Below are 72,089 nucleotides of genomic sequence, written 5' to 3'. Positions count from 1 at the left end.
TGTAGGTTGTATGATGGTTCCAAAATAAAGATATCTCTAATGGATATGATATATGGCAAGATAGTGCAGTTAACACTAATAGCGTAATAGTATATAAATACCATAGTGTATGAAATACCCTAAAAGTGGTATAGATATCTGAATTATTACAATAGATGGCCTATGATGTAAGGAAGTTATGATGGTACCAATAAGAAATGTACTCAGATATCACAGTAAAATAGCATGCGAAATGTACGGTATAAGAATATTATGATACCGGTACACAAGGGAACCGATAAATAATATGCATATGCATGATAGAATGGACTAGTGAATAAGGGATCTGAAATATATATGTCCATTTTGATGTCGACATAATGATAATGATCAAAAGTTATCATGGACCAGAATTCCAATGAAATATGGATTTTTAAATCCACACTGTACAATGTCTTGCTTTATTTTGAGTCTTATATCCATGTACATGTGTGAGTCATAAGTTAAAGGATTATTCATTATTGCACATGTCAGAAGTTGTTAGATGCATTACTCCTTGTATATTTTGTTTAATATGTTATCATGTTTTCTATATTTCATATTGCATGCATTAGTTTTTATACAATAATTGTGGTTATGTGATCTAAACAAAACACCATTTTATATATGGGGCCCTTGATCCGTAAGAAGCAACAAGCTCACCTACACAAAACAAAAACATAAATGATATATTCACAAAATCACATGATGCTTGCAATATGCTCACATAGACAAGACAACTTTAGAAAAAAAATATTATTTGATTGGATTATGTTTATTTGTCATTGATTGTTTTGTAATACGAATATCTGTTGCTAATAGCTTAATATTAGCAAGTGACTCTTGTACTATTATTAATTTCCTTGTAAGTTCGATGATACTGATTGCACACCTTCCTTGATTTCTTAGTTTGCCAAGAGTGCCAACATCTTGTTTGGAAAAACCGAAGAAATTAGGAGGAGGAAATTACTCCGATCGTATCAAATGAATGATTCGGTTAACATACATACATTCATACTTGTATTGTCAATCATTTAAAACAAAATCTAGAAATGATCTTCATGTATATTATTTCAATTCGTGCATCATATAACTCAATTAATGCGCTAATAATAATCTTAATTAACATTTGGACAGTGGATTACTACGACATTAATTGGCCATGATTTGCATATTTTAAGCTATTTTCATTTGGATTTCATAGGATTTTTATCAATCAAGTATTTAAAAGCTTGATTATTCTATATATTTTTTGTAAGAGAAAACTGCAAAGGTAATGATATGGGCAAGATTTGATCTCAAGTCTTGACTCTTGAGTACTACTCCTCAATACTTTAAACAAGTAAACTAGTTAATCATCTAATTGATTACCCTGTATGTAAAGTTTGAGGGTTTTTTTGTGTGTCTAAAGTACTGCAGTGTAAAATATGGTGGTAGATGAAAATTAAAATGTTAAAGTTGACTTTTGGAACTAGTTTTGTTATTTTCTTAAAAAAATTAAAAATCTCTTAATTCGTTAGTATTAATAGCAAAGTAGAATGAATTCCTACAAGTACTAGTAGTAGAGGCGTAGAGCCCTTTATGATAGTAACGCTAATTACTCTCCTAATACTTTACACTTACGGAGTACCAATTACCAAATAAGTCATCTACAATGGAATGCAAATTGTGTGTACTTCTCAATGCCAAAATACCAAAAAAAATAGTTGACTATTAACATATACGAAGTACAACCTAATAATTTATAAGTTTTTTTTGGTAGAAAACATACGACCTAATTAAGTCTTTATCAACCAACATTGCGTCATTAAATTAGTGTAATAAGTCAAAAAAAGTGAGGTCTAATTCCAATAATAATAAAAACGTTGTATTTTAGTTTAGCCCATTTTAAACTCCACCGACCCGGTCGGCCGGTTGGACCCTCCTTTCCAATACTTAAGAAGGCATTTTCCACCACTACCCCAAAACACACTTCCTTCACTCGCCATGCATAATTCTACCTTTTAACGTTTTAAAAAAGCCAAAAATTTGTATGCATGCATGTATGGAATATACATTGTACTCCGTATACTTGCATCATTGTACTTAATCCTTTTATAATCTTTTAATATCTATTTAAAAAATATATAAAAAAATATTTTGAAAAAAAAACATATTAATTATTTAACAATTATGTAGTGAACTAGTGATCATAAAGAAATTACACTATGTACATTGATATTGCATGTTCCATGGCACCTACATAAACTCCAATTTGTAAAAGGTGACTTTAGAATGAAATACTCTATAATCCATATTAGTTAGTGTGATAAAGGCTTCTCGTCTCCTAATATAAAGTGTTATCGTTTGCATTTTTTTAAATGTATTTTGAATATTTCAAAATTTTCTAATATGATTTTTTTTCGTTGCCTAAACATCGACTTTTTATTACACTAATATATAAGAAAGAAAAACATTACTATATTAAGTACAATATTATTGGTTTCAATATGTACGGAGAATTTACCAACTTTCACATTAACATAAATTTAAATACGCATATGAAATTATGAATAATTTGGATTTTTAAAATAAGTAAATGAAAATTAATATCCAGTTAATAAATAAAGTATGGTCAAAACCTTTCAGATATAGTCTAATATGACCTTTGGTTGATTTTAATACACCTCTTTATAAGAAAAAACATCGAAAATGTGTTTTTAAAACTTCTTACAATAGGTGTGTCAAAATCAATATTTAATATGTCGAAATTATTTTTAATTAAATGTGAAGTACACAAGAAATAAATACTCATAGTTTTAAGTTCATTGCACAAAAGTATACAATACACCCATTGTTCACCTGACCCATCGAAAAATATTAAAAAGGCATATAACGTGTCCGTAGCGGGAAATTTACATGCCCAAATAATAAATCAAAAGATAAAGAAAGGTCCTCCAATGATGGCAAAAAAATCTCTTCCGTCTTGTTTGGGTCAGAAAATCACTAACATTTCCCTATTTATTTCTCACATTTGTTTGGGAACAAAAACCTTTCATTTTCATCATCCTTTGAAAAATTAATTAATTTCTCTTCCAACAATCTCGGCATATTAAGTTAATGTCCAAATTTTCCTACATTTTCTGCTCAAACTTCGGTTAATTACCACTTACTCACTAATCAATCAGATTGTACTAATTACCAAATTTCCATGTCCTTAAGTCACTACTACCTTTCAACTTTCTCTTTGCTTATAATGGAGAAATTTCTTTGCTTTTTTTTAAAAATTATGGGAATTTTCCATTGTTTTTTCATGGGTTTAAACGCCAAAACCCAGTCTTTTTCTGACTAATTTGTCCTCAAAAAACATGCTGTTTGTCGGCGATTCTAGCTGGGGTTTTCTCTGGAGTTTAATTGTTGATGTTTTTGGCTTCATTTTCCGATTTTTTTGGAGGTAAGTTTGTCATTATTTGATGAAATTTGTCCAATTCGAAGAAGAGCTTGTATTGATTTTTCTTTCTTGTAAATATTATAATTGCAGGTTATTTGATCAGAAATCTGTGGAAAGGGAAAATGGATTAGTTTTGGATGAATTTGATGCAAAATCTGACATGGTTATTATCGAAAATTGCAAAAAAATGGAATTTGAGGAAATTAATGATGAAAATGAGATTCCTGAGTTGGAGTCTGAGGTAGAAAATGTGTGCAATACTAGTACAAGCAAGTATCAGTTTATAACTGGGAATAGTGTTTGTGCATTCATGGAAGAGCCTCAAACTATGAACTTTACTGTCCAACAAATGTTTGTGATATCTCATGATGATTCTCACTCTCCTCCCCTTACGCTAGAATCTCTCGAGAAAGATGATAGTCCGACCGATGTCGATTTTCGTGGAGTTTCAGTTAGTTCGGATGATGACTTGATTAGCCATGATGTTGTAGGGGTTGTTGACTTTTGTTCATTAGAGCAAAATGATTGTGTTGAGTTGAGTGAAGAAGAGGAAGAGGGGGATGTGAAACAGGGGAAAACAGAGTGCTCTGTTATAATACAGCGGAAAACAGAGGACTCTGTTTGTGATTATAGTTGTAATGAATTGGCAGTTTTGAGTTTTGATCAAGATGAAGTTCTTGAAAAAGAAGAGAGTTTTGTTGATGAAAAGGACAAAGTTGCGGAAAAGAGTGAAATTTGTGATGAAGTTCGTTCGTCTATAGCAGATAGTAATGAATTTTGGGCTAGCATTTATGATTATGATGGGTTTTTAGGTGAAAATGAGAAGTTTGATTCTACAATTGATGATATGGTGTATGATAAAGGTTTTAATGATGCATTAGACCCTGCAACTCCAGTTGGTATAGGTGATATCAGAGTGGATTATGATCACGATAGTCCAAGTTCGACAGATGGCTCTGCAATTGATCATATAAATTCCGAATTAGATGATGTTCATATTGGATTAGTTGAGCAAGAAAGTGTCAAACCTTCTTACATTGAACTAGACCCTCAATCATATTGTTCAAGAAACCATGTTGATGAACATGTGGCAAAGGATGATGAGTATTCGGATTCTGAAGACGACGAGTTTGATGAAGAAAGATTAAAGCCAAGTGACTTGAAAGAGATGGTAGGTGTAGACAATATTGAGGTAGATGAACAAATGGGAACAGATTTACTATTGGAGCAAAAGGAATTGATCCGGCAAATAAAAAAGGAAATGAGACAATTGAAGATCAGTGGACTTCCCACTATCTTAGAAGAATCTGAGTCTCCAAGAGTGGAAGAAGATTTGAGGCCATTGAGGATCGATGAACGAATCGGGCATAAAGATCGAATGGACGAGATTCAAACCTTCTACAGGAGGTATTTGGACAAGATGAGGAAGCTAGACATTTTGAGTCAGCAAACAATGTATGCAATTGGTAAGCTACTACTCCCACGTTAGTCATTTTCTTCATGTTTTACTTTGATTATGTTAGGTGATGCTTATTCTATTAAATCTTCCTTGCAAAGTATAGATTCATATGCTACTTTCTTTGAATAGATTCTACTATCTAATCAAAGTTATTCCATAATTATCAAGACCATGAATTTATATCATGAAATCTTCAAAAATTAAGACTAGTAATTAGGAAGGGAAAGGCTAGCCATGTTGCTTTTAAAAATGCTACTACTATATACACTTGTTGGATTGCTAAGTAAAGAAAAGAAGCGGGTAGTTTTTAAAATATTAATGCTATCTGGTTCAAATTTTTTAGGTTTGGAGGCTAAAGTTTAAGAATTTAATATTTTGAAAGTAATTTCCATTTTTTTTTTATTATTGAAGAAAAATACTTTTCAATATGAATGTGTGTTATTAAGAAAAGTCTTGTTATATAAAAATAGAAATTTTTTCTTTTGTAAGTAACAAAATATAGAAAATTTATACTAAACTTGTAATCAGTTTTCCGTTGTGATTAAAGTGTCTTGTCAACAAATATTTAAAATAGAAACATTCGTGAACTCTATACAGATTATTAGATTGAAAATCCACTCAATTTAACGATTTGGCACATAACAAGTTATAAAATTAAGATAATAGCCCATGAAAAGTTAATTTAAAGATGCGTTTTAGATTGGGAAATCTAAAATACCCGGTAAAAATTGCCTAAAATTCACATTTCTATTGTACAAGTCAACTCTTGGTGTCTAATTTTTATTACTTAAAACACCCTTAATAAACAATTTATCAATCTCTTCAGTATGAATAAAAGAGGTCTTGTTTCATTAAAAAAACAAATAACAAATGTCTTGGTATGAAACAATGATAAGGGCATGAGTCAATCCTAAAAAGATTACTTTGTATTTTACACTTACTTCTATAGGTTCATAGAGAAGATTAAGAACATGAATGATTGTACTCTATTTGGCACATAACCGAACTTGAAACTAAGTTTAGACTTTAGAAATCCATGATAACTTAGATAAAAAATGTACTTCAAGTCTAGAAATTGATATAAACCAATTGGAATCCAACCAGTTCAATTAAAATAGTCTAAAACGTACATTATAATAAGCTAACCTCACCACAGTCTTCAGTCCAAGATCTAAAAAAAGTAAAGCAATGATCTTGAAAGCCCAATAGAGATTAACACCAAAAAGCACTTGAAATCCGTTAACGAACTCAAACCTTCATCATCTCACTAGTATCTTTTCCTTTTCTAATGTACCCTAAATTCGATTCTTTAGTCATCGCCGGTGTATCACCCTTAGACTATATTAACTGATCTAGGAAAATTTAAGGGCATTTAGAACCATTCTCTTCTAATATTACCTCTGTGATTCAATAGTCACATCATTACCTTTTACTCCATTTTATATAAACTTTACCATGTTTGTTTATTAGTATATTTTTAAAGTATAAATTTGTTTATAAACTTTTCAAAAACATAATTAAAAATATTAATGGTCAAAAGTAATATTGACAAATATATCTCATTAAATTATAGAAATGTTAAAAAACGGAGAAAATATTCCGCTTAACTTTCTTAAAAAAAAAAAAAAAAAAAAAAAAAAAAAATTCTGCTTATCATTTTTGTGGACAAGACATCTTTGTTTATGAATGAACGAGTGAACGGCCCACAAAGATCAATCATGTGTAAGTGTAACCCCAATCAAAGGGGTAGGGGTAGGCTGACCATTTAGTTGTCCTTTATCAAATCCCTAGGTTTATTAGATCTCTTTAATGACAATTGAACTGAAATTTGCTAGTCCCACCAAACAATCATGCAAATAAGAAGTATAATTTTTCATATAATTTTTTTTTTTCATTAGACCTTCTTTTAAGAGAAATATCACATACTATTATTATGGGTCTACATCATTCCTTCTTTTTCTTTCCCACCAACCTTTTGCTGATCAAAGTGTTTTTGTATGACTGCATTTCCACTTGTCTACTCTCTCCTCCATGTATGTATATGTTGTTACAAGTCTTATTTTCATGGATTTAATGTGAGCCTTCAAATGCTTTTTCCCTCTCTTTTTTTTACCTTATATGCTGAATAGTGTGATGTCCTGTTATTTGGTACAACCATAGGATTTATTGTCCTGATTAAAGTAAGTTTTGGACGGAAAGCATAGGATCAAAATTTAAATTGACATCGATGGCCAATTGTAAGTCGGTAATAGGTGACGGTACCTTATATTAATTATCAATTATTAATGAATGTGTACATAAACTTGTAAGCCGATATTGCAACAATATCTTTAGGCCATATAAAAACATATTGGTATACAAATTTGTGTTTTATCTTAGTAGAATTACTTTGTAAAAAACATTAATATGGACATTGTAATAGACTTTTTTTTAACAAATAACTTCGTGTGAGTGTATGTACAAATTTTTAATATCTCTCTGACTTTTTATTATAAGTTTTTGTTATAATATAATTTGATTCAAAATAATATAGAATTTGTATTTAGCACTAGCTTTATATTTCTGTTTAGCCTTTTAAGATCTCAACGGTCAGTGGGTATTTTTAAGCATCTTTTCAGTCAAAGTGTGGAATTACATGCAAAGCCCTTGATCTACACTAAGAGGCATGTTAATTAAAAGGATGGAATCAAAATTAAATGACGTTGTGTTTAGCTTCAAAGTGTACAACTTGCACAGTAGCATCCTTACTATGACTCATGAAGCATAATTTGAATTCAGTATATTTTGTTACTGATTTTATAATGACCTATCTAAATTGCTTGTGCTTCTAATTTAGTAGCACAAATGCACAATAGTGGTGTCATGGATTATTAAGTGTAAACCGACCTTAAATTAGAGGTAATGGGATAATGTTGACATCATTCAATTTATGTAGTGTCGATATTGTGACTTTGCGACCATGTTTAATAAACTAAAGGACATCTGTTTGGTGTCTTGTAGTTCTTCTTCAGTTGAAAAACCAAGATTTGGCCTTGAACAAAAAAGTATCAGTTCCAGCAATAAAGTCCCTTCTAGCTCAAAACTTCTGGTCTAACAAGCTAAGAAAGCATGATCCAGTTCAGAAGTTAATTCGAGATTTGCAAAGGGACTTAGAATTGGTGTATGTTGGTCAGCTGTGCTTATCGTGGGAGATGTTGAAATGGCAGCATCATAAAGCCGAAGAGCTGCAGGCTCATGACCCTGATGGGTTCCGTCAGCACAACCAAGTTGCCGGAGAGTTCCAAAAGTTTCAAGTGCTCTTGCAAAGGTTCACCGAGGATGAGCCCTTTCATCAAGGCCCCCGAGTTCAGCACTATGTCAAGAGTCGTTGTAGCCTTCCTTCTCTTCTTCAAGTCCCCCTTATAAAAGGTAAGGCAGCCCTAATAACTCGACGTTTAAAATAACAAGTAGGGATGTATATAAGTTCCATTCTAAGTGACTCTGTAAATTTGTCCTGCAGATGATCCTAAGAGTGATTGGAGAAAAAATAATGACTGCGGAATTACAGTTAAAATGCTGAAGGATGCCATAGGGACATCAATGCGCGTATTTTGGGATTTTCTCCATGGTGATAAGGATGAAGTCTGTGCTATACCTCTGATGGGTATTCACGGTGTTCATCAGGTCGTACTACAAGATCCTTCTGATGCAGACTTACTAACAGAAATTCGTTCAAGTCTCCAAAAGGTTTATAACTTAATCTCATCTTCTGTTATTTTTCTAGTGTATGCTGTTATAATTTTGTAACATACGTTTTTTCTTACTTGCAGAAAGAGAAGAGGCTTAAGGACCTAGTAAAAAGTGGGAACTGCTTAGTAAAGAAGTTCAAGAAGCATCAAGATCAGAGAATAAGCCACGAAACACTCGTTGCACAGGTAGAACTCCGGTTAGTCTCTCGGGTGTTGAGTATGCCGAAATTGACTAGTGATCAACTCTTATGGTGCCATAAGAAATTAAACAAGATTGATATTATTGGTAGGAAGATTTACCTAGAGTACTCATTTTTGCTCTTTCCTTGTTAATTATCATGTAGCACCTTAGTATACAGTAGTACTAGTAGTATACATTACAGTAAAAGAAAGCTTTGCCTAATGCAAAGAATAGGGATTACAACAATGTATAGAAAATAATGCTTAGCTTTTGTCATATACCAAAAATGTATTATGATAAGCACATAAATTTTGTATAATAGAGAAATTAAGCAACCAAAGATGGTGCTGAATGCATCTTGCTGTACTTGCCTGTTGTAACAGAGATCTGCAGCTTTTGTTCATATTCATGTGCATAATTGAATTAAGTAAAATAAATTAACTTAAACCACTGATTAAATTATACCTGATCACTATAAACATGTTCATTTCCTCTCAACTTCTGCTTCAACCTGTGTTCGGCCTTATATTTTGTATAGCTAATGGGCTAATGTTATCGGCCCTAATTCTTTGTTAGGTTGTATATATATACTTGTTTATACAGTATTAAACTACAGAAAATTAATTCCTGACATGGTATCGAAACCTCTATACTCTAAACCCTAAAATCAATACTATAAACCCTAAAAATCTGATTTTTTTTCTACACTCTATTCGATTACTTGACAATGGTGGACAATGGCAAGATCGATCCCTCTTCCCCTTTCTATCTTGGCGCAAGAGATCAACCCGGCAACTTGATTATTCACGTGATCTTGAAGGGTGAGAACTTGACAAGGAGGAAGAAAAGCTACATCAATTTCTGGTTGGCGTTGATGATAATTTATATACCGTGGTGAAGACAAATTTGTTATCCCAGCAACCTCCTGCAACCTTAGACCGTGCGTATCAAGCATTCCTTCAAGAGGAACGTTCGCGTGGTATAGCCCTAAGCAGGCTCAAACTGAGAAGGTTGATGCTCATGTGTTCGCACTTCCTACCGACCGAAGGTCTTTTCAATCGGCTAATCGTGTTGATAAGTCGAAGCTTTATTGCTCTCATTGCAAGCGCTCGGGTCACGATAATACGGGTTGTTTTATACTCCACGGCTTACCCCCTTGGTGGCTAAAAAAGTATGGGAAAAAGGGGGTGTCGCCCCTGCGGGTCAGCCACCTCCGGGGACTGGCAGCAGGCCTCCTACCGTGGCTGCTGCTTCAGGTTCGGTGTCTTCTACTGCTGCCGCAGATCACAGCAATCCCATGGCACGAGCTAATGCCGTGGGCAGCCCTCTTGGTGCTTCTTCCTTGCCCACAAGATACTCTTTCGGCTTTGTCAGAGCTTTAACCTAAGCATATTCATATGTTGTTGAATGTGGTTAATAATCACTAACAAGATAAGATGACCAGTGAGTCTTTTTCCCTGTCTTGGATAGTCGATATTGACGCTTCCCATCATGTTACCGGTGACAGACTCTTGTTTGATGGATGTGCAACTTATATCTCCTTGTCCCATTGGTCTCCTTGATGGTGCTCATGCTATGGCCACGATGGAGGGGCGAGTGTGCTTGGCGGATGTAATTATTCTTGGGAATGTTTTATTTGTACCCAAATTAAATTGCAATTTAATATCGGTGTCTAAAATGATTGATGATTCGCATTGTTTTATCCAATTCACTGACTCTTTATGTGCTATACAAGACCAACACTCGGGGAGCCTGATTGGAGCCGGGTGAACGGATAGATGACTCTACTACTTCCGGCGAATTCCTAAAGTATGTGCGGTGAAGAATTCAGAGGTTTCTACATTTGAGTTGTGGCATCGTCGTATGGGACATCTGTCGAACAAAATTGTCAAGTTAGTGCCTGCTATTAGTGCTAGTTCTAGTAGTAAATTTTTGAATAAAGCTTGTGATATTTGTCCGCAAGCTTAACAATCGAGGGATAGTTTTCCCAATAGTGATAGTAGAGCTAGTTGTATTTTTGAAATGATACATTGTGATCTGTGGGAGTCGTATAAGACACCATCTACTTGTGGTGCTCACTATTTTCTTACTATTGTTGATGATTTTTCGAGAGGTGTTTGGGTTTATTTGATCCTTTTTCTCTTTCTTTGCTATGATTAAATGCCAATTTGATGTCACTGTGAAATGTGTGCAGAGTGATAATGGTACGGTATTCAAACACATGTTGCTGTATTTTGATGAACATGGCATTTTGTTTCAAACCTCTTGTGTTTATACACCCCAACTAAATGGTCGGGTATAGCGTAAACACCAACATATCCTAAATTTTAGTCGTGCTTTGATGTTCCAGGGCAATTTGCCGATTGGTTTTTTGGGGGGGGGGGGATGTGTACTTAGGGCTGTCTATTTAATTAATCGTACTCCATCCCGCTTGCTAGCCAATAAAACCCCGTATGAAATTCTTTTTGGCAAAAAACCTAATTTTGATGAAGTGCGGGTGTTTGGGTGTCTTTGCTTTGTTCATAATAAAGAAGCTAAGGGTGACAAATTTGCTCCTCGGAGTCGAAAGTGTGTGTTTGTGGGCTACCCTCATGATAAGAAGGGTTGGAAGGTGTATGACTTAGACACGGGTGATATTTTTGTCTCACGTGATGTTATGTTCCACGAAAATGAATTCCAGTTTATGACTAGTGACCACTCGACAACTTCTAATGTACATGTCGAAGGGGTGTCTAATGTTGATGGTGGGATCGACAATGATTTTTTGGATGATCTTGAGCATGTGCTCGAGGTTGGTGAAAAACTTATTGAGCTTGGTTCACATGGTAGCCATGACCACACCTTGCCTACCACACCTGCCACCACTACTGCTGCTACCCTGGCTGCTTCTCCTACGGCCACTGCTGCTACCCCGCATACTGCTGCTGCTGGCAGCCTGGTCCACGCCTCACCTACGGCAACCAGTGCTGATGGCAGCCCTACCGTGGCCTCCTCTGCCACTGCTACTGCTAGCAGTTCGGACAGTAGCACAAAGGCGATTTTGGGCTCTTCTACTCTTAATTTGGGATGTGGTCAACGTCATCGACATCCTCCGAGTTGGCACAGTGATTATGTCGCACATACTTTTTCTCTTCCCGGTCCATCTATCTCTCATAACTCATCGACTACTTCATCCTCCTCAGGTACTTCCTATCCTTTAGCACATTTTGTGAATATTGTGATAAATTTTCTATACGACACCGTGTATTTATTACAGCTGTAGATATGGCGGTTGAGCCTCGTAATTTCAAGGAGGCTATGCAAGATGAGGGGTGGAGAGAGGCGATGCAAAAAGAAATTTCCGCATTGGAAAATAATGAGACTTGGGTGATGGAAAAATTACTTCTGGGTAAGAAAGCTCTTAGGTGCCGATGGGTTTACAAGGTCAAGCTTAATTTTGATGGCTCGTTGAAAGATTGAAGGCTCGTCTTGTTATATTCGGTAATCATCAGGTTGAGGGTATCGATTATAATGAGACATTTGCTCCCGTTGCTAAAATGGTCACCGTTCGTGCTTTTTTGGCTATTGCTGCTACGAAAAATTGGGAATTGCACCAAATGGATGTCCATAATACTTTCCTTCACGGAGACCTTGATGAGGAGGTCTATATGACGCCACCTCTCGGCTTCCATGGCACCCAACCTGGCATGGTATGGCGCCTTAAAAAGTCTTTGTATTGCCTATGACAAGCGCCTCGTTGTTGGTTTTCCAAATTGGCCAACTCTCTCAAAAGGTACGGCTTTCTACAATCGTACTCTGATTACTCTGAATCATGGGGCTATTCATCTAAGTGTTCTGGTGTATGTTGATGATTTAATAATTTCGGGGAATGATTCTTCTACAATTTCAACATACAAGTCATATTTGAGTGATTGTTTTCATATGAAAGATTTAAGTGTGTTGAAGTACTTTCTTGGTATTGAGGTTGCCCGTAATCCGGAAGGCATATTTTTATGTCAACGGAAATATACTCTTGACATTATTGCAGAGTTTGGTTTACTAGGGGCACGTCCGGCAGGCACTCCGATTGAGCAAAATCATACTCTGGCTAAATCAGAGACACCTCTTATTGATGACCCCGAAATGTATCGGCGTCTTGTGGGTCGTTTGATCTACTTGTCTTTCAGTAGACCTGATTTGGCGTATATAGTTCATATCTTATCTCAATTTATGCAACAACCTCGTCAAGACCATTGGGAGGCAGTATTTCGTACGGAACGCTACTTGAAAGGTTGTCCGGGTCAAGGGATCCTTTTGAGTTCAGATTGTGATCTACATTTGACAGGTTGGTGTGACTCGGATTGGGCTAGTTGTCCTTTGACGAAACGATTGATTTCTGGTTGGTTGATGCTTCTTGGTGGTTCTCCGATTTCATGGAAAACCAAGAAACAACATATAGTCTCTAAGTTTTCTGCAGAGGCGAAGTATCGTTCAATGTCGACAATTACTTTAGAGTTTAAGTGGTTAAAGACTCTTCTTGACAGTTTGGGAGTCTCGCATCCGCGTGCGATGAGCTTGTTTTGTGATAGTCAATCAGCGTTATATATTGCGCAGAATCCGGCGTTTCATGAACGCACTAAGTATATTGAGGATGATTGTCATTATGTTAGGGATGCAATTCAGGAAGGGGTTATTAGTCCGTCTTATGTGAAGACAACTGATCAACTTGCCGATATATTCACTAAGGCCTTAAGCAAGAACCAATTTTTGTATTTACTTGGCAAGTTGGGCATTTGTGATTTGCATGCTCCAACTTGAAGGGGGGGGGGATGTTAGGCTTTATATTTTGTATAGCTAATGGGCTAATGTTATCGGCCCTAATTTTTTGTTAGGTTGTATATATATACTTGTTCATACAGTAATACAACTACGGAAAATTAATTCCTGAGAACCTGTAAACTTCCATTTTTTAATACAAACTTTGTTGTTGAAGTAAAGGAGAGTGCCTAATCTATCTCTATTTTGTTTTTTTTTGAGAGGTGCCTAATCTATCTCTTAGATACATATAGTAAACATATTCAAGGGAAAATGGGAAAAACACATCTTCACATTTGGCATATTGTAATAATATGTGTTGGATGTGTCAAACTCCTCAAATTAGGAGTGTATTCCATTGACATATTTATAAAGGTTGCCGACCTTATTTATGGAATTAAGACTTTGATTGATTGATTGATATTTATAAAGGTTACCATATGTTACGAAACCTGACATAACATAGAATAACACCCTAAATCTAACTATGATATGACAAATGGTGTATTATTTCCGTCCTCAAACTATTCTTCTCTAAGACATGGGCGTGTATATTAAAAGTAAAAGTAGTACTGGTTTTTGGTAGATAGTAGATAGATCTTTACGGACGGGATGAGTGTGCTCGACCAAGCGAGTGAACTATTACGTCTTGAGTATTATCATGAAGACTTTAACCGACTAAGACAGGTGATATCTGCGTATTTTCTACGATGTATATATATATTTATAGGGTAATTGCCATTATCTTCTGATCATTACCTTTTGATTCATTATTCTTGAGTTTAATGATATTCTTTCTAGTATGTATTTTATTTTCATACCCTCCTCAAATGAGACAAGTGTGGTGCAAAATCAATCAAACAAGTTTAGTGGAGTTGGTGAGCAACTCACTCTGTTACGTCACTTACATTTGCATGGGAGTAGGAGAATTTTTTACCTTTCCTTGACTCATAAACGTTAACTTGTAAGAAGTGATGATTCAATAAAATATGATGCAAAATTTACAAAATTATGCATGATTTTTTACCACCTTATAAGTATTAAAGGGTCCCCCAAACCAAACTTGTATTGTTGGCATGAAATTGATTTATATTAGGTGCCGCTAGACTCAATCTAAACCAACCAACTAAGAGTATAAACTATAAAAATCTCAAAATATAAGTCACAAAATGTTATCCTAGTGCAATGTATGAATAGCGTAGTGCAATATAAGAGTAAAATAAAGAGACTATGAAATTGAAAAAAAAAATTGTACATCTAATATTATATAACTGAACATTTCAGTTGTAAATAAAAATGAACATATAATGTTGTTGCTTATTCATCAACATATTTTTTAAGTTTCAAATGAAATACCTTGATTTGTTCAATTCTCTTGAATGAATATCTTGCAATTTGCTGAAGTATATGATTTAATACTTATTAAATAAATCAACAATATGTTTTTTAATAATGAACAAAATGCTAATGTCTAACATTATTAATGCTAATATTAATAGAACAACCGTTACTATAAAAACGAACATTTTATACAAATGTACAAATACAAAAATTTGTATAATTAAAAAAGAAAATAAACATTTATTTTATAAGAATGAACATCATAATGAATGAAAATGAACATTTATTTTATAATAATAAACATCATAGTGCATGAAAATGAACATCATACTGCATGAAATTGAACATTTAATTATTGAGAAATACCAAATTATTGTAAAATTTGTTCAGTTAAAAAATGTTTATTTTTGTTATAATAAATGTTCATTTCTCAATGAGGGACTAACTAGAGTTGGCTGGTCTCGAGTCCAGCTATTAGCTGCTGGTTCCAACTAAAAAAAAAACTTATATAGGCCCAAACCTGCTGAGTCTACTGATCCACCTTGAATGGGCCATATTTTAACGGCCCATGAAAACAAACCCAACAACAATCCTTAACCCAAAACCCGATAAGATCGGGGCGGGTAAAGAAATAACAGCCGTTAGATCTAGGGCAAAACAAGATTAGTTCCTTCCTTTATATGATAACCTCCAACCCATCGTAAAACCCCTTCTTCCGCTTCACCCCTAAAAATTCTAGAGAGAGAAAAACTCAAGATTATAGAGGAGAGAGAAAATGGCGCAGAGGCTTACTTACCGTAAAAGGCATAGCTATGCCACTAAATCTAACCAGCATCGCATCGTCAAAACTCCTGGTATTTTTTAATTTCTTATTTCTCTTTTTTTTTTTCCCTTTTTTTTTTGATGTGATTTTTGGGTTATTTTTTTTTGATGTTTTTTGGTCGTTGTTTTAACGGCGGCGGATTATTTTAGGTGGGAAGCTAGTTTATCAGACTACCAAGAAGAGGGCTAGTGGTCCTAAGTGTCCTGTTACTGGCAAGAGAATTCAAGGGGTAATTTTCTCCATTTTTGAGCTTTTTTTTTTGTTCATTAATTGATGCTGTTTTTTTTTTTTTTTTTTTTTTTTTTTTTTTTTTATGTATTGATTGGGTATCTTAGTATGATTTTAATGCTATGTAAATGGGTGTTTATTGTTATCAGCTAATTGATGCAATTTCTCAAATTTTGATTTGGGGTTTTAGGATGAAATGAGGTATTTAGGCTGCAATTGTTGATAATCATTTCTGGAATTTATGTTAAAGTTATAATATTGCTTATTTTATTATGCATTATTTATTTAGCTGGGTTTGTTTCTAATTATTGATTAATGATGCTGAAATGTTATATGCATTCCTTTATTGTGAAATGTTGTCGAATTAAGATGTGTTAGGTCTCATTTTCTTGATTTTTATTAATCTTAATGTGAATATCTTAGCTTTAATGGAGATATTGTTGAATTTAGGCTTGTTTTAATGTGCTAATGGCGTGATTGGATTTCGTTGAACTTGGAAATTGTAGTTACTTTGTATTTTTTCGAATGAGACGCATGCTATTTTTACCCGAGAATTGTTAACAGGTGGTTGTGGAATTGGGGTTTTTATAAATCATGTTGAATGAGAAACTTGTATATCGTGTGTTTGTGGAATGCGAATAGCTTTAGCCTTTTAATGCTGCCCAGTGATGGAAAATCATAAATATTGAGTGGCTGCATTTGGTAGTTTGTCATTAGGCTTTCTTCACCACCACTTATTCCTCTTCTTTTCTTTCCTCTCATCCCATCTCCTCACTTATCTCCTTTCTCCCACCTTTCTCATCATTCATACTTCTGTTCTCTACTTACACTACTACTACTACGTTTTCTCGGTGGTGGAAAAAGCCTTTTGACAAGTTCCATATGCTGATAGCTGCATATGATCTACTAAAAGCTATGAGATCTGAGGGCACTACTGGAAAATATTTTATAAAGAAGATGCCATTTGCTCTTGTGGTGACATTGCTTATTCTGCTTTAATACATGAAGAATGGTTCTATGATTTTGTAAAATTTATAAGAATACCCTTTATGGAAGCTTGTTTAAATTTTATTGAAGATTTACTACTCTGTTTGTGCAAAGTTTCCGACGCAACTTTTTTCCTCTGCAACTACAGAAGATTTACGCATGTTATTCATCTCGACAGGCAGTGTATAATATGAAGTACTTATTATTTTTTCAATATGCTTGCCAGTTGTACTTTCTGTTGATGCTTAAATTTTAAATGATTGTGGTACTTCAAACTCTTATGTCTGTCCTCCCCTGAAGTTTACTAGGGGAATTTGTATGTTACATATAATGTGTGAAAGCATTGCCCAATGATGGAAATCTATATACTTTGAGTAGTCATATGGATGTCTGTCGCTATTAGCCTTTACTTACCACCATCACCATTCACTTCATAAAGCTCTCTCTTTCTCTCCATGCATATATACTCACATGAACACACACACACATATTATCTATCTATCTATCTATCTATCTATCTATCTATTTTGATGGTGGTATGTATATGGTTTTTGTGATTGCCCTGTGCATGAGCTGCACATGATTTGTTAAAGCTATGAGATCTGAGGGCTTTTGACAAGTAGTATGACGCCATTGTTTGTTTTGTACATTATGATATTAGTTCTGTTCTAATTTATTCCATTCTTTGTACTTGTTCAGGGGTTTGGGTTTTGTTACTTATCTCCTCCTTTGGTTTAGGAAATCAGGAATCAATTATTTGTAGGGTGTTACTGCTGTAGATAAGTATAAGAGTAGCACTGAACTCTGCGTGCAATCCCCCTGACTCCCTCCTTAATGGTGGATATTTTGATGTTGTTTTATAAGCTTCATCTCCCAATGTGTTGAAATATTTTCAGATGATGATTGTTTCTGTTTAATTTGTATATCCAATCTCGATGTCAGTTACTTGTCTACTCCGTAGTAGTTAACTAAACATTTGAATCCCCTATATGTTATAACAGAGTAGATGATTTTAAATTATGTAATCAAATCTTGGGATTTTTTTGGTACAGTCATTCTGGTAGTCTCAAGGAGATTCATGAATGTATTATTTGTAAATGTGTTGAATTTTACTATTTTTTTAACAGGTTACCAAGTCTTAGATTGTTTATCATATTATATAATTTGCTGGTCAATTGGTTAACTATAAAGTAAAACCAGTCACTCTTCAACAATTTCTGAAGTTCGCCTAATTTGTGCACTTGCAGATTCCTCACTTGAGACCCACTGAGTACAAGAGGTCTAGATTGCCTAGGAACAGAAGAACTGTTAACCGTCCCTACGGTGGAGTTCTTTCCGGTAGTGCTGTTAGAGAGCGGTATGGTTCTTCACACCTGTCTCTTTTATTTATGAAATTTATTGTTTGTGATGGATTGATATTTGTTGGAAATTCCTAATATTGGTTTTATATCGCAGGATCATTAGAGCATTCCTTATTGAAGAGCAAAAGATTGTGAAGAAGGTTTTGAAGATCCAAAAAACCAAGGAAAAGCAGGCTGGAAAGAGTTGAACTTAGAAGCCATTTTTTCTGATGGTAAATTTTGGTGCTTCAGTGAAGCCAATCATGGGAATGGGGAATGTGATGTGAGATGTCTTGATAATTGGATTTGTATCTTACAGTTGGGTACTTTGAGCGTAGTTTCTAGTAGAACTTTGTCGACAACTCTGCTTTTCTGTGTTTGTTCCCTTGAAAATTTTCTTGATTTTATGTCTAATACATCTAAGATAATTGTTTGTGCAATATTAGATGATTTTTTTTTACCTTTGAATCAGCCTTAATGAGTAATTTTCTGGTGTTGTGCTCCTCTAGATGCGTTTATAAGCCTCGAAGACTTCCGAGAGGATGTTTAATATCCGTGTTGTTTTATTACACGTCTACATGTAGTAGTAATATGCAGTATGTATAGAAAAATGCATGAATATGAATGTTAAAAAAATGTGTATAATTATGAAATTAACTAATGATGTTTATGTCCCGTCAAAAAAAAAAAAAAAAAAAAAAAAAAAACTAATGATGTTTATGAAGAATGTATCAATCTCAGCACGATATTGCCATGCTGCCAGATATTTATTAAACATATTTACAGCTCATTACACTACTTTTCTTAATTTTAATATTTCAACCTTAGCAGCTTCCTAATCTTCTTTCACTCCCACTAATCTTCCACCATCTCCCTCAATTTTAGTTGGTCAACTTCCTTAAAACACCCACAAAATATGATTACTAGTCATCCTATCATCTCAGCAATCACCTTCCTCCTGATCCTCTTTCCCCCTTGTGGCAATGCTGTCCCTGCTGACAATGCCGTCTTTGACACTAAGGGCCGGCCACTCCGAGCTAAGTCAAGGTACTACATCCTTCCGGTGGCTCAAGGCCAAGGTGGTGGCCTAACAATGTCACCTAAAAACAGAACCACATTTTGTCCTCTTCATGTTGCGCAGGAGGATCAGGAAATCTACCCTGGCCTTCCTGTATGGTTTCTTCCCAAAGACTCCAGCCAACGTGTGGTTACTCTCTCCTCTGACCTCAACATCCTCTTCAATACGGTCAATATATGCCTGCAATCCGCTGGGTGGCAATTGATCGTTGATCACACCATGAGGAGGAAGTATGTGACAACCGGAGGAGCCATTGGAAATCCAGGGGAGGAGACGATAAGTAGTTGGTTTAGCATAGAGAAGGCTGGGAGAGGGGTTAATATAGATGATTATCATTATATGATTGTGTATTGTCCAAATGTTTGTCAATTTTGTATGGTAATGTGTGGACATGTGGGTGTTTTTGTTCAAGAAGATGGGAGTAGATTGCTGGGTCTTACCGATCGCCCCCTTCATGTCATGTTCAAGAAAGCTAGGAGCCGCTCAAAGTCGTCGTGAGTTTATATTGAATTGTTGGGCTGAATTTATGTTTGCCCTTTCCTCTTTTTGTGACCTCAGCTATATATCAGCTAGTGTTTTTATTCATCTCTGAAATCTCTAATAATTCACGTATAAATGCTGTGATTAACATCAGTTCATATGGATGCCGCGAGTGCAAACTCAGAAATAAGCACTTAAGTACATAACGCGAGTATCTGCTTAATAAAATTGAGTTTTATACTTGAACTCAATGTTGGTGTTTAGATGAGTATGAATGTATGATTATTCATAATCTAGTGCCTACTGATTATTACTTCGTATTACAGATCCTAGTCCCTCTTTATCCTGGGAGAGTCTATCTTACATTGGAGTAATTATTTTTTTGTTACAAATATAAGGACTTATTTGGTTGCGCTCGATTTGTACAGGTTTGCAGAGAAACCTTACATGTCCATAATTCCTTAATACAATTACTTTGTCTATTTTGTTCCCACTTTCTAATCAGATACATGTTTGTAGCATTCGCAATGCCTTTATGCATCTTGTGAGAATGTAAAACGAAGAAACTATAAATGATGAATGTTCACAGGAGATGAATTGTACTGCAGCTAGTTGGGGATATGGTGTTGTAAGTCCCATTGAAAAATATATTTGTTGATCTAGCCTCGAGTGACACTGATGATGATGCTTATATTACTGATGCAGAGTCATACAAATAAACATGTTAGCACCTAAAGTAATACAAGTAGGATTTTTATAATTAGGACTTACTGCCCTTATAGGCATCCCCTGGGTGGTGTGTGCATTGTGGTCAATTAACAAGGTTAATACTCCCTTTGATTTTGAACAAACGTTGTTTTTGTAGAAGTTGATCCAAGATAGTAATAAGCAATTCATCATATATGAAATAACATACATACACTATAAGAAGATGTAGTGTAGTTGATAGTCATGATAGATGTAAATTAAAATCTGGCTTATGAAATCGCATGCTATTGGGAACAAGATTCCTAAATTCAGCATAAGGGAATCCAATGGAGAAGAAACTCATGGGCTAATATATATATATATATATATATCTTAAATTTTTTTTTGTATTTTTTATAATTATTATTTCTTTTTTTTTTTTTTTGTATTTTTGTCTTGTTCTAATTATCTTTATGTTTTTTTTATTTAACTTCTTAGATTAGTCAAATTTAGTAAAGGGCTAACATTTGAAGTAGTATAATGGTCACAATTTTTGTATAGCAACTCAAATTGTGAGTAAAGTCCACCCAAGTTTTTTCCCTATCAACTATTTCATCCACATTAGCTCTTTTTACAGTTTTTTCTTAGGCCTTACTTTTTTTTGGATTGCACTTATTTTCAATTCAATTCAGTTTATAAAACAGGGCATTAATCTCTTTTTTTTTTTTTGACTATCAAATAATTATTCGACTGTTTTTATGTTTCCCTATTGTTAAATTGTTACAATAGCAACAAATTTATGTTAGCCTTCTAAAATGTTCCAAACATAAAAATAGTCAAGTAATTATACTCCGTACATAAAAACTTGAATAGATTATTGAAAATGATTGCCATAATACATTTATACATTGAATACGGACTACAGAGTAATCATTATTCAAGACATAATTTTATACATTGAGTACGGACTACGGAATACTCATTATTCATAACATAATTTTATACATCGAGTACGGACAACGGAGTACTCATTATTCATGACATAATTGCGCACACATACTTCCAAGGTAACTATTCCATAGAAGTTTAGTTTATTTACTATGCCGTTCGTACTACATAATTGACTTCCCAAGACTCTCGCCAGGATCACTAGCTTCCTTAAATTGAACAATAAGTGGTTCGTCATTTGTGACACCCAACAACCCATTCTCCTTAATAATACCTAAATCACCACAATTTTTTTCAACTCCACCTTCTAACGATTTACAATAAGTCCTTATCTTATAAGTATTCTTCTTTTTCCCAGCCACCTCAATGGCGAATGAATAATAGTAATCACTGGGCGCACCACTGGCGGTCACATACGATTGACCGCCGGTGGTCACTTGCCACACCCGGCCCTCGCAAAGCGTAATGTTTGCTATGAAGGCAATACTAACAGGGGAAGAAGAGGGAAGAAAGGCTATTCTAAGAGGGGAAGACAGCCTCAGTGGTACGCCAAAAGAGTTGGCTGTACGAGTTATATAGAGTGGGCATGGTGAGCCCCCTACTCTTTGCGTAAGGCTGAGACCTCCATTACTGCCGTATGGGACAATGTAGTAGGATCCGCCATCGTTCCGTACTGGTTTACCGTCGGTGTCTGCGACACCGGCGGTGAGAGTTGGGAAAGGGGAGAGACATACAAGAATGGTGAGTGCAAATGGGATGAGAGGATTCATTTTTTTCCTACTCCTTTGTGTGGTATTTGGAGGATGGATGGGATAGTAGGAAGGGAAAGAATGTATTTATAGAACGTGTTAGTCTGATTTTGTAGATGGATAGTTTCATTAATTAATTCAAATCGGCCTTAGTTTTGATTATTTCGGGTGTGTTAAGTACGGTCTTTTGAGTAGCATTTAGTAGTTTGACTTATTAAATGCTACCTCTATTTTGAATTATTTATTTGTAATGACTAGACATATTTTATTAACACTTTATGTTAAATTGTTGTAAATAATTCGAAACAGAGGTAGAGTGAGTATTAGATATAATGTAATGGAGGCCTTGTGGGGATAGTGTTTAGATTACTAGCTTTTGAAATTTAATATATTGATATATATAGTATATACTACATATATATTTATTTTATTATATCTATTTGATAAAAGCTTGTCAATAAACTACTTTATTATTAAATACGCATATTTTAATTATCTATGTTCGCGGTTCATATTATTTTATTGACAACTAATAGTTACTCATATAACTAACAAGTAACAACTATTAACACAACTGATAACTACATACCCCTACAACTATGTACATCTTTTATATAAGCTTATCTTGTTGATATGCACTCCGACTTGCATTGGTTAGTAATTGCAATCAACCTTTAATTCATCCCAAAATTTCTTTAAAAATATTATTATCCCCGGCCCTCAATTGTTTATTGTTTGATCAACTTTCATTTACAATGTTATCCTAACACCAGAATTATGGTTAAAGATGTTAGTTTAATGTGGACTTTTCTTAAGAAGCTGTTTTAATATAAAAGTCTTATGTTTGTGTTAAAAAAAAAAAAAATTCCAACGTGAAGACTCATCAGTTGAAATTAAATTTATCTTAACATAAATCTTTTGTTACAATCGCAACATGAATATGAATTGAAGAGCTATATATTGTGAGATTTAAAAAGGGGACACAATGAAGGTGAAGGAGAAAAATTAAAGATAAATTAATGTTGCAAGTTTGCAAAACAAGTTCTTTGCGGTTAAAAAAGAATCGAGAAAGCATTTGTGTTAAAATGGATTTGTAGGAAGTATTATTATAGTGCTTTTATCATATCTATCTTAACGTACACTTCCTCCCTTCTTTTTTAGTTGATGATATTTTTTATCACAACAAATAAGTTCAGTAATTATGACTGTATCTCTAATTTATCAAATAGTAAAAGTTGTAGAAAATAATATAATTGTATATATTGTATCAATTAGAATATTTTTGATAGGCTGTAAAATAGGCAATAATTTAGAATAATTATGGATATTGTTCCATAAGACTTTGTATAAATGTACTCTTCCATCTTTTTGATTAATATAAGAAAAATAGAAAACCTTAAACCAAATTATTGCTTCCGCAGAATCTGACATGGTATCAGAGCCATAAGGTTCGATTTGGGATTCTGAAAACTTTGATTATCATCATTTACCATAATGGCCGAACCACCAGAAAACCCAAACCAACTGATATCCATGGAACAAGTTAAACAGATGTTTCAAATGTTCCAGAACCTTCAAAGAAACCCAACCAACCCAGACACAGGAACACCACAAACCGTGCGTGTTTCTGAGAAATTGAATTTTACCAACTACACCAAATGGTGTAAATTGATGCACATAGCCATTGGTGGTCGGGGACGACTCAATCATATCACAGCCGATCCCGTTCCACCGGAGGACCCTCAGTACCAGCAATGGGCTCAAAAGGACTCAATGGTTCTCTCATGGATTATCGAGAACGTTGATGGCGATCTTGTTAACCAATTTCTTGATTACAAGACAGCCAGAGAATTATGGAAGGGGATCGAAACTCTCCTCAGCAGTGGGAGAGATGAATTACAGATCTACGATCTGAACACAAAAGCAACAACCATGAAACAGGGAAAAGATACCATAGAAGTATATTTCAGTACAATTAATACTCTATGGAAGGAGACAGACAGAAGAATGCCCAATCCCATGAAATGTGCAGAGGATATAACTCTGTTTAATTCATTCATACAGAGGCCACGACTATATCAATTTTTGGCCGGTGTAAATGACACCCTAGACAAGGAAAAAAGGGACATTTTGAATCAGGAGCCCCTACACACAATAGATGCCGCCTATGCCTCGATACGACGGGAAATTGCTCGTCGCGGCATAATGGCCGGCGTTTCATCATCGGGACAAGGTCCCTTAGAAATCGGTACTGGGTTACTCACAAAAAACCGGTCAGAATCAACTTCACTCCGGCGAGAGGATAGGACTCACCTGAAATGTAGCCATTGTGGTGGTACAAAACATACCAAAGATGGGTGTTTCAAACTCATCGGGTATCCAGATTGGTGGGAGGACCTAAAGCAGAGGAAGGCCGCCACCAAGGTCACGGCTTCCCGAACCGGCGGCAAGGCCAACCTTGCTTTAGCAGAACAAGGCACAGGTGGCGACACTCCCACAACGGCAGCGTACCAGACTGAAAGTACAGGTGGTGAAACCACCGTTTGTGGTGGCTCACTAGGTAAGAAAAGGACGGTAGAAAAGGAAAAAGAAGATGAAACCAGAAGGCTCAATGAAGGTGGAAAGATCGTTCAAGATCTTTCAATTTCCAGAAATTTCCATGAAAAAGGAAATAAACCCTCAAATAATCCCTCAATTTCCGGAAATTTCCATGAAAATGGAAATAGTACCTTTTTTTCTTCCTTTTATATAGAAAGAAAAGAAGAACCTAGAATCACTTCCTCTAACCCGTCACTTTCCCTCACCAACCACGTGTCCAATTCCTTTGAAACCTCTAAACCGTCACTTTGCAAACCTCATAAACACGTGGATCATACTCCTTGCCAACCCAATTCTCACGTGGCCCATTATTTACCATGTGACAATGACCCAATTTGGTCCAACAACCACAAAATCCATACAGCCCAAAGTGACTTAACCAAGAAACCCACGAACCAAAAAAACGTAGCCCAAAAACCCAAAACCACTACCCAAAATAAAACCAGATCCTTGGGCCTTGTATGCAAACAATTATCCGACACTTGGATTTTTGATTGTGGTGCCACCGATACAATGACATATGAGCCTTCCGATATTTTATCTCCTACCGATTCCCACCGTACCAAAATCCAAACTGCAAATGACGAGTGTGTATCCATCACCCGGACCGGAACTGTGGATGTCACTTCTAATATTCATTTACAGAACTGTCTTTTAATTCCTAGTCTTACTCATAAACTCTTGTCTATTAGTCAGTTAACTAGGGAACTTAATTGTACTGTTCTTATGACATCTTTTGGGTGTATTGTGCAGGATGCTTAGACGGGACGGATCATTGGTCATGGTACTGAACGAGGAGGACTGTACTATGTGGATGGAACAACTCAACATGGTACCGCTTTGCTTGCCCATGGATCACCGGAACATCAACTCTGGATGTAGCACCGCCGGCTAGGACACCCTTCATTAGGTTATCTCAAACGATTATTTCCCTCTTTAAAAAACATTGTGGTAGACTTAGATTGTGAAGCATGCGTGTTAGCTAAAAGCCATAAACATTCGTATTATCCTAGTTCGACTGATAGTAATCAACCATTTGCTTTGATTCATTCTGATGTATGGGGACCAGCTCCGGAATTTTCATTTCATGATTATTCATATTTTGTTCTATTTGTGGATGATTTTACTCGTATGAGTTGGGTGTATTTTTTGAAACAAAAATCTGAAGTGTTTAATGTCTTTGTTAAATTCTACCACATGATTTGTACTCAGTTCAGTGCTCAACCAAAAATTTTACGATCTGATAATGGGGGGGAGTATATTACCTTAGACATGGAACAGTTCATTCTTGATCATGGCCTCATTCACCAGACCACTTGTCTCGACACACCTCAACAGAATGGTGTGGCAAAACGGAAAAAACAGAACCCTTCTTGAAATCACCCGAGCTATTATGATAGAATCTCATGTCCTTGTCTATTTCTGGCCTGAAGCTATTGCTACTGCTACCTATCTCACTAACAGACTTCCCACAAAACCTCTCAACTATGCCACTCCTCTTGACACTCTTGGTTCACATGTTTCAATTTGGTAGGCGTGTCGCGCACCTATCAAAAATAACCTAACAGACCAATACTAATGTAGACTGGCAAGTAAGGGTCGGATCCCAAGAGACTAAGGTTCAGGAACAATTAATTAGACTCAAATTTCTACTAAGCAAGAATCAATTATAATCGATAACTAAGGGCCTAAAATATAGGAAAAATTCGAAAACAAACTAATTAAGATGATTAAATCAAGCAATTAAAAACATCCAAGATCTAGCTTCACCACAACTATTATTGATGCAATTGTAATTCTACCCTTAACATACGATTTCAAGTGAACGGGGAAAAGTAAACCCTAATAATTACCAAGGATCTCTCTCGAGTATCAATGGCTTCCCTAACATACAATCAATCCTATTCTCATGGTATCATGCATATTAAAGACATTAAACACATTACTCTCACTTCCCAATTATCAAACCCAACTACTCTCGTGTTGAGAATCAAACCCTAAATTGATTTACTCAAATCCGTTTATACCCAACTCTCGCTGTGATAAAAACAATGGAATAATCGCAATACTATAGTTACGTCTAACCTAGCATTGACATAATCACAATCAATTTAGCAATTCAATTGTTAAAGTTATTAAAGAATTTAAAGATTTAATTCATGCATCAATAATAATAGGGCTACACTAGATCTTGAATTAAAGAATCTACTCACACATGATTAAAGAAACGAAAACAACAATAAATAATGAAAACATAATTAAATAATAAAGGATGAGAAATAAATACCAAATCTTGAATAAAATTGAAGGTAGAAACCTTGAATCTTGAATTATAAAAACTTAGAAAAGTAGATGGACAACTAGTTCTTAATGAGAGAATAAAAAAATAATATAAGGCTTAATGAATAAAAGATAAAAAAGAAAAACAAGGCTAAAAAGTATTTATATGAGCCTAAAAAGATAAGAAAAACGGCTAAGCCTTGACGCACAAGAATCCCAGGAGGCACGGACGTGCCTCTTCATAGGCATGGACGTGCCTACCTGCGTGCATAAACTTGGGTAGCTTCTGACTTCCAGGCACGGACGTGCCTCCCCTGCTGCGCGTATCACTCATTTTAAATCAGTCATAACTTCATATCCGGAGCTCTGTTTGAGGCATGTAATATACTGTTGGAAAGGTCTTCAAGTCTACTTTCCAATGAAATTTGAATCACTCTATTATCATTTGTATATCAAAAGTTATGAGCATAATAGTGAACAGGTGTCATATTTGACAAGTATTTCATCAACGTTTTGCTTTATTTTCACTCAATTACTCCGTTAATCCTGAAATACATCAAAAACAACGAAACTACCCATAAAAGCATCGAATCATCGAAACTAAACCAAATTACACCAAAATGGACTAAAACATTCGACTAAGCTAATAAAACTAACTAAAAACCAACCAAATAATATACACAAAACACGACTTATCACAATTCCCTCTTCACACTCATTACCTCCTAGAGTTTTTGGATGTGTTGTCTATGTTCATCTTCCGAAAAGAGTTCGCACCAAACTGGAACCAAGGGCTGTTAAATGTGTTTTTATTGGGTATGGGGTAAATCAAAAGGGGTATCGGTGTTATGATCCTATCCAAAATAAAGTCTATACTACTTTGGATTGCGAGTTCTTTGAACAGTCTTACTACTATACCCAACCTAGTCCTCAGGGGGAGAGTTTGAGTGATGACCTTAGCTGGTTGACATATCCGGAAATGATGACTCCAGATTCTACAACACAAGTAGGTAATACCGCCGATGTTGCTCCTGAAATATCAGTCTCTTCTCCTCCTACTTCAAATCCGTCTAATGATCCGTCTAATGAGCATCCATCTCCTACTCCTGTTCTATCTGATGAGCATTCATCTGATAACTCATCAGTAGAGGTAACCTCTGAAAACTCTGAAACTGATACTCTTCCCGAAACTAATAATTTTTCTAGTGACATTACATTAGACAGATATCAGTTACCTCCCAGGAGTACAAGAGGAATTCCTCCAAGGAGGTATGATCCAGAATATGAGTCTCAACGGTCGAGATATCCTGTACAGAAAATCAGCAATGAGAACTTGTCCAGTATGGCTATAGCTTTTTCTGCTTCTCTATACTCCTCTGACATTCCCAAAATAGTTGAAGATGCCCTTGGGAACAAAAAGTGGAGGCAAGCTATGGAGGATGAGTATGTAGCTCTACAGAAAAACCACACATGGGAGAAATGCATTCTTCCCAAAGGGAAAAAAAGGGTGGGTTGTAGATGGGTATTCTCCATCAAATACCGAGCAGATGGAACCATTGAAAGATACAAGGCTCGTTTAGTGGCAAAGGGATATACCCAGACATATGGAATTGACTACTCCGAGACTTTTTCCCCTGTTGCCAAGATTGATACAATACGAGTCTTGTTCTCAATATCAGCAAACAAGGAGTGGCCTCTATATCAGTTTGATGTTAAAAATGCTTTCCTTCACGGTAGTATTGAGGAAGAAGTGTATATGGAGGCACCTCCAGGGTATTCTCACGAATTCAGAGATGGAGAAGGGTGCAGACTGAGGAAGGCTCTTTATGGTCTAAAACAGTCTCCTAGGGCATGGTTCGGAAGGTTCACAAAAGCTATGAAGAAGTTTGGGTATAACCAGAGCAATTCTGATCACACATTGTTCTTGAAAAGGAACAAAGATAGAATTACCTGCCTGCTGATTTATGTAGATGATATGATTATCACTGGAAATGATGAAGAAGAAATCACTGATTTAAAGGGAAAATTGTTTCAAGAATTTGAGATGAAAGACTTAGGGACTCTCAAGTACTTCCTGGGCATAGAGGTTCTAAGGTCGAAACAAGGAATCTTCATTCACCAGAGAAAGTATATCCTTGATCTCCTGACAGAAACTGGAATGCTAGACTGTAAACCAGCCGAGACACCGATTGCAACTAATCATGGTCTTCAAATTCTTGAAGGGGCAAAATTGGCGGAAAGAGAGCAATATCAGAAGATTGTGGGAAAACTCATATACTTAGCTCACACAAGACCAGACATAGCCTATGCTGTAGGAGTAGTGAGTAGGTTTTCGCATCTTCCACAAGTACAACACATGACAACAGTTATGAGGATTTTGAGATATTTGAAGGGAACAAGCTGTACAGGAATCTATTTCGCCAAAAATGGTCATCTTGATCTAATTGCATATACAGATGCCGACTGGGCAGGAGATCGTGATGACAGAAAGTCTACCTCTGGGTACTTTACTCTAGTGGGAGGTAATCTGGTTACTTGGAGAAGCAAGAAGCAGAAGGTGGTAGCTCTATCAAGCGCAGAGGCAGAATTCAGAGGAATTGCGAAGGGGATTACCGAAATCTTATGGATTCGGAAACTCATGATGGAATTAGGATTTCCACAGAAAACTGCATGTAAATTATTCTGTGACAATAAAGCTGCTATAATTATAAGTATCTCAGAAAACCCAATTCAGCATGACAGAACGAAGCATGTTGAGATTGATTGACATTTCATCAAAGATAAATTAGAAGAAAAGGCGATCAAGCTTCCATTTGTCAGGTCAAAAGATCAACTAGCAGATATTCTGACTAAAGCTGTTAGTACTGAAGCTTTCAATGAGATACTGAGCAAGTTAGGCATTGGTGTACCTACTGCCCAACTTGAGGGGGAGTGTAGAAAATAATATAATTGTATATATTGTACCAATTAGAAAATTTTTGATAGGCTGTAAAATAGGCAATAATTTAGGATAATTATGGATATTGTTCCATAAGACTTTGTATAAATGTACTCTTCCATCTTTTTGATTAATATAAGAAAAACAGAAAACCTTAAACCAAATTATTGCTTCCGCAAAATCTGACAAAAGTTATAATACGTAGTATAAAAAGTTGATATTATGAAAATTTACATTAATATGATTTTTACAATGTCACACATGTATAATTATATTTTAGATCATTATATATCACAATTTTTTTTTTAAAAAAGTAGAGTATTATTAATAGTGTCAAAAATTAATATATGTCAAATAAAAAGAGACAAATATACTCCGTACCAATTTTAATAGTACATCAATATGTACTATTTAAAAAAATTTCTACGATCACATTAATGCATCCACATGTATGTACACATATCTGTTCTGAATGGATGACTCACATGGACAATAGCTTGTCATATACGCTATGAAACCTTTGCGCGCGGCCCGTCGCTTTCTCTGAGTATTCAAAGATGATAAACGTGCGTGATAGATGGCATACTAGCTTGTACTCAATCGATATTTCTTATTGACTACTACTTGTATTGCGCTGTCTAGATTAGGCAAAAGCTAATACTTCCTATGTATTTTTTTATTCCCAAATTTTTATATGTGGCTGGTCATATCGTGTAGCTAATCATTATAGGATTACTTTATTAGTGCTATATGGATTACTCACTCAATTAGGGGTTACTTGATCGGTTAGGGGTTACTCGGTCGGTCATGGGTTACTCAATCAGTAAAGGGTTATTAAGTTGGCCAGGGGTTACTCACTTAGTCAAGGGTTACTAAGTCGGTCATGGGTTACTCAGTTAGGGGTTACTTGGTCGGTCAGGGGTTATTCGGCCGGTCAGGAGTTACTCAGTCAGGGGTTACTCGTCAGTTAGGGGTTACTTGATGTGTGTCAGCTGGCCACACGGTGTGGCCAGCCGCACACAAAAGTTGCTGTTTTTTTAAATTAGATGCATGACTTTCTATTTTAGTCAATAAATTCTCCCTTTCTCTTTCATATCACATGACCCCTTTTAATTTATCTCTTTATCTCTCTCTACTCTAAAAATTGTCTTAGAATCCGTATTTTAAAATTAATGTATTTAATAATAAACGGAGAAAATATTAGCTAGAATGATGAAAAAAGTAGGAATGCCTATTTTTTTTTTGTTTAAAGGGGGGAAGATTCATTAATTATGTGTCAAAGTGACATTATGTTCATACATACCCCAGCACATCAGTAGTAGCAGCAGTTACTAGGACAGAAGTGGGAAGGGCTTTGCTTTGTCTCATTTTCATTCGATAATGGAAAGGCTGGGTGACATGATTTGAACACGAAAAAATGGAATAGTGCTCAGAGTTTACGTATGACACATTTAATTAAACGAAACATGTTATGATAAGATTAATTAAATAGGTCAAGTTAGTATGAGATTTTTAACATGAAATTAACGCTACTCAACCTATTTAAGAAAAAAAACAATATTCTATAAATTTAATGATGAACATGTTGAACGAGGTTTACACTTTTTCATATAATATGACACAAATCGGATACGGAAAAAATATGTAAGTGTCTAGAATTTACTTGTATGATTTTTCATAGAAACAAAATCATTGACTTGTATAATAGATTCCATGTTAAACTTATTGGAGATCTGTTTTTCTATGTATAAAATGGTATAAAATCCACTTGTAGCCACTCACTTTAAAAAACTATGAGTTTTTAATTTTATAATTATACCTGTTATATCATTAAAAAATAAAAATAAAAATAAACGATGATCTATAGACAAATTATTACTAAACAATTAGACAATATATGTAGAATAAAGGCGATAATGTATAAAAAATTACAAGATTGCATTCAATATGTGTAGAAGATTGAAGAAATGAAACAAAATCTACTTATAGAAGAGTTGAAGAAGTTAATTAGTAGTGAATTTGGGCAAAAAAAAGATGAAAAGAATAAGATGAATTGAAAGATCTAACATTGTTGGAGTTATGTTTTATGAGGAAGCTTATGAAATTTAAAATTAAGGAGTCAAAGAGTCACATGTGAGTAATTTTCTAATGTTTCCCAATAAAATAAAAATAAAAACAAAACTCTATACTACGTAGAATTGAACCTTAATCCTTAAACCCCGTGTAATAACTCTATGCCCACTTACCAGTTACCACTAAGCCTTTAAAAATTCAACAATAATTAAATGAGTATACAAGTATCCTTACCTTTTCAAAAATATGAGAAAACACTTATGAATAGTGTGAGGATAATTATATCCTTAAAAATGTTTGTTTACCTATATGCCTCTATTAATATGATGTTAATTGCATCTAAATTTTTTCTTGTGTGATTTATTGATTTAACACTTATGAATGGTGTTTGAACAATTATACCCTCTAAAATGTTTATTTACTTATTTGTCCTTTTAAAAAAATAAAACTTTTAAGATCAGTATACGGACATTAATAATTTTTAAAAAATTGTTTACATATTTTTTCGTTGCCAACAACTCAAAGGAGTCTCCAAAAATGGCTAGATATGGTGTGTGCATCGCGCGCGTTAGCCACCTTACTATATTTTAAAAATCTATGGGGGCCAAACAACAAAATTATGGGCCACGCTTGTAGCTACGCTCCTGCACAATATCTCACATGACTTAAATACACTCCCTCATTTTCTATTGTTCTTCTCACTTAAAATCTTTTTTGAGACAAAATTGGTCAAAGTGAGAAGAAAATATGAAACTAAGGGAAAATTTTATAGATTTGTAAGAACTTGTGTCAAAGTTAGTTTCATAAGTTCGACACCAAAAAAATACAATAGGACAAAAATAATAGGAACGTAGGAAGTACATAGAAAAAGCAGCTATTGCGAGACTTGAAATGCCAACAGAATTGTTTTCTTTTACCGACCAGAAATGATTTATTTAAAACCCAATTTTTGTGTGAAGTTTAATAATTGTGATGGTATGCATATTATAAGGATTTTCGTGAAAACTAATACAATATAAGACCGTCTTATGATCATAATAGCACCCTATAGATAAATTGAACCAAAGGAAGAAAAAAATTGGGACAAGATCACACATGTGCAATAACCTATAAAAGCAATACCGAATTATTATTATTATAGCCATTGTAACTATAATGGGATCTTATTTACGAGCGCCCCGATGCGTTAGATAACAACAGTGTTAATTTTAGAATGCATGTCAAAATTACGCGATGATTAGTGTAATTAATATTTATTAATAATGACACAATTACACAACGCATACTTCCGAGGCAACTACTCCATAGAAGCTTAGTTTATTTATTTAGAAATTAAAACAATGTTATACGTACTACATAATTGACTTTCCAAGATTATTCTCACCAGGATCGCTGGCTTTCTTAAACTGAACAATAAGTGGTTTTTCATTTGTGACACCCAACAACCCATTCTCCTTAATAATACCTAAATCACCACAATTTTTTTCAACTCCACCTTCTAACGATGTACATAAAGTCCTTATCTTATAAGTATTCTTCTTTTTCCCAGCCACCTCAATGGCGAATGAATAATTGAAATCATCACCATCGGTAGTCACATACGATTGTCCACCGGTGGTCACTTGCCACCCCAGCCCCTCGCAAGTCGTAACGTCGGTTACGAAGGTAATACTAACACGAGTCGATTCTAGAATATCGATTATTCTAAGAGGGGAAGATATCCTCACTGGTACGCCGAGGGAGTTAGCTTGACGAGTTATATAGAGTGGGCATGGTGAGCTCCCTACTCTTTTTGTTTGGCTGAGACCTCCACTACCGTCGTATGGGACGACGTAGTAGGATCCGCCACTGTTACGTACCGTCTCACCGTTGGTGTCTAGGACAACGGCGGTGAGTGTGGGAAGAGGGGAGAGACATACAAGAATAGTGATTGCAAATGGGATGAGAGGATTCATTTTTTTTTTTCTACTCCTTTTTGTGGTGTTTGGAGGATTGATGGTGAGTAAGAAGGAAAAGGATATGGTTTTTATAGAACGTATTGTCTAATTTTGTAAATGGGTACTAGTTTCATTAATTAATTCTAATCGTCCTTGGTTTTGACTATTTCGAGTATATTAAGTGTCAACTTTTGAATATATTTTAGTGTTTTGACTTATTAAATAAAAAAATTATGTAGTTACGTGCCTAACAGAGTAACAGGGCCTTTATATAAGCTTTAGTTTAACTTGTTGATATACACTCTGACTTGGTTAGTAAACCATGCACTCAACCTTTAATTTATTAGTTTATTTCATCCCAAAAATTTCTTTATATTATTATCCCTTCAATTGTCATTGTTTGATGAATTTTCATTTCCAACGTGAAATAGAAAAAGACGATGGAAGTATTTTTAAACGAATGTACCAATTTTAATACAGTAATAGTTACTGTTATTAAATATTTCTAGGATCGCATTATGTATGTAATACACACATCTGTTTTGAATAGATGACTCACATGGACAATGACATGCTATAGCTTGTTGTCATATAGGCTACTAAACCTTTGCGATGGCTTTCTCTGAGTGTTATTCAAAGATAGTAAACGTGGATGACAGGTGGCATACTTGCTTGTACTCTTTCTAAATTTCATATTCACTAATCGTATTATTACTAGCTCCTTCTAAAGCGGACAAAAACTAACACAATACGATATGAATCAAGCCAAAAAAATCAAAATAATGTTAGGGGCTTATATATGACACATTTTATTAAACAAAATACAACATGATAAGATTAATTGAATTCATGGGGTTGAGATTTCCAACACAACATTAACACTACTTAATAGTGGGGCCCTATTGACTAGACTTTAACGTCCCTCAATCAAAGGGAGACGCGTAGTTGCCAATTCATATTTTGTCGACTAATCTGCCTAAGAGAAAAACCAATATTTTGTAGATTTAATGATAAATATATTAAACGAGGCTTACACCTTTTCATATAGCACGATACGAACCGGACATGGAAGATACATATTAGTGTTTAGGTTTCTGACACATTTAATTAAATAGATTATTAGCACAACACATGTTTATCAAATGAATTGGGTTAGGATTGAGATTTTCCAACTCGTTAACTTCAAACACAAACACAACATGACTTGACACATTTGCCACCTCTAACTTTATCCTTATTTGTTTGCCTTATTTGAAATTTTTAGTATTCAAAATACGTTTTTGTCCAATTATTGGTCATTGGTCGTTAGTCTTATTAACGACGAAAGACATTTCATTGTTAAGTCGATCTAATAGGTTCCCTTGTTATTGGCCTCTCGTGATCGAGTTGGGTTTAAAAGGGGGAATAACAACTTCAAAATATATGACTGAACTACAACGTAGTGGAGAACAATTTTTTATTTTTTATTTTAATAGAGAACAACTTCAAACCGAGTTAACCACTGTAAAAATAAATAAATAGAAGGAAGCTTTTACTAATCATGTGGAGACTATTCACGAAAAAAAAAATTGAATTAAAGTGTACTGTGGATACGATTGAAGCTTAATTGAAGATTTTGAAAGAGCCTACATATCTATATTTAATACTTTGATCAAATTTTTTTCCCTTTGTTAATATATAAGATATTTTTATCATTTAGGTTTAATTTAGAACTAGTGTTTGGGTTTGGGTAATGCCTCAATCATTACATAGGCCATAGGGTTAACCATAAGACTTGGATTTAAAAACTCTATGTGCAACCCGTACATCAAATAAAATTTAACCATCAACTATATATATTTGATAGCATGTACTTGTTAGCAACAAACCGATAATACTTTTGTGTAGAAAATAATGGCTCAAAATGTGAATTTTATAGATGCACTGATATGTGCATAGAGTGACACTCACTGCACACATATGCTAAGACATAGGTATAAAGATGGTGTGGTTTTTTTTTTTTTTTTTTAAGGGTAAGATTTTCAAAAAAGAAAAGCACTATAACATCCTAATGTTTAGAGGAAAGAAGGTGGTGCATTGTGTTATGGCAATTTGTTTATTGTTGATAAGTTTAAATTTAGTTGACACATCATACCCTTACCAAAATATGATATATGAAGTATCAAACTCCTTTGAACAATATACTCAAAGTAATGTCACTTTGTTGCTTAAGCTTTACAAAAGTCAGAAATATCCAACATATTTTTTTAAGAATAACCCAACATAATTCTTGAAAATAGGATTTTGTGTTATTTCATTTAAGATTGCACGAGATAATTCTAATTTTAGCTAAATTTTGACGTGTTAAATCTAAACATGATAAATATTATTTGCGTTCAAATTTTAGCCGAGTTATTGTTCAAATTATGCATGATAATAAGAATTTTTTGAAGTAAACATTGTTGGATCTAGTTTACTTTTGAATGGAGGTGAAGCTAAGTGTAGTTATTATAAATAATTTTATATTACGAGTAACTTATTTTGTACCTCTTCCATTTTTATTTATACTATGCATTTTTTCTACCATTCCTTCCCCAATCTCAAGATCTCTTAGGAAGTCAAATATCCCTAAAAGTGAACGATAATGACTCATTTTATCCTTCTAGTAGCCACCTTCATCATCCTCTTCTCCCCTCCATCTACCACCGCCGTAAAAACAACTCCGATCCTCGACATCAATGGCCGCCCTCTCGAAACGGGTTCCAACTACTATATCCTCCCAGTGATCCGAGGCCGAGGCGGAGGCCTAACAATATCTCCTAAAAACGCTACAGAATCATGCCCACTCTACGTAGCCCAAGAAAACCACGAAGTCTCTAATGGCCTACCCCTTAAGCTCTACACGACTAATCCAAATGAAAAAAGAATCCCTCTAGGCTCCGACGTAAACATCGTATTCGATGCCGCCTCCAGCTGCGTACAATCCACGGGATGGACCCTAGCCTTCGACGAGGCCACTGGAAAGCAACATGTGGGAACCGGAGGAACCATTGGAAACCCGGGCGTCGACACGTTGAGTAACTGGTTCCGGATTTTAAAGGGTGGGAATGGAAAGTACGATTATAAGATTTCGTATTGTCCCGGTGTTTGTATTTTTTGTACGGTGATGTGCGGGGATGTAGGTGTTTTTATCGGCGAGGATGGTACTAGGTTTTTGGGTCTTACGGATGATCGTCCTCTATTGGTTAGGTTCAAGAAAGCTTAAAGATTTCGACGTGTTAGGTACATGTGTGAGTATGTGTTCCGAAATATGAAGTTAAACGAGTACTTTGATTTACGACCAAGTTTTTTTTCTTCTTCTTAAGAAGAACCATTTCTGCTACTTCTAATCTTAAATACTTGTAACTCAAGGTTTAATTATGGTTTGCCTTTATTTGGGTTTTAACCTATTAATTAATTTGTATGCACCCATGAAGGGGTAATGACACTTTGTCATTAAAGGAGTACTTTATTAATTGATTCGTTCAATTTTGTTTTTTTACTTGTTTGGGGTTTGCATAAATCGTGAAATACATTCCTTTATTGGAAAAACAATTTACGTGATAGGCACACGGAATGAAAGTAGTCACGACAATGGTTTGTCATTGTTATAAACATTTTTTACCCACGTTTAGAGGTATCAAAACCCATCCGACCCGGTTCAAAAAATATCCGATTTAGATTTCGACATGTATGGACAGAATAATTTAACAGGACACAACTTTAAAAATTGATCAGACCCAACCCGACTTCATCAAATCAGATCCGTACATCTGGTTATTTTGTGAGCATTAGTATCCAAGTGAAATCAGATTGAACCTTTTATTATTCATCTCCTTATGTTGCATGCACAATAAAAAATGTGGTTATTTTGTGACCAACATTAACGATTGATTAAAAAACGGTCACTATATCTTTATTTACTGATTGTAATTTGATCTATTGTTAAATTTCTGCTTGTTTTCTCACTAATTCGCTCCCTAAAATTCCTCATAATTTACACGTTCCCGTTCTAAGTTTTCAAGTGAAATCAGATTGAACCACATCAATTTCATCCAATTTGTTTATTAGTGACTGAAAAGTACCCCTGTTGGAATAAGAAGCAAAAGAGAACATAAGTAAACGTTGATAATAATAGTGCTTCTTCTCATTCAATCATGAAATACATATATGCTTCTTTATATCGGCTCTACAGTACAAGGTTAAAGTTAGATCATGCTAGCACTTAGTGAATAGACGTTAATAAATTTTATTTACATTCTTGTAAGGCTAATTTTAATTAATTTTATGTGTTTCTATTAAATTCCAATTGTTTGTCAGTGAATCAAAATAAAGGTTTCCCTTCTACCCCAAGTATCAATATTCGTTGCCATTCAAACCATCAACGTCATCACTTAGATCATTCAAAAGGAATATATATAGCGAGCATTTTATGCGGATACGCGTATATTTATGTGCGTGCTTCGGTCCACCCTAAGCTTGCGATCGACTTTATCTTATTTGATTAAAAAACTATATGTAGATATTTAGACGTAGACATAAAGATTTTATCTTAAGAATAGTCAATCATGATTTTTTTTTTTTTTTTTTGTTTGTTTGAGAGAGAGAATATTCAATGATGATTAATGTAACAGATGATAATCCCCTTATATTCCGTACATGAGAAAATTCAACGCCCTTCCCAAATCATTACGCTACTTAAAAAAAGTACTTTTTTTTTTGACTGGAAAAAAGTACTTGTTTCTAATCAAGCAACTTACTTAATCAAGAAATAACAACGATTGTCCAAGAAAAAAAAAAGGTATACACGATGGCTAAAGTTGCAAGCTAATCTTATGCTCAAAACTTGTATTATATTAGGAAAAAAAAAAGATATTAGGAAGAGAGGAGCACTTGAAATCCATATACTTCGTAAGGAATTGCAAGTTATTCCAACAATTACGAAGTAGTTCCTATGATTCTTTTTACTGACAACATTTTTCATTTTACGTTTGTCAAAGTATATATAATTGAATTATATATATATCTCTAATTATTATTAAGTAAAATAAAAATTCTATACTATGAAAATATAAAATAAGACAAATTAGACAAATTAGATCCCACATGACCATATTTTTGCTTAACCATAAATCACTAAAGTCGATCAAAGAAAAATATATAAATAGGGTAAAAGTCAACATGTTGCAAGTAAAAAGAAACGGAGAAAATACATACTTAGCTAACTTCCAGATTTATTACAAAGAAAGTTAGAGCGGAGCCTACCGAACTAGGAGGAAGCGTGTAAGGAGCCAGTTTTCAGACTTTCTTGCCACATTGACATAAGAACCAATTCAATTAGAATAACTGTACAATAAGTAGGACAATCATATATACTAAATATTTTCAAATTAAAGATTATAACAATCACTACTAGATGAAAATTTTCAATTTGTGCAAGCTAAATAGATACCTAACAAGCTCTTGAAAATTGCAAACAGGTTGCGTGCGTTGTTTTAATCAATAGTCAAGTAAGCATAGGTACAATGTCAAACAATGAGACATGTTTTGAACACTTTATTATATGAGCAGGCAAATCTATATAATAATTTAATTCAATATACATATAATGACATTAGCGCATTAATTCAATCACTTAGTTTTACATAGCTTGACTTTAAATTTCAAAATCAAACTTAAGAAAATTCCCATCAAAATAAATACTCTGTAATAAGTAAATAGATAATATGTGCGCAAGATAATATGATCCAACTTAGATGACAATGACATATACGAGTAATCTGTTATCATTTACCACATTAGCCACCCTCCCTTAGCCACCATAAACCATCCCTAACCAGTAACCACCACTATTACAGTAGTTTACCGATTACCTTAGATTATTTTGGATACCCCAATCCTTAGCCATATGACTATTGAACTGAACCGTCAAATTTAGTACGGGAAGGGACGTTATGAGCTAGTCACATAGCTGATAAAACAGTAAAATTGCCACTATTAGAATAAGGCCTTGTTTAGTTAAACTTATTTTTACTTATTTCAGAAAAAATAAGTTCAGGTTAGAAAAAATAAGTTCAAATCAGATCAGATTAGAAAAAATAAGTTCAGATCATGAAAAAAATTATGAAGATTACTTATTAATAAAATGCACATTATTACGAATCTAACAAGACCACACTTGATATATTTTTTCCTCATAGATTATCGTACACTTAAGGTCAAAATTTGGTCAAATCTAACAACCAGATCAGATAAGAAAAAATAAGGTGAACTAAACAAGCCCTAATTCCACTATGGCTCATCTTGTATAACAGAAAGGGGGCAGCAATTAACTTTAATTAAATGGACAATATTTGTAGGAACAATATGAGACATGACCAAAATGTTATTTTCTTTATACTCCCATCGTTCTTGAAAGTTCAACTCACTTTGTATTTGCGCAGTTTTTAATGTGCGTCTTTAACCATTAATATCTTTGGATATGTAAAAGTGAAAATTATAAAAAGTTGATTTTTGAAAATTTTAAACTTAGACGAAACTAATAAAATCCCACATGATAATTTAATTCTTTAGTGTAAATCATAAAAGTTGGTCAAAATTATTTTATTTTGACCACACGAATATATATATATTACTAGTAAGAATTTATATCTCATTTTATTTTGAGGTTGTGGACCAACCCTCATTATTATGAGCATTTCAAGGGTGATTTTCGTTACCTTTTCACCTTATTCATAGTGGGCGTTACCTATTAACTTTGACCGAGTTGACCTATGATAATTGGTTGCATTAATTGCCTATTACACATGCATTGCATGAACTATGATCTACTTTATAAATTGCCACTCTTCTTCTTTACTCTCAACTCACATACACCCTCTAAACTTGTCATACTAGCTAGCCTCACTTGCTTTCTCTAATATGTCCAACTTAATCCTCTTGTTAGCCACCATCCTCACCATGCTTAATCTCTCTCCTTTCACCACCACTGCCGCCAACATAACCGTCCTCGACATCGATGGGTACCCTCTTCAAGCCAACACTACTAACTACTACATCCTCCCAGTGAACCGAGGCCCACATTATGGTGGCCTAGTTTTGACGAGTAAACTCGTTTTTCAACCATGCCCCCTCTTCATAGCTCTAGACAAAGGGCAAATTCCGGATGGCTTTCCTTATAAATTCTACTCCGTTAATCATAAAGACAGTCTAATCTTTCTCTCCACTGACCTCAACCTCGAGCTCGAAGTTCTTAACTTCTGCATGCAAACAAATATATGGCAGTTATACAATGATGCTGGGACCAGGAAAGTATTAGTAAATATACACGGAACACTCGGAAACCCCGGTGCTGAGACGCTTGATAGTTGGTTTAAGATCGAAAAGGCTGGAAAAGGAGAGTATGATTACAAGTTCGTGTATTGTCCTAGTGTTGTAAGTCTTGTAAGCCAGTTTGTGGTGATTTGGGTGTTTTCGTTCGGGTAGATGGGACGAGAGTGTTGTTTTTAACTGATCATGATCCTCTTTTGGTTAACTTCAAGAAAGCTAATATTACAAATTAGTTGTATTCGAAGTTTACAAATAATGGAAAATAAATTTAATTAATCAATTGTCTTAGACATTAATTAGAGTATCATGAGTTACTATGAAAATTAATTTGGATGTAATTTGAAAAAATATGATATGATTAATTTAATCATGAAATAATAATGTTATATGAATGATAAAATTTCCTTTGAAATACACCTTTTAATTTAATCATCATGAATAATAATGTTATATGAAAGAGATTTGGGGGCAACTAAAAGGGTTTAGGGGGAAAGGGGAGGGAAACGTGGGAAAAAACCAAAAAAAAAAAAAAAAAAAAAATTGAGGTTAAAGGAGTGATCGCTTGCCACGCACGTGGTGGTCAACGCAGGACTATTGTGGTCATCTGTCGTTTTGCGGTGTAAAGGTCCCAAGGCACAACAAAAATGTTTTAAAAGGTCCTTCTACTCCACTTTAAATTTAGGGTTTTTCTAAGCTATGCCCTTAAGGTAGTCGAGTTTTTAAGGTGTACCCATGCTTTTTCAAATTTTTAAGTTATGCCCCTCAACTCACTACCATTAATGAATGGTACCCTCCTTGGGACTTCCACGTCACCTAAAGTTAACTACAAGTTTAATAAAAAGATGATAAAAGGTAAGGAAATGATAGGAGAAAGAAATCTTAGCCACCGCAACCCTAATAACGAAAATTGAAGCCACGAAATCACACTCTCAATTAACTTTTAAACAACTAATAAGGGTACATTTTAGTATTGATAGGTAGTTGAAGGGCACGGCTTAGAAACTTGAAAAAGCATGGGTACACCTTAGAAACTCGACTACCTTAGAGGTATAGCTTAGAAAAACCCTTAAATTTAATAGGTCCTTTCTAGTAAACAAGTGCATGTGCATTCAAAAGATTCTTTGTAACAAATTTTTCTGAACAAAACTTATTAGGTACCCATTAATTGCAAATTAGTTGTTCTATTCGTTATTGGTTTACTTTGACCATACTTTATGTACTATTATTTTCTTGTTGTTATTAAGCATCCTAATTTAACTTTGGCATTATTGGTATACTCTTTGACCCATGGTGGTGATATATGTATAAGAAAGAAATATATAAAGTTATATATAGGGTTTTCTTATTAAACAAAACATCTCAATGTATAGTTTTGAATGTTAACTAATAATTTATATTTTATACTTTATACTTATTGATAATTAAAGATATTATAAGTTTAAAGTTTTGCATTGACATACATTGTGGTTCGTTCACTTAAAATAAATCGAAGGAAGTATTTCATAATCCGTATTACATAAGTACAAAAAATCCAACAATTTTCATCGTGTGTAACGTAGGTTGCACCAATTACAATATTATTTCAGTGAGTCTTGTATGTGACCACATTTGTTTACAAGAGAAACTCTTATTCATTAATATATTTAACCACTTTTATTCATAAAGGTAACCTCATTTTGTTAATACTAGAAACCTCAATTAACTATAAGGGTAGTGTTTCGGGGTTTTTTGATGTCCTGCAGGAGAGTAACAACACCAAGACTGACCTCTGGACGCCTGTACCTGCAAAACAACGGAGACTCCTGTGGGTGGGAGTTCCGCCTCCGATCCGACGATCGAGTTAGAACGTGTTTGAGGAGTAAAGTGCGGAAAGTAAAGGGTCTCTCTTGGATTCCAAGAGAGTATTTGCAATGTGTAATTGCTCAGTTCGAGGTGCAGGTGTCTGACTTTTTTGGATTGTGAGTTAATGTGTATTCATTGTGTTTTCGAGGGGAAACATCTCCCTTTTATAGGGTGTTGGAAAACGTGTCCAGTACTAGGTTTTAGTAAACCTAAGACTGATTGGGCTTTGCCTAGGAATTTGGGCCGTTTGAGGCCAGTTTCCTGTTGGGCTATATGCCTGCCACGTGTTGTGGCCAGATTGGTCCACCCTGGACCTCTCACGAGGTGACACGTGGTGGGCTCTGGTTGGTCCACGTGGATGACACGTGGTAGCGTTTAATTGGTCCACATGGCGGGAAAAATTCCCCTAATCATTTGTCCCTCACAGGGGTGACGTGGCTTGCCACGTGGCGCCTATGACAGATGTCACCTCCTGATTGGCCAAACGGTTTATACCGTTTTTATTTTTATTTTATTTTTTTTTACTGTCTCTTGAAATTTACCTCCCTATAAATAGAGGATGTCCAAATCATTTGTTTGGACATTTTCCAAAAATTCTAGAGAGCTTTGTCTTTTTCTGAGAGAGAAATTTCGACTGCACCAGACCGCCTGCTCTTACAACCGCTGTAGTTTTTCAAGCGCTCTCATCTTCACCAACTAAAGGTAACCGCCTGCTTCTTTTTCTTTTTTCGTACTTTTTCTGTTTTTCTTTTGAAAATGGTTTCTCAAAAGCACACGGCACGGCCTAGGTTAGTGATCAACCGGTCACTGGGGACGGCTAAATCTAGAACTAGGAGTGCCGACTGCCCCTTGATGGATCACCCTTTACGAACTGCCCCAAGTCCGAATGTCTATGTGTCTGTGCAGAACACCGTGGCCAAAACTAAGAGAACTGCAAGGGTGACAAATTCAGACGGCTCTTCCTTCTATGCGCCTGTCAACGAATTGTCTGACGTACTGCCTTTGTTGAAAATGTTATGCTAGCCTTTGTTGATCTGGCCCACCAGGCGGACACCAGGTCCGAGAGCTCAGACAACGAATCTGAGCCAAATACCTCTAGCAAATTCTCAGATGAATATGAGGAGAGACACTCTTGGCTAGGAGCCGGGAGAGAGTCCCTCTCATTTGAATTGGGAGCAGATTGGGCGGAGCCGTCTGCTACCCGCCGAGAGCAATTTTTTGCCTACTACCATCATGTTCCTGCAGGCAGGCGGAAGATGATGGCCGATAAAATAGGGAGCTTCAGAGAAGACCATGTCATGGGACATGGTTACATTCTATGTGTGCCGGATGCTGAAGACACCGTAGTATGGCCAGAAGGGTACAACTATGGGGATGAGTGTTTTGGCTGCTGTGAGGCGGCTATTAAAGCTTGCCTTAGATTTCCTTTGCATCCGGCTGTGGAGCGAATATTAGACGGATACTAACTGGGTGTTTGACAACTGGCCCCAAACTCTTGGTTCAACATATTGGGCTATGTTGCCGGCTGCGAAATGCATCAAGTAGAGCCCAGCTTCGAAGCATTCGCCCACATGCATTACCTCAACCGGACCCCAAAAGCAAGCGGGACCGGCTGGTTTCAGTTATCTAGCCATAAGGGCTATATGATGACTTTGGGGAAGGAGAGCAAGTGAAAGGATTGGAGAAACACCTTCTACATCATCTCTTGCCTTGACAAAGTCAGGAATAAAAAAATCAACAGGTGGAATAGGAACCCTCCTTTCCTTACAGGCGGTTCAGAGCTACCGCTTGTTCCCCGCAAAGCAAAGGAAGAGATCCTTGACAGAGGACTCTTCAAAGTAGATATTCAGGCGAACCCCGAGACTGGGGCGAGGGAGTTTATTCCCCAAAATTATATTCCCATTGTATGATGGGACATATTTGGCCGCCTGTGGCCTTCGTGAAGAAATGCTGAGAGGTAGTTGACCGCCTGTTTAAGTGTCTTCTAAACTTGGTTATTTTTGCGTCAAGCTAACCCTGATTTATCTTTTGCAGACAAAGCTATGGAAAAACTCTCGACATCAAAGAGAGCTGCTGCCCAGTTACGCTCGGCCATCTTGGGCAAGCGGTCAGCTGAAGAGTCGCCTGTTGTGTAGGTGTCAAAGGTGAGTTTTTGACAGCATCTCATTTAGCTTTTCCTGCCGCCTGCTTCTTACTCATTGTGGTTATTTTACAGGGAAACTCAGCGAAGCCTTCCTCCTCCTCCCAGACGGATCCTAAAGTTAGGAAACAGACGGATGGTGACGTAACGACCCCTGGGAGAGCCAGGAAACATGTGGCCTCAAGGCCAGAAAGCAACCCACCTCCAAAATCTCCAGCCGTCCTTGCTGGCAGTCGGTATGGGAAGGAGAAGGAGGCGGCTGCCAAAGGTATCAAAGACTTGTGTCCTTTCCCTTATCCTTTGAGGGTCAAATTCAACTAGCAGTCGTTTAGCACTTCTGGGAGCAGTCGGTCTATTGGCCGAATTTACACCAAGTACTTATAGAGTATTGATTGTGCAGATGTCTCTTAAAGGCCGGATTTGGTTCAAATGGCTAGGTCCATGCTGAAGGCCATCCCTGTGGAGGACAGGGAGTCTGCTAAGGGAGTCGGCACCCTTAATCTTGAAGCCATCTTGGCTCTCCTGGCCGAGGTATACTTAGTAAAAAATTCTTTTTGTTGTTTAAATAGTTGCCTTGGTCGCTTGTAAGTGACGATTGTTTTTGGCCGAGTGTAGTCTATGCTGCGAGTGTATGGTCTCCGCAAGCCCCTAGCCAAAAAGAGCAAAGAGGTAAAGGCTGCGAAGGCCTAGGCCGCCTCTTATTCTGACAAAGCTATGTTCTAGATTGTTCAAAATGAACTTCTGAATACTGACATACTGTATTATCAGGCGGATGCCAACTTGCATGTCAAATCGGACTTAGAGGCGGCCAAGAAGAGGATCTTTGAGACGGAGTTGTCTGTTAAGGACCTTAAGGCTGAGCTCGAGCCTCTTAGAGAGGCGGATAAAGAAGCAGCCGGCCTCCGCACTCGGGTGGACAAACTGAAGCAGCGGCTGGCCAACCAGGAGACCCAACTTGCCAAAAAATACACTTCAAGTGCTAATGAAGAGAAGGAGGCCCTAGTCAAGGACATGATGGACGACTGCAGCGCCATCATGAAGCGGATATGGGGGGTTCTCTTCCCAGAGAGCAGTTATGAAAAGTGGGAGAATCAATTTGCCGCCTCCACCAAGGAATACAATGATCTGATTCTGAACCAAGCCCAAGAGGGCGAGGAAGAGAAAACTGATTCTACTTCTAGGGAGACGGACCAGGAAGAGGAGAAGGAGGGGGAGGTTGAGGAAACAGAATAGCGGCCGATTGGGGACCAGACGAATGCGGCTGCTAATGCTGATGTACGCCCTCTGGTTGCTTGAGCTTTCTTTCTTTTTATTTCTCAACTTTTCTTCGCCCTGCGTGCCGTATGCTTTGTATCATTAGCCGACCAAGGGGACGGAGTTTATTTGACAATTTCAACATTTCTGTCGGTCTTATGGCCGACTGTTTATATGAAACATCCGGCAGTTTTGCCGGATTTTCCAATTTTTACTTTGCTTTGAATTTTTGCCTTTCATGAATTTTCGCTAAGTATAGCTTGCCTTTTTGTATGAATGCAAATTTTTCAAAACACCGATTTTTTTGGTATACCGACTGTTCTTGCCCCTGGCCGCCTGTGCGCCTGGTTTTCTAAGGTTGATGGATTGACTTGGAAATCTTTGATACTTTAAAGAGTATGACTGATTTCTAGGTCAATAAATCACTATGATGATTGCCCCAAACCAGGCGCACAGGCGGCCATTAAACAGACGGCCATACACTCAGCATTATCCGGCTCTCGGCCTCAATATAGTTCTTTATACGAACCACGCTTTTGCCACTAAGTTTTGTACTTAGTTTATTTTATTGGTTGTAAATAGTCCGTCTGTTTGGTACTTGTACAGAACAGGCGCCAAACTGGATGTTTTTAATGAAAGTAGCAACCGCCGGTTAGGTTACAGGTGGTAGCTTCAACGGTGTTGCTAACCTAAATAGGAATAGTGGTTGAATGTCGTCTGTTTATTACAAGGACATGCGGCTTCATTCGTACCTTTTAGGTTCCATTATAGGTTGGTTGAGTGACTATGAGTTAACCTTTTGAGGTTAATCAGTCTCCGTCACTTGAATTTGAGTAAACAGAAGAAACAGTCGGCTGTGGCCGCATGTTTTTCTTTCCTATTTACAAAGTTTTATAGCTTGCACTTTTTAGAGGAATAGTGGCCGAATACCGTTTGTTTGCCAAAAAACAAGCGGTTTGGTTCGCACTGTTAGGTTCCATCCCAAGTTTGCTGGAGTGACTATGAGTTAACCCTTGGGGTTAATCAATCTCTGTCACTTTGATTTGAGTGAGTAGAAGAAACAGACGGTTTTGGCCGCATGGTACCTCTTTTTTTTACCAAGTTTGCTTAGCTTTTCACTCAAATTATGCCGACTGTATTGTCCCAAGAAATAACAGGCGGTTTCTGACTTAGATTTTAATTGTCTACCGCGTGTTCGTAGTAAAGCGGTATGTTTATCTTCGTCTCATGTCAAACGACTACGAGGATGCTTGGGGACATTCGGTAGGGCCGTTTGTTTTTAGGTTTATAGAGCAATGTGCCACCCAAATGAGAGATACTTTCTGCGACGAATTCACCCGAATGGATGTTGCCGGACGCCTACTATTGTTTGGGACAATCGTATTAGTTTAATTTTATAAGGATCATCCGACCATGGGCCTCAGGTTGATCATCCGGCCTGTGGCCTCATTAAGTAGTTCAGAAAAGAACAGTTTGCTAAGTTGTATAGACTTAACATTTTTACTCGTGTGAGAGTAAGTAATTAAAAGAAATAAGGCCGACTGTGTATTATACAGGCGGCTTGCCCCACTGAGGAGACTTGCAAAAAACTGAAAAATAAATTACAAATTTTATTGATATGCTTTCAAATAATTTACAAATCTCAGAAGTAGTACTTTTTCAAGTTGTCTACGTTCCAAGTTCTGGCTAGCTGCCTGCCATCTGGTGTTTCCAGGCGGTAGGTGCCGCCTCTAACTTCTTCATAGGGGCCATCCCAGTTAGGAGTCCATTTTTCATAACACAAAGTCCCCTAATTTTAGGGGTCGCTTGTGCACTCTTTTATTATAAGCTCTCGTCATTCTCAGACGGTAGATCTCATGGCGCAAGGCTGCATTGCCCCTGCGTTCTGGAAGTGAATCCAATGCTAGCGGCATGGCCTCCCAGTTAGCCTCTTCGTCATAAAGCATCAGTTGAAGAGTCGGTTCATAATGCTTAATAGGAAGAACAACTTATGCTCCATAAACCATGAGAAATGGGGTTTCACCAGTCGCCCCTTTTTCAGTCGTTCTGATGGCCAACTCTTTCAATTTTCTTTTTGATGCCATTAGAGATTAACTTGTTGAAGGCTTCAACCTGGTCGTTTGCTTGGGGGCGGCCGACTGATGCAAAGCAATGAGAGATCCCCTGGTCTCCCAACCAGTTCTTGAGAGCAGACGTCTCAAATTGAGGACCATTATCAAAGACCATAGACATGAATACTCCATACCGGGTGATGACATTTCTCCAAATCAAGGAGATAACATCTTTTGTTTTAATGCCTTTGACTGCCTCTGCCTCTACCCATTTGGTGAAGTAGTCGACAGCAACCAAAATATACCTCCGTCCGCTTGTAGCAGGCGTGTACGGACCCAGAATGTCCATGCCCCATTTGGCGAATGGTACTGGGTTATGGATAGCCGTTAGGTAAGTTGTCGAACAATGGATGAGCTTGCCAAACCTTTGACACTTGTCACATTTTTTCACCATCTCTATGGAATCTGTTTCTTGGGTAGGCCAAAAGTAGCCTTGCCTCCTGAATCTCTTTGCTAGGGTCCTGCCGCCTATGTGGGAGGCACAAAACCCTGAATGCAAATCTTCGAGGACCTCTTGACCCTTTTCTGGGGTAACACACTTCAAAAGAGGTTGAAGATAGCCTTTCTTGAAAAGTTCCCCTTTATGAATTTCGAAGTTGGACGCACGCTTTTTTATTATGATCATCTCTGGGTAAGTATCCGGTAGGGTGTCGTCTATTAAGTATGCCCGGATGCCATCCATCCAGGTTGAGCTTTGATCAAGGACTCCAATAAGTTCCTCCTCAATGCTTATTTTTTCCATTACTTCCCAGAAAACAGACCTTGGTGTGTCACAAGAGGCGGATGATGCCAATTTGGAGAGGGCATCTGCCTGGTTATTCTCGGACCTGGGCACTTGACTCATGTGGAATTCTTCAAGTATCCCATTTTCTTCTTTGACCGCCTGTAGATACTTGATCATAGCCGGATGTGTGGCTTCATAGTCACCATGGTATTGGCTAACAATCAATTGTGAATCTGAACAGGCGTTCACTTTCTTTGCCCCCGCCGCCTTACACATGCGGATTCCGGCTAGTAGGGCTTCGTATTCTGCCTCATTGTTCGAGGCTTGGAACTTAAAACGCAGTGCATACTCATACTTGTTTCCCTCAGGAGACTGACATATGACGCTTGCACCACAGCCGTTCATTGTGGAGCTCCCGTCCACATATACCTCCTAGACTTGGTCAGGATTTTCTGGATCAGCCGGCCTAGTCATTTCAACAATGAAGTCGGCAAGTGCCTGCCCCTTCACTGCTTTCCTTGGATCAAAAGTAATTTTTAGGCTTTGCATTTCAATTGCCCATTTAATCATTCGGCCGGATGATTCCATGGTTATCAGTGGCTGCTTGATTGGTTGGTCAATGAAGACTACGACTGGATGTGCCAAGAAGTAAGGTTTCAGCTTCTTAACTGCCATGAAGAGGGCTAGGCCAAAATTTTCAACCATAGGGTACCGTAACTCAGCATTCTTCAAGACACGGCTGATGAAATAGACGGGGAGCTGGCAGTCGTCTCTTTCAGCAAGGAGAACAACACTGAGAGCATGATCAGAGACGGCCAAGTACATGTATAACACTTCCTTTGACAGAGGGCTGACGAGCCTTGGAAAAGAATGCAAGTGTTGCTTCAACTTTTGGAAGGCTGCCTTTGCATCCGTCCCCCATTCAAACATAGATTTCTTCTTGATTGCTTGGAAGAAATTGAGGCACTTGTCGCCTGACCGACTGAGGAATCTCCCCAATGCCGCCAGACAACCTATTCATTTTTGAACTTCCTTTACAGTGCGGGGTGACTGCATGTCTATGATCGCCTGTATTTTTTCCGGGTTGACCTCTATCCCCCTTTGATTAATCAGAAATCTAAGGAACTTCCCAGACTTATTACCAAAAACATACTTCTTGGGATTGAGCATGACCTGGTGTCGCCTGAGTGTGGCGAATGTTTCTCGGAGATCTGTAAAATGGTCTGTATGAAGTTTGGATTTGACTATCATATCATCAATGTACGCCTCCACATTCCTTCCGATTTGATTAACGAAGACTGTATTAATCATTCTCTGAAAGGTAGCAGGCGCATTCTTCAAACCAAACGGCATCACAATATAGCAGAATAACCCCTAATCAGTGACGAATACCGTCTTTTCTCGATCTTTCTTCCACAAAGGTATCTGGTGAAAGCCTAAATAGGCGTCCATGAAGCTCATCAAGGCATGGACGACTGTAGAGTCAACCAGACCGTCGATCTTTGGGAGAGGATAGCTATCCTTCGGACATGCCTTGTTTAAGTCTATGTAGTCTACACACATGCGCCAGGTTCCATTCGGCTTCTTTACAAGCACAACATTGGCAATCCAATTAGGGAAATAACATTGCCGAATGAACCCAACATCTAACAATTTCTTCACCTCGGCGGTTGCCACCTGGCTTTTTTCCTCACCATGGTTCCTCTTCTTTTTGGGATCCACAGCAAGCTTGTGGACAGCTAGATCCGGGCTGATGCCTGGTATCTCGTCCACCTTAAAGGCAAAGATGTCTTTGATTTCTTTTAACAAGTGGTGCAAGTCTACACCAAGTTCAGCAAAAGCAGTCGTCCCAACCTTAACAGTTCGGTCAGGACGAGAGTCATCTAGGACGATGTCCATGTGTTCACCAGCTGGCTAGGGACGGAGTTCATCCAGCCTTTGACTGGTCAGTGATTGCTATTGTCTGTCTTTTTCCTCGGCCACCATTTGGTTGGCGTTTCTCTTCTTGCCGGTTACTGTTGCAGCAAGCGCAGCTTCCTTGTCTTGATCAAGGTCAGTAGTTTCTCCACTGGGGCCGAATACGACCACAGTGGGTTTGACATCAGAGAGGTAACATTCGCTGGCCATCTTTTGGTCTCCTCGTAGGGAACTGACTGTTCCATCATCCCTCTCAAACTTGAGAAGCATAAGAGAAGGAATGATAACAGCCTTGGATTCATTCAGGGTGGGGCGCCCCAAAATCATGTTATAGGCCGTCAGCTCTTCAACAACTAAGAACCGGATTACCATGTGGCGTCCTTCTCCTTTTTCGCCCAGACGAATGGGTAAGTCTATTCGACCTACCGGATGTACAACACCTCCTCCAAATCCCAATAGGGCAATAGGGGATGAGAGACCGGGTGCACACTCACGGGCTTGTACCTGAGCTTGGCCAAGCACTTGTGACTGATGAGGTCAGACGAACTCACTGTGTCAATGAGGATCCGGCCAACTCTTTGATTGGCCACTTTGCATTCGATGACTACAGGGTCATCATGCGGCCTCCTGATTTTGCCTTTGTTATCTTCAGTAATAACAACTTCGGGGAAGGAGTCCTTGGACGCCTGTCCCTCGTCAACTGAGTTAACATCGAGCCGTCTGACATAGTCTTTATTACCCCGGATGGTAGGGCCGCCTCCAGCGAAGCCGCCTGCAATTGTATAGATCGGAGTTTCATTAGTATCCGAACTATAAACAGAGTGGGGCTTCTTTTTGGACGGCTGCCCAGTGTTAGTTTGTGTTGATAATTTAGAGTGTCGAAGGAGCGCTCGCGCTTCTGAAACACGCTCGTGCCAGTTAGGCGCGACCCGCGTCAAAACCGCGCATAAACCGCGATGAATTTCTGGAAATTCTGGAAAAGTTTGGAGGCGCGCCCGCGCTATGGCATGGCGCGACCCGCGCCTAAACCGCGCTAAAATCGCGCTAACTTCCTGGAATTTCAATTATTTTAGGCAAAGAAGGAGGCGCGCCCGCGCGAGCTTGTGGCGCGCCCGCTCCCCATGGTGGAGCGCCCGCGCTTCTGTGGTGGCGCGCCCGCGCGTCTTGCCGTTTTTGCGGTTTTATACGACGGTTGATTCTATTTTAAGAATAAGAAGGTTTTTCGAAAAGAAAGAACAGAAAATTCATTCTGATCTCCTCCCCAAGAATTCTCCAATTTTTCTCTAAATTTTCTTGCAAACTATTTGAGAAAAACTTCTTGATTTTAACCTTCTTTGAGAATCATTCATCTTTGTTTTCGATTCTTTGTGCTAAGAACGGAAAGGGCTGTCAATTGTATCTCAAAAGGAATTTCCGGATTAACCCAAGCACCGTGTGGGGGAAATTAATCCCTTTAGGAAAGTATTCATACGCCTTTGACAGTGTATCAAGATCATAGTCTCAAGGGACGTTGCAATTCTCATGTTCATGTTCGGTTGATCGGCTTGGAATTAAGGCAAGTGTAATTAAACTTCACATTAGTGTAGTCATTAGAAATTTCTGTAATTTCTTAGTGATATTAATACTTGATTGTAACACATTGGTTGTGTTTGTTTGTATTACTTTAATTTGTTATTGTAATTACTTTACTTAGGTTTTGTCCCACACGTTTTATTAAGTGTTTTCTGGTTTGAATTCACTGTAAACCTAACAGTTTGTAGGGTAACTTTGGACCTTAGAACATAGGGCTTGAGTACCCCTTTGTCAGCCAGGCAGTCCAATAGACGCTTGAGGCTATAGCATTCGTTGGTGTTGTGGCCAATATCTTCATAATAGTGGCAGTATTTGTTTTTGTTCTGATTTTTGGTGGAACCTTTCATAGGGGCTGGCTTCTCGATAGAGACCCGATCCTTAATCTCCATTAGGATGGAGTAACTATCCTTATTAAAATCGTACTTTGGGGAGTACGTCTTTGCTTTTTTATTTTTCTTCTGGTATGGCTGTTCAGTAGTATTAGCCACCCAGACTTCTTTTCTTTTCTTTTCTTTTCTCCTTTCTTAGTTGGCTGTGATGGCTGACTCTCTCTCTTGTCAGACCTCTTTGAGTCTAACTGCTTACTGATATTACAGAGCTCGGTTGCCTGTATATAGGTGTCTGCCTCCATTAGTGCCTCATGGAGGGTAGCTACCCTCTTTCTGACAAGATCGAACTTGAAGGCCGACCCGTCCTTTAGACCTTTGAAAAAGTCTGTGTAGGCTACCTCATTAGACAGCCCTTAAATCTGAATTCTCATCAGATTGAACCGCCTGATATATGAGCGTAGCCCTTCCTTCTCTCCCTGCTGTATGGCTCCCAAGTCAAGCCTTGTTTTCTTTGCAGGGATATTCATTGAGAAGTTTGACGCGAACAAGTATGCAAGCGTCTTGAAGTTATTGATGCATCTGGCTGGCAGGTTGTCGAACCATTGCTAGGCGACGCCCTTCAATGTGGCTGGGAATCATCTACACCATGTGGCATCGTCCAACCCTTGAAGATACATAAGGTTGGTGTATGCCATCAAGTGGTCTTCTGGGTTGGTGGTACCATCATAAGTACCTACCAACACATTTTTCACCTTGGCCGCCTGTGTGGCCTCAGTTATTTCCTTGGAGAATGTAGTGGGTTGTTCTCCAAGTCTTAGCAGTCGGAGCTGCCAGTCCAAGGGCTGGAAGTTTTGTGCCGCCTGCCCCCCGAAGAGGGTAGGCTGCATATATGGTTGTCCAGATGGCATGTATGGTTGCTGAGGCGCATATGGGGCCGCTTGGAACATCTGGGGACTAGAGTGGGCGGACATGCCGCCTGTCTGGTCTTCTTGGTTTAATTGAGAATACCTCATTGAGGCATTCTGAAATCTGTCATTGAAGTTCGACGTTGAAGCCGACTTTGTTAGTTGCATATTCTTCTTTTGCTGGATTAACATCCGAGCATTGGAATATGTTTTCTTGGAACCATCCGGCTGTACATGCCGGATGGCCTTCCTCTTCCCTGGCTCAGGGAACCGAAGTCTAGCCAAGTTTATCAAGGGCTTCTGTCCCTCCCTTGGTTTAGGGTAAGGAGTGGCCTCTCGGTCTTTGACCGGCTTATTCCTCCCAGAATGAGGGGGATTTTTAGCCGACTGTTCCTTAGTAGGGACAACCGTCAGTTTATTAATAAGATCCTTTATCTCCCCTTTGAAACTTGTCATGAGCTCGTTTATAGTGATGGGGGTGGATCCTTCGGCCACCTATAGCTGTCCAGCCAGCTGGTTGACTGTTTCCACTAGGCCCTTCCTGGTCGGTGTTCCATTCCCTCCTTTCCGTGGGACGGATGCACCATGTTCTGAGGGACCCGTCAGGGGCCGTGTGGGTAGCGACATCATAGTCGTCATCCGTATCTTGGTCTGAAACGAATTGGGCTTCATCTAAGGGTCGTTTCTCCTTTAGGGGCGGTACAGGTTCTTGTGAAGTTATCTTTGAAGTACTCTTCCCACAGACGGCGCCAAATGTTTCGGGGTTTTTTGATGTCCTGCGGTAGAGTTACAATACCAAGACTAAACTCTGGACGCCTGTACCTGCAAAACAACGGAGACTCCTGTGGGTGGGAATTCCACCTCCGACAATCAAGTTAGAACGTATTTGAGGAGTAAAGTGCGGAAATTAAAGGGTCTCTCTTGGATTCCAAGAGAGTATCTGCAATGTGTAATTGCTCAGTTCGAGGTGTCAGGTGTCTGACTTTCTCGGATTGTGAGTTAATGTGTATTCATTGTGTTCCCGAGGAGAAACATCTCCCTTTTATAGGGTGTTGGAAAACGTGTCCAGTACTAGGTTTCAGTAAACCTAGGACTTATTGGGCTTTGCCTAGGAATTTGGGCCGTTTGAGGCCAGTTTCCTGTTGGGCTATGCCAGCCACGTGTCGTGGCCAGATTGGTCCACTCTGGACCTCTCATGAGGTGACACATAGCGGGCTCTGGTTGGTCCACGCGGATGACACGTGGTAGCGTTTAATTGGTCCACGTGGCAGGAAAATTCCCCTAATCAGGTAGCATTAATTACTTAAAATAAAGAAGTCTTCTTTGTTCATTCGAGTAACTTTTCTTATTTTATTGTGACATTAATTATATTAACAAAAATATCTCCATTTATTGTTTATAATAAGTGTTACACTATCCTAATTTCCGTTTGAGTTACTCTTTAGTATAATGAGAATCTAACACATTACATGAGAGTATGAGACTGGGTTCACCATGAGTCCAGACCTCAAACACAACAAAAAAACCCACGAAAAACGAACATGACTAGTGCGTGATATTTCGAGCTTGCGAAAGGAAATCTCCAAGCATTCTTTTCAAATTAACTAATACCCTCTCTGGTCGTGGATGAATGATTGCTAAAACCCATTTCACGGGTCATACACTCATACAGTCATACTCTAGCGGCTTACAAATGGATTTTCCTTGCTAGTATTGATCTATATGAAGGTAGTAGCTACCATTTCTTTGTAGCATTCGGCTTGATCGACAAGTATAGATAAATTCCTAGCTACTTTTTCCATCTCATTTTACCCATTTGACCTAATATTTCTCGCATGTATATAGTTGAATGGTAATAGCGAGTAAAATGGAGATGGAGGCAGTGTGGCTCGAATTCCATAAGCCCAACCAATTGTATCTCAAGGTTTCTAAATTCTAAGGTCTCTTGAAAATTCTTGCATGCGAGAAATTGGCGAAACTTGTGGAAGAATATAGGTAAATGCTTGTGAAGCTTCTTGATACATGTAAAGTATAAATGTTTCCACACACTTCTTCCACCTCCTTACAAAATTTATTAACATTTGTGTTTGGAATTATTTGTGAGCCTGTAATGCACCTAAGCTACATCATCCTCCAATATTCCTACGATATTTCAATCTCTCATACATTCTTTGACTGTTTCTCGACTACTAGAAAACAGGCCATTTTCGAAGGAAAAATTCCGTCGGAAACATCCTAAATTCCGTCGGAACTAGTTGTAGGAAAAGATTTTATAGAAAAAACGACCTTTTCCGACAGAAATTATGTTGGAAAAACGACGACAAAATTCCGTCGGAAATTTTCGACGGACACCAATTCTGCCGGAAATTTCTGACGGAAATTCCTTCAAAAAATGCTTCAATCAAATTAAACAAAAAAACACGCCGCACCACCACTGACACGGCGTATCACCACCTCCAACCCCTAACTAATCCTAACCCCCATATCAGACCACCACCGCCACTACCCCCCACATCAAACCACCATCAGCCTCTAACTAACCCTAACCCTATGCCTAGACCACCATCAGACTGTCACTCTCCCCAAACTAACCTTAAGCCTGAATCTAAACCATCCCCCCACCCTAACCCTAAACCCCCTTAAGCCCACAGCCACCACAAACCCAGCGCCACCCACCATACGCACACACATCAGCCATACCCACCACACGCACACACATTAGCCACACCCACCACGCTTCACCACTAGCACCACTACCCCCACATCAGACCACCACCGACACTACCCAAAAAATTTAAAAAACTATATATATTAAATTAATAGAAAAGAGTAAACATACCTTATGAAATCTTCAACTTTAGGTTCATATGGTCAAATTCGACCATGAAAATCCTAGAAATGGATCTTTCATGGTCGAATTCGACCTAAAAAACCATTAATTTGTTATACCGCGGTCGAATTCGATCTAGAGTTGTGGACGCAGCAAATAAGGGCCGTGGTCGGGGTTTTCATGGGCAGTTGATGGTGGTGGTGGTTGACGTTGCAGCGGCGTTGTTGTTGACGGTGCTTGATAATGTTGGTGGTGGACGGAGAGAGTAGAGGAGGATGGAGAGAGAGAGAAAAGGAAGAAGATAAGAGAAAGAGGAGGGAGAAGGAGAAGAAGACCGAGAAAGAGGACAAAGGAGGGAGGAGGAGATGAGAGAGAAAAAGAAGTAGAAGATTGAGAAGAAGAGATGAGAGAGAAGGAGAAGATCGAGAAGAAGATAAGAGGAGAGAAGAGAGAATGAGAAGGGGAAGAAGTATGGGAAAGAAGAGGCGGAAATGAGAAGGGGGGTTGACTGTTTAGGGTTTGGGTGTTTTTATTTTTTATTTTTTTATTTTTTTTTATTTTACTTTATAAAAATTAGATTCTGACGGAAATTCCGTCGGAAAGTTCATATTTTCCGACAGAATTTTTTTCCGTCAGAAATTTCCGACGGATTTTTTGAATTTGTCGGAAATTTCGGTTTTTCCGACGGAATTTTGTGTTCGTCGGAACCATTCCGTTGAAAATTGACCTGATTCTTGTAGTGCTCTTACACGTTACACGCAATCTCCCTAATCCACTATTCGTTTTATATTGCTCCGATCCTTTGTGATCTAAGTTTATTCCTAACTAGGTTGGAACCCGTGCGATGCGCGGTTTACATAAAATCTATTTTTATAAGAATTATGCACCTTGAATTGTACAAAAATATCTTTACTTTTAAAATTTTAGATTTTCATAAAAATTATGATATAATACCTGTTTAACGTCGCCTAATACATATTTCAATGTAGGAGTCTATTTATTAGTGTTCTACTTAAAATTATTTTTCTATTTAAGGATAAATTGATAGGTTGTAGTTGTAATGTAGAAGTTTCTAATATTCAAATTTCAAAGTTATTAAATATGATAGCTCCAAAAAAAAAAAAAAAAGATGACATCATCCTTGCATTTAGGCAGGAAATTTTTTATTATGAGAGTGACATGTGGACAATGATGACGTCAGCAACGTTTTGTTTTAGTAATAGTTAATAGATAGTGAGAGTTATAATATTATTATATTGTTGTACAATACTAGTCTTTAATCACCCCATATATGTAATGGTACTTGTACTCTCCTATTTTAATAAATAGCGAATTATTTCGGATGCTCATTGTCCATAAAATTTTTGTCTCTACTAGGATTTTTCTCATGTTAAATATTATGTGTCCATCACTATTATTATCTTGTCTTACTCCGAATCCCTATTATTATTATTATTATTATTATTATTATTATTATTATTATTATTATTATTATTATTTTCTCAATCCCTAGATCTTGAATTTGCTTTTGCTACACACTCATCAACCCTAACAATGTTTGTTCCCCTTGTCATAATGTTTGGTGATTGATGTTTTACATCATGTTTGATGTAGGATTTCCGATCTACCTTGCTTACACGCACATGGTAGAAGTTACTAGGCTTAATAAAAATTAAAGCAGGTTTTCTTGATGCAATTTTTCTTTTTTTTCTTTTTTACGAATTGTAAATGATTTTAATAGCTTAAACTATACATTTTGAATAGGTCATAGGAGTATCTAGTTAAAGAAATCCCTTAAGCATGATGCATGGTTGCTCGTTTCATCGAACATTGTCTATGTAGTACCAATCAACTAGATTATGTGTGCAGGAATATGAACTATGCTGCACATCACTGGCGAAAGTTGCTCACCACCCATGTACCTATCTTAAGCGCAAATAATCAATTGCAATTCAAGTTGGCCTCGGACCTCTCGGCCCTTATATTGTTATATACTTCGTAATAATATATGCCTTCGGTCTAGCTAAGTTGCATGAAAACAAATACGAATATATTTCAATCCTCTAATCCATTGAGGTTCTTTAGGTACAATCAGGGATAAGCGTCATCTCATTGCTGATTGCTGAAAGCTAATGATCAAACACCTACTAGCTACAAAAGGCATAGCTGTGAATGAATTGGAAGCTTAACCAAAACCAAATTACTATTTTTAAAAGGTCTTTTTGTCAAAAACTACCTAATAAACCCAAATTTTGTGAGAAATTACCTAATAAAAAAAAATGTTGTATTAAACTACCTAATAAAGGTAAAATGTTGTAAGAAAACACCTAAGAAAAGATTAAATGTTGTAAAGTATTACCTAACCGTTCACCGACCTCAAAACACTCTCAAAACCACCGCTTTCATTTCCAAAATTAAAACAACTTGCTTGAAATCGCCTCCACCATACCTAAACCACCTTTCAACCCCCAAACCACCACCTCTAACCCCAAAAACCACCATCCCGAAACACTAATTTAACCTTACCAACTCGGAATATTCTCCAACCACCCCAAAAATAACCTTACCACCTTGAAAACCACCCTCACGGTGGTTTAGGAGGTGTTTAATTTTAAGGTGGATCAACGTCGTAAAATTAAGTCAATTATGAAAATTCGATAAAAGGTAGTATCTTATAACATTTTACCTTTTATTAGGTAATTTCTTTCAACATTTGATAGTTTCTCACAAAATATCCAGTTAAATTCTTGATTATCTTAGCCTACTATAATATTTAAAATGTAGAAGAAAATCTTTTGGAGACTTTCTCAAATGGTCAAATTACAATTACTTTATATATAAATAATGTAGGGTCGGTGCTTAATTTAATCTAAGATATTAACGAGTACTAGTAGTAGTACAAGTTATACGGCGTATATCTTAGAATTGTACTGGTATATCCATTTTAGTGTTTCACCACCGAAATCTAAGTCATAACTAATCGAACTCGAAATATATACCATTTATCTATTAACTTATACTAAAAACAAATCATTTTATGATAATTGTCATTATCTTGAAAAAAAAAGATTCCCGTCTTTTTTATTTTATTATTTTTTTTTTCAAAATCTCTAAGTAAATTATTTTTACCTTATGATATTTTCTTTCAATTTGACAATTATATACCATATATACTCAAATGAAATATTTCTAAATATCTTTTATATACTTTATATTTTGTAATATTATTGTTAAAAATATTTAACATGTGCATTGCACGGAATTTTAACCTAGTGTCAAATTAAAGGATTAAATTAATGATTTAATCATTAATATGATTCTACCGCCATTCCCAAAGACCCTAACTTAACTCACCCGTCAATATATATTAAAAAAGTTTAAATTAGTTTTGTTGTACAACACCTTCTTTTTTTTTTTTTTTTTTTTTGGCTAATGTTATTATATATATATATATATATATATATATATATATATATATATATATTTTGAATAAATTATCATATATGCTAAATGAGAATATCAAATTGAAGCGGGAAAATTAAAATAGAGGAATACTTATTATTGTTAATTAAAAAGTAAAACCATATCTTATTAATTTCGATTTTCTCAAATTTTAAAATAGGAATACCAAAATGAAACGGAAGATTGAGAAAGGATGGACTTCGCTACTCGAATACGTTATGTTTATCCTCTCTAAAAAAAATTTACAATTTTGTTTAATTTTTATATATTCCATAACTAGATCTAGTCATAGTTCCTCAAAAAAAAAAAACAAAAAGATCTGGTCAAAGTTGCTGACTAATAAAATAAATTATTGTATATAATTAGTTAATCATCCTTGACAGCTCATCTTGTCTTTACACTTTCTATAAATACCACTCTCATCTTCCATTCTTCTCACACATCTATTAATATCTCTAAAGGTCAAACCAAACCCAAAGTCAACAGAATGAATTACTTTATCTTCTCATCAGCCACCATCCTCCTCCTCTTCTTTCTCTCCCTTCACACCACCACCGCGGCTAACCCGGCTGTCCTCGACATCGATGGCCACCCCGTTCGTCCTAATTCCCCTTACTATATCCTCCCGGTTGTCCGAGGCCGAGGTGGAGGCTTGACAGTTGAACCAAAGAACATCACTGAGCTGTGTCCTCTCGCCGCAGCTCAAGAAACCCGAGAACTCAACAATGGAATACCTCTAAAGTTGCACTCGGTCAACCCTAAAGACAAAAGAGTTTTTGTCTCCACTGACCTTAACATTGTCTTCGATGCCGTCCCCCTTTGTGTGCCCTCCGGCCCGTCGTTTATCTGGCAGTTAGCCATCGACGAGGAGACCGGGAGGCGGTACGTAGGATTTGGAGGACAGATCGGGAATCCGGGTGTCGAAACGGTTAGTAATTGGTTTAAGATAGAGAAGGCTGGAAGTGGTACATATGATTATAAGATAGTGTTTTGCCCTAGTGTTTGTAACTTTTGTAAGGTGATGTGTGGAGATATTGGTGTTTTTGTTGACAATGATGGGAGGAGATTATTGGATCTTAATGATCAACCGCTATTGGTCAATTTCAAGAAAGCTTAGGAAAAAAAGATTAACGACACAATATCGATCAGAGAAAAAGATTATAATAGTTACAAAATATAGTAGCTACAAAATTATTGTAGCTATTTTACGTAAAACTATCCTATTAACAACATGAACGATCTTGTAAAGTTACTGAATGTTTGGGTTGGAGTATATGAGTGATTTTTTTGTTATTGGATTTTGTATAGTTTTGGATTTTTTTGTAAAGTATATATGGGATATGTTATATGATATTGTAATAATATTACTAATATGAATAGTACTGTTGAATCTTAGAATATACTTTGCGTATAGATACGGTCGAGTGATTTTGTAATAAAGAAACAAAAGTTTTTTGTTTACGTACTTTCTCAGTTTAGTATTAGGTAATCCTAGAGTACCAAGCTCATGGAACTTAAACTTATATAACAAATTAAAGCAAAATAACATATATGTCGTAAACCAAAATAATATGAATAGGTGTGACTTTATATATAATGAAATTGAGCCTTAAAAAAAAATCAAAATTTCAAGTTCATTTCTCTCTCCAATTTCTCAAATAAACCTTCATTCTAACATCATTAAAATCTTCTTTCTTTCAACAAAATACTAAAATTCATTCAAATTTTGCATTTACATTTACAAACAAGTACAAATTAAGTTGTGACATTTTTTTGTTTCTATTTATTCTTCTGCTGTTTAGTTTAGATATTGTTGCTAATTCCACCTCCTGACTAGCCTGTGTTGAATCTGTCGATTATGTTATATCCCACATGCAAACGTTATCTTTGATAGAATAATGGATTTTGTGTTCAAAAGTTTTTAAAATTAGATTCAAATATTTGCAACGGGACAAATAAATAGAGACGGAAGGAGTAGTTTACCCAAAAATATAATTGTAACACTTTTAAAAAAAACAAGGGAGTATTATAATGAACTTGTAGTAGATGAATATAATCTCACATGTTTATACCTAGTGTATATGAAGATTATCTATTATGCTCCAAGATTAAATAGTGAGTACGTATAGGTAGCTTAGCTAGCTATACATAATTATACAGTGTAGAAAAGGGTCAATATTGACCGATATGTATTTTAGTAATTGCATGGACTACTAAAGAAGTAGAAAGGATACTTCATTGAATCAAACCCCTCTTTTCATGAAGGTGTATACAAGCCAAATAATGGTATCATCAACCATTGAATTGAAGTTGTATATTATTTCAACTTTTCAAATCAAGGGTTTTAATTCCCATGCAACTTGCATGTGTTATGCATATATATTTCCATTTTAATTACATCGATCAAAGATTGTATGGAGATATATACGTTTTGTTAGTTAGTGCTCTAAAACTAGTGAACTTTAGTGGCATACTATTTTCCTAAATATCAATTTTATTATTAGAACGTAATTCAAAGTACTTAGCTTGAGTTAGTGTGGAGTACAGTGTTTATTAGTTCCCCACTTGTTTATTAGTTCCTACTTTATAGCTTGTTAGTTTTTAGAGTTGTAAGTCTATTTATATGGGCATAGTATCTCCATTTGTAGTGTGAAAATGCAATTAGATTAACTAAAAAAGTGTGTCGAGTTTAACTAATCCAAATCCAAGTCCATCGCAATATGATTGTTAAAGTTAGCAGCAATTGTGTGTTGAGTTTTTGGAGCAAGGGAGGGAGAGATTATTAAGAATAGTATTATTGTTTTTTTTTTCTCTATTTTATTACGTTTATTAATTCAATACGTGTGTTTTGCAGACCATGAAAAGTTAAATGGGAAAAAAATAGGAACAAAGGGAGTAAACAAATTTGTATTAAATCTATTAGCCTTAGCCGGATAATCATTATGATAGTAACATTTATCAATAAAGAAATTAAAAAATTAAGGTTTCCTCTAGGGTTTCTCCTTGGAGGGTTTTTCTGGTTCCCTCTAGGGTTTTTCCCTTGAGAGGGTTTTTCTAGCCTCTATTGCTAGATTTTTTCTGTTTTTTTGAAGATTTTCCTTCACTCTTCTCCTTTTTCTCTTTCTCTTTCATCTCTTTTCTTCTGGTCTCTTTTGTGAATCTTTGTAGGGGCTACCAACGGTGTTTTTACCGGTGGTAAGCCCCAAAAAACTTTTTAATTTCTTTCAATAAATGGATCCCATCTTTGAGATGGTGGTTATTCTATTAGGGTTAATTTAATTTCTTTTTTGGTTTGTCTTCCGAACATTGAAGATTTATGGTTTCATAATCTCCGCAAGCATCTAGAAGACCATATGAGTATTTTCACTCAAACAACTATTCATTAGTGGATCTCAAGCCGAGTTAGTGCTAACTCACATATTGTATTAATTCAGATGAAGTTTTTTTTTTATTAAGGCGACCGTTGATCGAATCTGCGATGTATCTAGTTCTAAGGTGATTTCTACTTGTGTTGGAATTCTAATTTTCCTAGGAATTATTTACAAGTGCCATTTGGCTATCTTTCATTAATGAAATCCTTTTTCTTCTTATAAAAAAAAGAAAAAAAAAACACCAGTAGAAAACATAAATGAGCACCGCAAAATGCGCACCAGTTTTTAGAAATCGGTGCGAAAAAAATATGCGGGATTGAGTGAAAGAGTAATCGCATCGGTTCAAACCAAACCGGTGCAAAATGATGTTATTAGCACCGGTTCAAACCAGTGCGAATTTTTTATTAAAAAAAGACCGGGCTTTCTCTTCTTTCTCTTTCTTTCCCCTTGCTTTTCATTTTTCATTTTCCCATGCATTTTTCATTTATCCCTTCTCTTGAATCCACCACCTTCCTCCACCACAGTCACCACCTGTGCGCACGGGTACCCCTTCAACCACTTCCGCCACCTGCACCAAAATCCTTTCCACCACAGCTGCGTCCTCCAACGACCACCGCGAAGTCCTCTTCCCTCTTCATTTTAGCAGCGCATGCAAAGGAGTAGCCCCGACATCCACCACAGCCGCCTGCTCCACCGACCACCTGCGTGCAGCCGCCGTCCTCTGCCCTCCAGCTCTCTTCCCCTTCCACTTCCAATTATGGTGGATATCTTCACCACTTCCATCTAGGGTTAGTTTTAATTTTGTTGGGCATTTTGAACAATTATTTTCAATTCTCTACCTATATTTTATTTTACATTTTAAACAATTATTGAGCACATGAGCAAACTAAAGTTAGCTAGGGTTTCAATATAATTTAACCCCAATTTTGGTTGCTACTTAAATTGTCTATATTATATGTTTCTGTGAATTTTAGGTGGTTTAATGAGAAATTTTGAATAAATTAGAGATTAGTAACCTTGTTAGTTAGTTGAATTTTGGTATGTAAAATATAATGTGGTTGAATTAGTGATTAGCAATTGTGTTATAAATTAGTGAATAAATTAGTGAAATTACATTAATTACTCTTAATTTTAAATAAATTAGTGATTAGCAATTGTTAGTTTGATTAAGGATGCGTTATACTTTAGCAATGTATGTAGGTATTAATTAATTACTAAGTTTTGTTTATTTTTTTTTATTTTTATAGATTCATATTTGAAGCTCAAGTTTAGCTTGAAGACTACATTTTTAGCTCAAGTGGGAAGTTAGAAAGTGTATATCCATTGTACTTGATACATTGGTATGAATTATAAAATTTACTAAGTTATATTTCTTTCTCTTTATCTAGTTAATAAAAGTTTTTTCATGCTATTACAACTTGTGTATTGTTTAATAACAAATAAATGCAACTATATATATAGAATGTTTGCATCATCATATGCCTAGATACCCGTTCAGGGCTTTCTCATTAAGAGAAAGTCTTGAATAGTCCCCTGTTGGGACTGTTCTTAAAAGTTTACTCTCACTTAGGTGGTGAATGTATGTCTTCTTTTTTCGATTTTAAGGAACATCTTGGCTTACCATTTCCTCACCATGTTCTCTGGGTACATATGTGGGTAAGTAATTATCTACATCGTGAACTTGGAGAACTAGGGGGAAATGTTGCCGAATTTTCCTTAAAATTGGAAAGTCGACATACATTCACTAGTGAGATTAGACGTTCAAGGATGGGTTAGGTTAGAGTGATAAGGACCCTTTGGATCCATGCATTTTTTCACTATATGAATGGTATATGCATGGTGTGTGTTTGAATTTGATTTACATAATATATGTAGCAATTATACATTATTCATAATATGTTGCTATGTTTAGAGACAATTTATTAAATGGAGAAGGATTGTGGTTGGATGTATGGTAGACGTGATACATTGGAATTCTTTTATGGGGTTTAAGAGTTTTGCGAAAGGGCTTCATCTTATCAGAGCAGAATGGTGTCGATTGCCTCTATTGTCCTTGTGTTGATTGTAAAATGTGAAGGTGGTCAATAGTGTTGAAATCATTAGAGATCATGTAACCTGTCGTGGGTTTAAGCTTAAATACCATGTGTGGATTTGGCGCGGTGAAGAAGGAGAGTATAGTGGGGATGCTGATGGGAATGATGTGCATGATAAAAGAAATGAGATTCGTGTGGACGAGGAATACGGGAATGATGAATATATTATTGATAATGGTGATGAGAATGGATTTGAGGATGATCAGGTGGATGAGATGATGCATGATGTTAAAGGTGACGTGTTTGAGTCATTATCGGAGGCTTCTAAAAAGCCTTTGTATCCTGGGTGCAAAAAATACTCCAAACTATCAACCGTGCTAACACTTTTTAACATTAAGTCGAAGCATGGGTGGACGGACACTAGTTTTACTTCTTTGTTGACCGCGTTAAGTGAGATGTTACCTGATGGGAATGAAATTCCTAAGTCTTACTATTATGGAAAGAAGCTCATGTGTCCATTCGGTTTGGAGTATAAGAAGATACATGCATGTCCTAATGATTGTATTTCTTTATAGAAATGAATATGAACAATTGGAGGAGTGTCCACGATGCAAGAAGTCGCGCTACAAGCGCATGAGTTGCAATGCCGGTACAAAGGGACCTCCTGCTAAGGTGTTGTGGAATCTTCCCATTATTCCAAGGTTTAAGCGTCTATTTTCAACACCAAAAGACGCTAAAAACTTGAGGTGGCATGCAAAGGGAAGAAAGAAAAACAGAATGTTGAAGCATCCAGCTGACTCCCCGCTATGGAAGAATTGAACATTGATATGAAGTTTGGGAAATTTGGTGATGAAGTCAGAAATTTAAGGCTTGGGTTGTGCACGGACGGGATGAATCTATTTGGCACTCTTAGTACCCAACACAGCACATGACCGGTACTTTTAGTGATCTACAAGTTGCCTCCTTGGTTGTGCATGCCCGTAAGTATGTAATGCTTTCACTGCTAATAATGGGGCCAAAGCAACCTGGAAACGACATAGATGTTTATCTTGCGCCACTTGTTGACTATTTGAGAAAGATGTGGGATGAAGAGGTTTCCGTTTTTGATGCTCATAAGAATGAGATGTTCACATTCCGTGCAGCTCTTATGTGGATCATTAATGATTTTCCTACATATGGCAACTTGTTTGGGTACAAGATCAAAGGAAAAAAAGCATGCCCCATTTGTATTGATGACACACCAAGCATACACCTTGATCATTCTCACAAAGAGGTGTACGTGCGGACCCGAAGGTTGCTCAGGCGCGATCACCCGTACCGTAGGCAGAAAAAAGGCTTTTGATGGGACAGTGGAAGAGGGGACTACGCCTAGGCCATTGACTGGTGAGGAGGTTTATGCTCGAGTTAAGGGTATACGAACAGTATTTGGAAAAACAGAAAAAGTTGCGGACTTAACTGTTCTCTTTAAAAAAGAATCAATCTTTTGGAAACTTCCGTACTGGAAAGAGCATGACGTTAGGCACTGTCTTGATATAATGCATATAAAGAAGAATGTGTGTGATGCTCTTGTGGGAACGCTGATGAATATTCAAGGCAAAATAAAGGATGGAAAGGGTGCACGGTTAGATTTGGAAAAGATGGGGGTTCGTCCAGAATTGTGGGCTCAGGAAAAGGTTAGAAAGGGAAAGGAACAGGAAAAGGAAAATGAAATTGTTTCGAAAAAAGGGAAGGGGAAGAGCAAGGGAAAGGGAAAGGAAAAGGGAGAGGCCATGGATGTGTCGAAGAACAAATATGAGGGTAAAGGCAAGGATGAAAAGGCTTATTTATCTTCGGCTTGCTACACATTGTCAAGGGTAGAAAAACAGATGTTTTGTGCATGTCTGGATGACATTAAGGTTCCATCAGGGTACACATCTAACATGAAAAGATTTGTATCCTTAAATGGAGAATTAAAGCTGACAAGTATGAAATCCCATGATTGTCACATTATGATGCAAGTATTCCTACCAATTGCAATATGTGGTATTTTACTGAAGCACGTGAGGGAAGCTATTACGAGCCTTTGTTTGTTTTTCAATACAATATGCAGCAAAGTGCTTGATCCTTGTACACTTGATGCGTGCTTTGCAGGTGGATGTGGTTGTGACTTTGTGCAAATTTGAGATGTATTTCCCACCCTCATTTTTTGACATAATGGTACATTTGACTTTTCATTTGGTTCGTGAGATTATGTTGTGCGGTCCAGTGTTCATGAGGTGGTGCTATCCTTTGAAAGACACATGGATACATTACAAAATAAAGTAAGGAATCTGGCTCACCTGGAAGGAAGTATGATTCAAGGGACCGTGGATGAGGAGATTGGTAATTTTGTGGTCGACTATATAGCCGTTGCTGAACCTATTGGTCTTCCTACTTCTCGACATGAAGGGAGACTTGATGGTCATGTCACAATCGGGTCGAAACGAATGTCACCTGACTGAGATAAGTTCTTACAAGCACACCTATATGTGTTGCACCATGTTGCAGATGTTCACCCATATTTAGACGAGCACATGGCTAGTTTGCGTGAGGAATTTCCATCGAAAGGTGAAAGGGCACTGATGTAGTTGCATAATAAGAGGTTTGTGAGTTGGTTTCCTGATCGAGTGATGGGTCGATTGGATGAGACTGTCACTGATACATTATGGTGGCTTGCTTATGGTCTTAGGGATGATGTTCGCTCATTTGAGAAATATGACATAAATGGGTACACTTTTTGGACTAAGCGTCAGGATTTGAAATCTTCCTCGCCCCAAAACCGTGGTGTAGCGCTTATGACATCGTCAAGGGAGTTTTCAAGTGCTAAGGATAAATCACCCGTTGATGTAAAATTGTCATACTATGGTCGAATTCAAGAAATATGGGAGCTTGATTAGTGTGATTTCATGGTTGCTCTTTTCCAGTGTAAGTGGGTTGATAATATCAGGCGTAACGTCAAATATGATGACTTTACTCTTGTAGATCTTAGCAACCTGAATGATAGTACGAAACCATTCATCCTTGCATCTCAAGCTAAGCAAGTGTTCTACGTAATTGATCCAGTCGATTCAAAATGGTCTATTGTGCTAGCCGGAAAAAGAAGAATCCTAGACATTGGAGATGTTGAGGATGAGAAAGAATATGATGCGTTTGATGATTCAACACCTTTCACTGTTCCTAGACCTGTTGTACCAAATGACAAAGACGACCAAGCAAATTATATGCGATCAGACCACAACGAAGGAATATTAGATTGAGGTACTATTATTTGTGATTTTGACATTGTAGGCGTTGAAGTATTATAAAATCACAAGTTAGGTGATTTAAAGAATTATTTTGGTGAAAATGAATGAAAGTGTTAACTTACTTGCCCATTTTTCACATTTTCTTTTAAATAAATGAAGTTACTCTCAAAACATGTTAAATATGATAGGATATAATATTTTAAGTGTTGACAGTATCATAAAATCACAAGTTAGGTGATTCAGATAGTCATTTTGGTGATAATGGAATAAAAATGACCTATATGTTAACTTACTTGCCCATTTTCTATGTTGATTTGTATTATAATTCATAAATTTATATTTGATTATAACTTTACCTAACAAATTTATTTCTATTACAAATAATAACGTGTTATGTTTGTAATGGCAGGTGTTTATATCTCATAGAGGACGAAGAGGACCTTAAATGTGTAGAGTACGTGGAGGATGATGATGATGATGTGAATGAGGATGAGGACGAGCTTTATGATGTCAACAAGGAGAATGATTTGGGTGAGCCAGAAGATCAGGCTCAGGATGAGTTTGAGCGTAGACTTGATGAATTTGAAATTTCAGTTGAACGTGCGCCTCCTATTGAAAATGCAGTTTCTGAGATGGTTGGTGAGAATCCTACTCCTCAAACTCAAAGCCAAGGATAACGTCAAATGAACAGCACAGGTGGTGGAGAGGGGGTAAAGGCACCGACTTAGAAAAAGGGTAAGGGTCCGACGACAAGTTTTAAGAAACCCGCCGGTCCCATGGTCTTGGAGTATGACAAGGTAGGCCAACCTACGGGCAAATGGCGTCGGAAATATGTTGTTCGAGTGGGCATATGTGCGCGCAAAATCTCCATTTCACTTGGTTGGCGGCAAGTACCTCCAGGCTTGATCCAAACATTTTGGGATGATACAAAGGCAAGTGTTTTGTTGGCACATTTACACAATTATAAATACCTTCACCTTACTGTTGTTTGAAAGGAGAAACTAATAATTGCTTTTATTTGTGCTTGCAGAGTCTGTTTAATAATCCTAATGATGACGCCAAGCGAAGGGTGTTTGAATCTTTAATAGCGGAATGATTCAGAGGCTTTAAGACCACCTTAGTTCGTAGATGGATCACTAAGAAAGTTGTGAGAAAACCAAAGAAGAAGAAAGCTTGCAAAGGAAAGGATAATGGAGGTGGAAATGACGAAGTTATCGAGGAAGACCAACTCCCGTGGCAAAAATGGCCAAGCGTATCGAAGGATGATTAGGAAGCTTTCTTTCTTCAAAGAATTCAAAAGGAAGCAATTGTAAGTTTGGGTAAATCTGATGACAATTGTATAATATATTGACTCTTTTTGAAGTAATGATACTAACATTTCTAATTATGTAGGAATTGCGGGAGCAAAATTCAAAAAATGCATTGCAGAGGCTGTACACCCATCACATGAGGTCTAAGACATTTGGTGAATGGAGGGAAACGTGGGTCAAGGAAGGAGTATACCCCACTTCGCTTCTAGGGTTATCCAAAGAACCCTCTGATTCCACGATCACTACGTTGGTGAGTCGTGCTGGCGATTTCCTTTGTTATCTGCATGCGCTTGACAAGGAAATCGGAAAATGGGTCATCAAGGCTCCGGAAATCAAAAAAATGGCAGATAAACTTGTAAGCTAACTATTGAACTTGTGAACTTTATGAAGCTTTTTCATAAATATCACTATACAAAAATATTTACAATATTTATGTTACCTTTTTGTTTTTGCTACAGCTTGAGTACACTGAAGAACTGGTTGAAGGCAAGCTCGTCCCAATTGTAGAGAAAGACCCTTTCACCTTGGCTTTGGGAAAGTCCTACTATCTAGGACGGGTAGTAGGTTCGGGAAGGACATTGCTAGGATGGGAAAAGGTGATGGGTGCAGAATACACCAAATCAGGAAGATCTCGAGCAAGTGTTAACTCACCACATGACTTGGATGCCAAGGTGGCATCAATTAAGGAACAAGTACGCAACGAGATAGTAGGTGAATTCAATACTTGGGCGAAGCAAATGAACTTACCGAGCTTGTCGTTCCCCTCGACTACATCGGTCGACTCATGTAGTCACCCACAAGGACAAGGAGAAGATGAGATACATGGAAAAGATGAGATACATGAGGTAGTTTCAAATTTATTAATTTGGGCATATTGAGTTACGTGAGATCTAAGGTGGCATTATTAATTTACTATTGCAGGTTAGTACTCCTACACATGCGGACTCGAGGGAGCTTGATAATCCAACACCTCATGAATTTCCAGATTTACAAGTGATTTGTTTAGCTCTAGCATAGTGAATTTCGATACATTATCAATTGTGTAGGAAAAGACCCCTTGTGATATGTTTGGTTCTTATAAGTGATCTTCCAAATTAGTGTAGGAAGAGACCCATTGTGCACTTCTACACCCGGGGCTATCAAACAGTGGAGATTTGCATTTGGTGGCGTATGCTAGTGCACAACCGCCTATGATACGGTACATTTCCGATCGCTTAGGCCACAACATTACTCGGTCGAAATTAATTCTGTGATTGTGGGGTTCCATGACATCCAACTACTAGTGCCCATAGAGGAGGATTGGACTACTACACTTTGGGACTCAAAAGGTAGCTTTGTGCAATGGCCACGTGCTTGGGTAAGGTTGATCAACGAGGTAAGGTTTTCAGATTTTGTGTTGAATTACCAATATGCACTCACTCACTTTTCCTCAAAAAAAAAAAAAATACAAAAATTCTGCCTTAACTCAAGACTCCCTGGCCCCCATCTCCGCTGCCTAGCTGCTGCGGCCTGTGCAGCTGTACCTGGGCTGCTACGGCCAGGGCTGCGCCTGCCTGGGTTGTTGCGGCCTGCGCTGCTTCGG

The 72,089-nt window shown here is 36.9% G+C and overlaps 8 protein-coding genes and 1 pseudogene across 8 annotated transcripts; 7 read left to right on the top strand and 2 right to left on the bottom strand.

The window, feature by feature from the left end:
* Window positions 1-2,929: 2,929 nt before the first annotated feature.
* On the top strand, window positions 2,930-9,182 carry LOC110712504. Its single transcript, XM_021890969.1, has 5 exons — window positions 2,930-3,451; window positions 3,539-4,914; window positions 7,908-8,315; window positions 8,407-8,633; window positions 8,717-9,182. The coding sequence occupies exons 1-5, from the start codon at window positions 3,366-3,368 to the stop codon at window positions 8,966-8,968; spliced, it is 2,349 nt and encodes a 782-aa protein (XP_021746661.1). The 5' UTR covers window positions 2,930-3,365; the 3' UTR covers window positions 8,969-9,182.
* Window positions 9,183-12,485: 3,303 nt separating this feature from the next.
* Window positions 12,486-13,613, top strand: LOC110714422 (uncharacterized mitochondrial protein AtMg00810-like). The gene has a single exon (XM_021892935.1). It carries the CDS (start codon window positions 12,486-12,488, stop codon window positions 13,611-13,613), a length of 1,128 nt encoding a protein of 375 aa, XP_021748627.1.
* A 2,031-nt stretch (window positions 13,614-15,644) lies between these two features.
* Window positions 15,645-18,769, top strand: LOC110712497 (60S ribosomal protein L34). Its single transcript, XM_021890964.1, has 4 exons — window positions 15,645-15,805; window positions 15,924-16,003; window positions 18,237-18,346; window positions 18,445-18,769. The coding sequence occupies exons 1-4, from the start codon at window positions 15,727-15,729 to the stop codon at window positions 18,536-18,538; spliced, it is 363 nt and encodes a 120-aa protein (XP_021746656.1). The 5' UTR covers window positions 15,645-15,726; the 3' UTR covers window positions 18,539-18,769.
* Window positions 18,770-18,926: 157 nt separating this feature from the next.
* Window positions 18,927-21,620, top strand: LOC110712489 (kunitz trypsin inhibitor 2-like). The gene has a single exon (XM_021890957.1). It carries the CDS (start codon window positions 19,246-19,248, stop codon window positions 19,903-19,905), a length of 660 nt encoding a protein of 219 aa, XP_021746649.1. The 5' UTR covers window positions 18,927-19,245; the 3' UTR covers window positions 19,906-21,620.
* Window positions 21,621-21,686: 66 nt separating this feature from the next.
* Window positions 21,687-22,292, bottom strand: LOC110714411 (trypsin inhibitor BvTI-like). The gene has a single exon (XM_021892923.1). The coding sequence runs from the start codon at window positions 22,290-22,292 to the stop codon at window positions 21,687-21,689; it is 606 nt and encodes a 201-aa protein (XP_021748615.1).
* An 11,220-nt stretch (window positions 22,293-33,512) lies between these two features.
* LOC110714396 (trypsin inhibitor BvTI-like) lies at window positions 33,513-34,115 on the bottom strand. The gene has a single exon (XM_021892904.1). It carries the CDS (start codon window positions 34,113-34,115, stop codon window positions 33,513-33,515), a length of 603 nt encoding a protein of 200 aa, XP_021748596.1.
* A 2,492-nt stretch (window positions 34,116-36,607) lies between these two features.
* LOC110707362 (kunitz trypsin inhibitor 2-like) lies at window positions 36,608-37,668 on the top strand. Its single transcript, XM_021885391.1, has one exon. It carries the CDS (start codon window positions 36,721-36,723, stop codon window positions 37,339-37,341), a length of 621 nt encoding a protein of 206 aa, XP_021741083.1. The 5' UTR covers window positions 36,608-36,720; the 3' UTR covers window positions 37,342-37,668.
* A 3,233-nt stretch (window positions 37,669-40,901) lies between these two features.
* LOC110707354 lies at window positions 40,902-42,257 on the top strand (annotated as a pseudogene).
* Window positions 42,258-60,926: 18,669 nt separating this feature from the next.
* LOC110712481 (kunitz trypsin inhibitor 2-like) lies at window positions 60,927-61,932 on the top strand. Its single transcript, XM_021890949.1, has one exon. It carries the CDS (start codon window positions 61,018-61,020, stop codon window positions 61,645-61,647), a length of 630 nt encoding a protein of 209 aa, XP_021746641.1. The 5' UTR covers window positions 60,927-61,017; the 3' UTR covers window positions 61,648-61,932.
* The last annotated feature ends 10,157 nt before the right edge of the window (window positions 61,933-72,089 follow it).

Source organism: Chenopodium quinoa, unplaced genomic scaffold, assembly GCF_001683475.1.
Source record: "Chenopodium quinoa cultivar QQ74 unplaced genomic scaffold, ASM168347v1, whole genome shotgun sequence".
Lineage (NCBI taxonomy): Eukaryota > Viridiplantae > Streptophyta > Magnoliopsida > Caryophyllales > Amaranthaceae > Chenopodium > Chenopodium quinoa.
The sequence above is the reverse complement of the archived record's forward strand: the minus strand, read 5'-3'. Positions and strand labels throughout refer to the sequence as shown.

Excerpts from the sequence above, each read along its gene's own strand:
- LOC110714411 (XM_021892923.1), bottom strand. The coding sequence starts at position 22,292 with ATGAATCCTCTCATCCCATTTGCACTCACCATTCTTGTATGTCTCTCC.
- LOC110712481 (XM_021890949.1), top strand. The coding sequence starts at position 61,018 with ATGAATTACTTTATCTTCTCATCAGCCACCATCCTCCTCCTCTTCTTT.
- LOC110712489 (XM_021890957.1), top strand. The coding sequence starts at position 19,246 with ATGATTACTAGTCATCCTATCATCTCAGCAATCACCTTCCTCCTGATC.
- LOC110712497 (XM_021890964.1), top strand. The coding sequence starts at position 15,727 with ATGGCGCAGAGGCTTACTTACCGTAAAAGGCATAGCTATGCCACTAAA. Across the intron at positions 15,806-15,923 it reads TCGCATCGTCAAAACTCCTG|GTGGGAAGCTAGTTTATCAG; the intron begins GTATTTTTTAAT and ends GGATTATTTTAG. Across the intron at positions 16,004-18,236 it reads CTGGCAAGAGAATTCAAGGG|ATTCCTCACTTGAGACCCAC; the intron begins GTAATTTTCTCC and ends GTGCACTTGCAG.
- LOC110714422 (XM_021892935.1), top strand. The coding sequence starts at position 12,486 with ATGGCACCCAACCTGGCATGGTATGGCGCCTTAAAAAGTCTTTGTATT.
- LOC110707362 (XM_021885391.1), top strand. The coding sequence starts at position 36,721 with ATGACTCATTTTATCCTTCTAGTAGCCACCTTCATCATCCTCTTCTCC.
- LOC110712504 (XM_021890969.1), top strand. The coding sequence starts at position 3,366 with ATGCTGTTTGTCGGCGATTCTAGCTGGGGTTTTCTCTGGAGTTTAATT. Across the intron at positions 3,452-3,538 it reads ATTTTCCGATTTTTTTGGAG|GTTATTTGATCAGAAATCTG; the intron begins GTAAGTTTGTCA and ends TTATAATTGCAG. Across the intron at positions 4,915-7,907 it reads GCAAACAATGTATGCAATTG|TTCTTCTTCAGTTGAAAAAC; the intron begins GTAAGCTACTAC and ends GGTGTCTTGTAG.
- LOC110714396 (XM_021892904.1), bottom strand. The coding sequence starts at position 34,115 with ATGAATCCTCTCATCCCATTTGCAATCACTATTCTTGTATGTCTCTCC.